Genomic DNA, 72,089 nt, shown 5'->3' with positions numbered 1-72,089 from the left:
GCAAGGACTCACCCCCACCCCAGTGCAGGTTAGAGGCAGAGGTCAAGTCGGGATGGCGCATGCACAGCCTAACACCCGCCAGGCCACTCCGACTAAACTATGGGCTGAGTCCATCCACGGGCTCCAGCAGGCCTCTACAATGGCTGGCTGCCATCCAGTCACTAGCGGTAGGCTCTGGTCCTGCCTCAGCCCCCAATCGCAGGCAGGGCTTCTGTGTCCGGCACTTGTATATTATCAGGACAGGATGATGCTCACCTGAGAGGACCCACTCCGGGCCCCTCCAATACTGACACAGGTCACGCCCGCCTACTGACTTCAGCAGCCCTCAGCCACATTCGTCCACCGACTCCACTCCCTGTGGCGTGTTTAGGCTTTGTCATGGTCTTCAGCCTTTAGATGGGCACACGCACCCCTCGTTGGTGCTGTTAGCAGGAGTTATGCTGCTAGATTACTGTCTGTGTATAAGGATAGTGCAGGATTATCGTGCTTGGTCCGGGAGCTCCACAGAGGCACATCTAGTCTGCCATCTCATCAGGCCACGCCCCTAAATGAATGTGTTTTTCTGTCCCAGTGCAGAATCAGTTAGAAGGCTCAAACAGATAGCAATCTGCATTACATATAATATGGAGTATAAAGGCTGCATTGAATTCACCACATACCCTCATTTCTGTGATTTCTATGCTGACGAGTGCTGTCAATTGATGAGTGCTCTCAATTGAGCTGTTCTGTGCTCTTTAGTCGCTCTAAAACTTTTAGTTCTACTTATATATTTGCCAAATTTCCCAGAGTTTGGTTTTTAATAATTTGGTCATCCTACCCTTCATCCATTGTGTGATATGAGATAACCCACTAGAGTGCACTTTATAGTAAATACTTTCTCACATTCATTTCATTCTAGTGGTTTCTGTCTGGTGTGAACTTTCATGTTACTTTATATATTCCTTTCTAATGAATGTCTTGTCCGAGTCAGAAAACTCTTGTTTTGTGCCTGGTGGGCACACTGAGCCTCGTCACATTCAAACACATTCATAAGGGTTCTCTCAGGTGTGGACATTCTGATTACCTAGTATGTTTCCTTTTATAATTAAATTTTGATCACATTTGGTACATTCGTATGGTTTCTCCCCAGTGTTGGTGTCCTGCTATTGCATTAGCTTATAATTTCTAAATCACATTGTCACATTCAGCAAGTTCATATGATTTCTTCCCCTTGTGGAGATTCAGATGTTTATTTAGTGATGAGCTTATGATGAAAGTATTTTCACATTCAGTAAATTTATTAGAGTTCTCACCAGTGTTAGATTTCAAATGATATTATCGCCCAGTCTATGTAATGTATGCTGCGTTACATTTAGTACACTGATGTGGCTTCGCCCTGTGGAAAATGTCAAATCAGAAAACAGTCTTCCTTTTGGTGAATAAATGACTTGTCACATTAGGGCTCATTCCGATCAGCGGAGTGGTTTCCACCCCATATGAACCTCCCAATCTAAAAATAGTCCTCACCTTTCAACAAATGCTTTGGCAGATTGAGTACATTGATAGAATTTCGCCCTGGTATGAATTCCCATGGTTTCTCTTCTTTTTGGGTTCCATGATATTGCAGTGTTGTTTCTAATGAATGCCCTGTCACACCGATTACAAGCAAATGGTTACTTCCCGGTGTGGATTTTCTGAGATGGTTCTAATAGTAGCTTTAAATCGAATGCCTTGTCCTATTCAGTAGATCCATAGGGTCTTTCCCTAGTGTGGAATTTCTGATGCTGCATTAGGATGTTCTTTGCAACAAATGTCTTGTAACATTCTGTACATTCATATAGTTTCTCCCCAGTGTGGACTTTCAGAAGTAGCATTAGGCAGTCCCTTGGAAAAGCCTTCTCACATTCACTTCAATCGTATTGTTTCTCGCCAGTGGGGATTTTCTGATGTTGCACTAGCTTGTGCTTTAAAGTGAATGCCTTTTCACATTCCGTACATTTATATAGTTTCTCTCCTGTGTGGACGTTCAGATGTTGCATTAGGTGTGTCTTTCTCCTAAATGCCTTGCCACATTCAATACATTGATATGGTCGCTCTCCTGTGTGGGTTTTCTGATGTTCCAGTAAGTGTTGTTTTCTGAAGAATGCTTTGTCACACTCACTACAACAATAGCGTTTCGTTCCGGTATGGATTTCCTGATGTTGTTCTAGTTGGTGCTTTAGCGTGTATGCTTTGTCACATTCAGTACATTTATACGGTGTCTCTCCAGTGTGAACTTTCTGATGTCGCGTTAGGCTTCCCTTTGCAAAAAATGCCTTGTCACATTCATTGCATTGATACTTCTTCCCAGTGTGGGTTTCTTGATGTTGCATTAACCGCTGTTTTGTAATAAACGCCTTCTCACATTCACTACAGCCAAATGGTTTCTTTCCAGTGTGTCTTTTCTGATGTATTATAAGGGTGTGCTTTGCAGTGAATGCCTTGCCACAGTCAGAGCAATCATATGGTTTCTCTCCAGTGTGAGTTTTCTGATGTTGCTTTAATTCCCCTTTTGTAACAAATGCCTTCTCACATTCACTACAACCATATGGTTTTTCTCCAGAGTGGAATTTTTGGTGCTGTTTTAATTGCAATTTTGTAAAAAAAATGCCTTCTTACATTCACCCAATGGTATGGTTTCTCCCCAGAGTGGAATTTCTGATGTTGGTTTAATTGCAATTTTGTAACAAATGACTTTTCACATTCTCTACAACAAATGGTTTCTCTCCGGTGTTGATTTTCTGATGTCGCAAGAGATAGGTTTTTGTAAAGAATGCCTTCTCACATTCACTGCAACCATATGGTTTGTCTCCGGTGTGGATTTTCTGATGTTGCAAGAGATAGCTTTTTGCAATGAATGCCCTGTTACATTCAGTGCATTCATATGGTTTCTCTCCAGTATGGCATCTCTGATGTAGAATAAGGGCTCCTTTAGTACTGAAAGCCTTGTCACATTCAGTGCATATGTATGGTTTCTCCCCAGTGTGCACTCTCTGATGTCGTATTAGGGATGCACTTGTACTGAAAGCCTTGTCACATTCCGTGCATTCATATGGTTTAAGAAACAGCTTTGAGTGTTTTAGTACATTTAGAAAGTTCTCTATTCCCTAGTGTCTCTCACGTTAGTCTTTTCAAGCAGAGTATTTGTTTTCATGCTACTTCAGTGAATAAATTAAGATATATTTTTGTTTTTTGAACGGATCCTCATGGGATGAATTTTCAATGCCCAGCCTTGCAGACTTTTGCTTTAAAAAAAATATCCTAATGTCCTTTCCATCTTCCATTCCTAAAGCATTCCTTTCACCTGTAACAAAAAAAAGCAAGTCAATATAAAGAAACTATAATTATGACCTAATGCTATCTAGAAAGACTTATACTTCACATTTAAAACAAAGTGAAAGAAACTCTGCAATACATTTAGTCTTTCCTGTTTTCAGTTTTTGATGTGAACTGCAGAGGGGGGTTGTCAGTATAAAATCAGTGGTTATTAACGTTTAGGTGTTTTTAAGCAGTGCAAATTTAGTTCCACCGTTTCTATCTAGTCCTTTAAGAGTAGAGATCACCAACCTTTTGTGTACTTAGAGCTACTCATGTTCAATTAAAATCATTGTGAGCTCCTATTAATTGTGTTGAAATAGTAACCACATCAGGCAAGATCACATTAGTGGCCCCCCCATGCAAGATTACTCACAGTGATCACTTCAGTACATCCGGCAGGACTGCCAGCAGTAAAGTAAAAAAGCCTTTTTAGATTGGAATGCCTCTATATGGTTAATATGACATCCATAGCTGCAATGCCCCTAGCACTAAGGTAGTAATATCAGTAATAATGTATGATTTATCACTCAGAAAGTAGCTTTACATATATTTTGGACAGACTGACATTTTTGTCTCCAAACATTAACTTATGAGTTCTGAAAACACAAACTTTATTGTCTTGAATACACTCATTTGGTCTGTAGATATTAATTCAACGAAGCAAAACATTCCAATTTAGTAGACTGGGATGCACATTAGAGAGCTACTTCTATCTATTTAAAGAGCTACCAGTAGCTCACAAGCTACTAGTTGGAGAAGCCTGTTTTAGAGACTTTTCCTTTAAATACTGTTTGCTTTGTGCACGGACATCGTAGGATAAACATAGTGTATATGAGGTCCCCCATGCTGTGGGTATTCCACAGAACAATACTCTTCACTTGTATTACATTTGCCCAGGACCACCTCTGACGAAAGGGGAATGAAGGAGATTCACTCACTAGTACAGTACATGCCCGGAGCAGCGCATGACCAACCCCTCACCAAGACCTGCCCTTCTGCAGAAAACAAAGTATGAAACATATCAAAGGTGACCAAGCACTGGGCTGCAACTTGTCATGCAAGAAAGCACTCTACAGTGAGTAAAAGATGTGTTTGCTTACATGTAGCATCATGCATTGGAAATGGCTAGGACAGTCTTACCAGAACTAGTGTGCAACTCAATCCCTTGTTAATCTTTTGAGCTCATGGTGCTTACGGTTTGTTTTAGGCCAGTCATCGCTGACCGACACTGGGTTCGTCCACAGAGACTTACTTAGTTCTAGGTTTTAAGCCTCAGATTCTACATGAAAGATCATTTATGCTGAAACATAACAAAATAAATACACATAACCCAGAAATGTAGGCTGCTCTAAAAGTAGCTAGAATACTGAATTTGGTAAGAAGTCATTTGTGTAGGTCAGTGAAGTAGATCAGTTTTCCACGATCCCTGAGCAATCAGGTTGTCATTTTCAGTGGTTGCCAGAACCTACCTACACCACTGTAGAATAGAGGCGGTTGGCAGTGGCACTGTAGAGCTAGCTGGTGTAACGGCTGACATATCCTGTGGGGGTTTCGGAAGCGGTAGGGACACCAAGCCCTCAGTTTAGGTCGTCCAAAAGACGCAGGTCCTGGGGGATTCCTAGGAACTACTTGACAAGATGTCTTACGATGAGATTAGACAAGTGAATGCCAAGTCTGTTACAGCACATAAGCATGACACACTTTCAAGTCATACGCAGCCCTTTATTAAACAATCTGAAGGAATATCCTGCACAATGAGTAAATATGACAGGATGAAGAATGGTAGATGCGGGGAGACTACACAGAAAGTAAATGTGCACAGGGTTAAGGGAGAAAATATTATGGTCATTTTGGTTATTATGATTTGCACAGTGTTCTATTGTCTAAGGCAACGATACTTTGACAAACCTTTCAGATATGTAAACAATAATATGAAATGACAGTGCAATTTAGAGAAATAATTAGATTGTGATGCTGAGTGCTACTGGGTTAAATAACAAATTTAAGGATAGAGCAATAGATATATGGCTAAGAGGACACTCCCCGGATGCAGTATTGATTCAGGAAACACACTACATTGAGAAAAGGGAACCAGATTTCAAAATGTTCACGCAATGGGCCGGATATCAAGTGTTTATCATGTGCAAGTGCAACATGACAGAAGGGGGTGTCAATGTATGTGAGAAAGCATTTCCCCCTACAAGTTACATTTCCCAAGCAGATACGGAAAGCAGATGGGCTTATATTTTAGTGGATTTCCTAATAACAACAGGATTATGATAGCTACAATATACTCCCCAATAACTGGTAATCCAACCCCAATTATAGATTTAGATGAGGTCCTACCTAATATCCCATTTTTTTTATTGTAGGGGGGATTTTCATTTTCTTCGATAGCCGGAGGTGGATTCATCCACAGGGAAGCATAGACACATTAAACCCTCAATGGCAGTAGCCAGTTCAGAAGGTAAGCAAGGGCTAGGTTTATGGAGGGAAAAGTTCCCGTATAAACGGGAATACTCATGTTACTCAGGCAGGCATATGTCAGGGGCCAGACTCTCTACACAAAATCGCAGCTAAAAACATACGCTCACGTGTGAAATGCTTTGTCAGATCATGCCTTAGTAAAAATGGAGGAAGCAGGAATTAAGGTAAAAAGACTAATTTAAGTTGGACATTTAACAAAGTGAATCTCGAAGATCAGGAATGGTGCAAAGATATGGAGATATAGACAGTTAATTATTTTAAAATAAATAATAACTCAACTAATATTGAAATTGTATGGGAGGCTTATAAGGCCATGATATGTGGCTATATTACATCGAAAGAGATTGTAAAGAAGAGGAAAAAGTTGATATTAAGGGCCGAGCTTGAAACAGAATTAAATCAGGCATGTTTAAAAGTACAATGCTCAGCAACAAAAGCTAACAAAGACTTACTTAGGAAAGCCAGAATATGCATGCAGGAGTATTATGATGAACAAGGATACACAGCTAAAAACATATCTTTACAAAAGGTATTTGAAAAGAGCGAGTATGGGGGTAAGCAACTGGCTTGGCAGACAAGAGATCGCCCAGAGAAAAATAAGATAATATCAATAATAGTTCCAGAGACAAAGACAAGTATCAAAGACCCTGAAGAGATTCAGAAGTAATCTTTTAAGCATTATAAAGCAATATATGGTACCCAACATCAAGGGGATATAAGAGCACTAACTGATTTTTTAGTTAAGCTAGAAATCCCAAGGCTGAAAGAAATCCAAATACAACCCTTGGTAGCAAAATGTACCCTTAGTGAGATTGAGACCATAGTAAAGCCTTGAGCAATGGTAAAGTCTGCGGGGAAGATGGCATTCCGGCAGAGTCGTATAAAAGTTTTGCGGCAGTTTTAAACCCAGAACTACTCAAATTAGCCAATCATGTTCTGGAGGGTGGGGAGGTTCCGGATTCATTTTGTTTAGCAACGGCAGTCAGCCTTATAAAAAAAGGATAAGATAATGAATACATCAATTCATATAGGCCATTCTCCTTTTAAATGTGGATTATAAATTATGAAGCTTTTAGCTAACCAAATCAATTCGGTAATGGGAACTTTTATCCACTCCGACCAGTGCGCTTTAGTGTCTGTAAGACAGTTATCTTTTAATACAATCTTTCTAACTGAAGCTTTAGATTATTTTGCGCGGAAAAACATGCCTGCACAGGTGATTATTTGGTAAGCTGGGAGAGCCTTTTTTATAATTCTTTTAAAAGATTTCCTATTAGATTGATTCAGGTAATATCTGGTATGTACAAGAGAGCAAAAGCCCAAATAGTTATAAATGCTAGAAATAGCGGAACATGCATGATAAATAGGGGAAACAGACAGGACTGCACTTTATCACGCATTCTTTTTGACCTCTTCATTGAACCTTTAGCTATCGCTGTTCGTGATTCACCAAATATAAATCCACCTGTAGATGGTATGACTCCCATTAAATTTTACACAGATGATATACTGTTGTTTTTAAAACCAGATATTGAAAATCAGAAAAGAGTTTTGTCAATCTTTCAAATGTATTAAGACCTGGGAGGTTATAAGATTAATAAATCAAAAACTGAGATTTTATTATGTAATTGTACACAAGACACTTTAATGCACACATTTTATCCATTAATTAATTCCAGAACCAAGCGATATCTGGGGGTGTATTTCACACAAAATATTAATAACTAATTTGAACTAAATTAAACCCCCCTTTCCAGTAAGATTAAGGCACTATTCACTAAATGGAATAAGTTGCCTCTCTCCATTATGGGGTCGAATTGGGTTAATTCGGATGTCAGTTTTACCACTATATAATTTTATGTTCGCTGCTGATCCTGTGGCTCTACAGATGAAGTTTTTTAAGGAAATAGAGAGCATGTTTATAGCTTTTATTTGGGCAAATAAATCCCCTTGCTCAGCACTAGCCACTTTATATAGGCCACTGAAAGAAGGTGGACTAGCCCTTCATAATTTAAGAATTTAATATTTTACGAATTTTGCACACAGCACTTTTAGATTCACTAGATCCTCAGGATGCTATGGAATTAAAGATTTAAAAAAAGTTTTTTATGGGATTATGATACTGCAGATTGTTTACATCTTGCTAAAACACCTTAAAAAAGTCAGATATAAGACTCTGCAATGGTATATAAAACGAAAGGCACAGATATTCAAGCACTGCAAAATCCCAGTGATTAATGGTGTAACTAAATTGACGGCTGAGTATGTGGGGGTTCGCCACCTAGTAGAAAATAAATGCAAATCAGTCTTGACCCTGTGCCTCATGGGAACAGTCCAGACCTAACTGCCAAGCCAGGTCCTCCCTGGTTGGGTCTAAACTGGGTGGCATGGTGAGCAAAAGAATGATGGATTCAACCCAGATTTCTTGACTGGGGTGAATGTATGATTTATTCAGCATTCCGCCCATCATTTGTTTGCGTATCACTTTTCACCCTAAGTGTGATGGGTATGCCCAGACGTGGGTCCCTTGCTCACGGTGCCACTGGATTCAAGCTAGCCTGGCTGATAAAGGGTAATACCCAGAAACAGGTCCCAGGATGCTTGTTTCCGGTCCAGGGAGGACCTGGCATGGCAGGTCGGTCTGGACTGTTCCCATGAGGAACAGGGTCAAGACTGATTTACATATGAATGGGTCTAAACTGGGGTAGCATGGCGAGCAAAAGAACAATGGATTTAACCCAGATCTCTTGACTGGGGGTGAATGTATGATTTATTCAGCATTCCGTCCATCATTTATTTGCATAGCACTATGCAAGAAACCTTGGCATAATGCTAGACTCATCGCTCACAATCAAAGGCCAGATTAACATCGTATCTTCGGCCTGCTTCAACACCCTTCGTATACTCTGACAAGCTTTCAGATAGATCCCATCCGAATCCAGAAAAACGGTCATGCGCGCCCTCATCAGTAGCAGACTGGACTACGGCAATGCTCTCTATGCCAGAATCTACAAGAAACGACAACGTTAAATCCAGAACGTCCAGAACGCCACAGTCAGACTGATCCTAGACATCACCCATCGCAACCACATCACCCAACACCTCCGAGATCGCCACTCGCTCCCCATTCAATGAAGAATAACCTTCAAGCTCCTCACCCACCCATACAAGGCCCTCCAGAACTTCGGACAATCATACTTAAACAACCGCCTCGTTTTCCACGCACCCAAGAAACACTTCCGATCACCTGACCTCTCTCTGGCCACCGTCCCACGCATCTACAAGACCAGGACTGGAGGAAAGGCCTTCTCCTACCTCGCAGCCAAGACCTATATAAGTCGCAATACCTGGAACACCTTCCCACTCCACCTGCGGCCCATCCCTACAATGCTTCTGTTCAGCAAGGACCTCAAGATCTGGGTCTTTGGATGACCCCAGCACTCAGCGGAGCCATCCCCCCTCCCCCAGCACATTGAGACCCTTGTGGTGGAGTAGCTGCGCTTTGATGGAGCAAGGTTGCGCATGAAAAACAACTTGCTCGGACTCAGCCCTCTCTAAATAACTTGTAAACCTACTAAACTACATGTTTTGTCTTATTAATATTGCACCACGTGACATTTTTAGTATCTAGGGGAAGCTTGCCTATGTGCTTTTACTAACCGTAATCCTTTTGCATTATTATGGGCGCCACAATGCAGGATCTGTTCTGCGCATGCGTCAGTCATACTCATGTGACATGATGTACCTTTCGCTTGAGGGGAAAACTTTGCTTCTGCGCACTAGAACTTAAAATGGGTTCTCTATGTCATAACGTGATAATGCTTGCTTTGCTGCTTTCACTAAATTGTTCATTCTGCTTAACCCCTAACGCTATAGTTAAAATAAAGTAATGGGAATAGAGTAGAGATAAGTGGTCTACAGAACATTCATTTATTCTTTGTTCTAAAACTGTTTGTTTTCTATTTTTGCATGTATCACATTTCGGGCCTGATGAAATCCCACTGCACCCATTTTGGACATGCGCAGAAGAAACCAAGAAAGCCCAAGTCATGGCATTGAAGGAGTGCCAGGGACAGTCTTGACTGAGATGCGCCTGGGAAGATGACCTGCCGAACTCTCAAAAGGAAGTTATATTATAACATTGTATTGACTATTAGAACATCCATTGTTGGGTGGAATAAACGTGCATGGGAAAATAAAGTTATGGGCGGGAACGCTAATTTCAATATTCTAAAGAAAAGTTTCATTTTGATATGGTGTGATGACCTCTCCTCGTCTTTTGTCCAATCAAAATTAGGGATCCTTACACTTGCAACATTGGGGGGTGGTACACTGCCCTGAAAAATAGTATAACTAGAGTAGGCTTAGCTAGTTAGTTTTGTCCGACTTGTCTGAATAGCTGACCTGTCACTGACCCAACGCCAGGCGCGGTGCGTCCATTGGGGCGTGGGGGTGTAGCCCCGCAGCCGCCCGCAGCTCCGACGTTTCTGAACTTAAGTAAACTGAATAGTTTACAAGTTCAAACACCGACGCCGAGGAAGAACTGACAATGCATGCCAGTCAGCATGACGTCAGACCGCCCACCCCCTTCAGAGACTGAAGGGGGTGGGCGGTCTGGCGTCATGTTGACTGACATGCATTGTCAGACATGGGGGCAGCAGCCAGAAGCACAACACAAGTGCGCATGAGTGGGGACGGAGGGCGAATTTTCGCACCGTGCCCACTCATGCGCACTTGTGTTCTTACTTGTTAGCTCATGCCCATTAGGAGCCCCTCGGTTTCCTAATGGGCGTGCTGTGGGCGAGGAGTAACTGTGCCCTGGCGCTGCAGATTGGCTTAGGGGTTGCCACTCAGTGCTGCTGCTCCTGTTCCAGTTCCTGTTTGAAGATGAGGTGCCAACGCGGACTAGGAGCAGAGGCGGTCAGGTAAGTTTTCTCAATGTTATTCTCCCTTGGCGCCCCCCCCCCACCGTGACCCCCTCCCCCGCAACGCCCCCACACCCCCCCCTCGCGAGTACTGCGAGCCGTGACTGTTTGAATGGTTTTAATTAACTGTGAATAAATTAGCACTGGGCAGTGAGCGAATGCTACACTCACGGAGCACTGCACGCACACTACAATCATTGATAATTCCTCTGTACCCCTTGCACTGGGTCTTGGGGGCACACTTTAGTTACTGGGCAGCGCGTGTACTCTACTCATAAAGCAGTAGGCGTCGACTGCTGTCACCGGACTGCACGTATTCGTTTATTACTGCACTACCGCTGGCAGTCATTGCACATTCAGATTACTGGCCAGCCCTTTAACCGAGGGACGATGCGCTTCACTCGCTGTGCATTATGTGTGCACTGGTAGCTGCAGCGCGTGGACTCTATAATCGCTCGCTCGTACTGGTGTTCTGGCGCCGGTCCCCGTTGAGGCAGACTGTATTTATGGCAGAATTCAATGCTCAAGCCTTAATGTGGCAGAGATGTCTGGGTTGGGAGCGTGTTCAGGCAGCGCTAGGAAGGATCCTAACAGAAATAGTGACACAAACCCCAAATACCTCCCAGAGGTGAGCTTCTACCTCTGGGCACGAAGAGCTCACGTCACTTCTTTGTTCCACTTGGGTACAAACCTGCCAGACAGCAAATCCCTTATTACTAGAAAGCGGATAATAAATCCCTGGGGCAGTGATTTCAGCCAAGACCCATAAAAAGCATCACTGACAATAGAGCATGTGGCGGGTCTGATATGAGAATAAAGCTTGCAAACTAACGAAATTAAATTTGGGCAGAGCGCGAGCAGGCGCATTGACCCACGGTTCTATTCTGACTGCTGCATCTAAACCCACTTTCCTTTGCAGTGCAGGCTGTTGCAGTGACGAACAGCCTACAATAACAACACCAGTGTCTGTGGGGGGGCTGCTTGCATTCTTAGGTCTGTGCTGAGCACCCCCAGCTGCTCAGAGGCCCCATCTGACGTGGTCTTATGTACTGGAGTCTGTCACCAGGCAATGTCAGGCCTAGACAGGCTGAAAGCTATTGAGTGCAGTGCATTGAAGGGTGAGTGATGTCTGTGTGAATGCAGGCTGAGCAGTGCGCATGTGTGAGTCCAGGGTGAGTGATGTCTGTGTGAGTATAGGGTGAGCAGTGTGCCTGTGTGAGTCCTGGGTGAGTGATGTCTGTGTCAGCGCAGGGTCAGCAGTGTGCCTGTGTGAGTGATGTCTGTGACAGTGCAGGGTCGGTGATGTCTGTGGGAGCGCAGGGTGAGCAGTGTGCCTGTGTGATTCCAGGGTGAGTGATGTCTGTGTGAGTGCAGGTTGAGCAGTGTGCCTGTGTGAGTCCACAGTGAGTGATGTGGATGGGTGAATGCTGGCTTAGTGATGTGTCAGGGAAGGGTGAGTAATGGGTCTATGAGTGTAGGGTGACTGTGCCTATGCGAATGCAGGGAGAGAGATGTGTCTGTGCAAGTGCAAAGAAACTTGTCTGGCTACTCCCAGAGATGTATTGGCCAAGATATCTCTTTCTCAAATGTGCTTGAGAATGCACCATTTGCCCACTCTTTTTACAAAATGTTCTCGTGGGAGAACCCCTGAATCCCCCATAGGTGGTTGGGCCTCGCTCGCTGCGAGCGCTCGCCACAGCGCAGTATTTACGCCCACCACTTTCAAATGTCACCAGCCGCCCCTGCCCAACGCACTCAATAGGCGATCGAGAGCAGAGGTGCTGGTCGAGCACTCTGTCAGAAAAATCGATAGCAACTTCGGTGTTTCTAAGGGAGAAGATTTGATGACCCACTTGGGTTTCGACTGTTAGCTGTAGAGAGGGTTGTAACGCTGGTGGAGCAACTTTAGCTGTGGGTGTCGGTCTTAACCTATGGTGGTCTTGTCCTAATCCAATTTGGCTTTACCTGTCCTGATTTTGGTCTGCACCTGTTTTATCTTGGTGGCACCTGTGTCTTTGGGGTTCTGTCCTTTATCCCAGCCCGTTGCCATGGTTGGTCTTCACACTATTTTAGGTAAATATAAATAAATGTAGGTATGTTATCGTCTGTCATCCCTTTTCTCTTCCCTACCTTTGTTTAAATGGCAAAATTATGTTTCACAACTTCTTTGCATATTATTGCTTTCATCATTATCTTCCTAATTGAAAGAGCTTTGATCTTGCATATTTGGACTGTGACATTTAATAATTTTCATTGATAAAGAGTTGAAATCGTCCCTGAGTTTGTGGTTATTTAAGGTAAATGAAGTATTATTGTTCTACCTATTTTCTTGCTAACTCCCTTGATCCCTTAGGACTTTAGGTACCGATGATAAGGATTGGTAAGACAATGGTATAGGTCCTAAAATGAAATTCATAAATCACTGATTAGAGTTGGCGCCAAGGTCACCTGGTGGTTATTAGGCTTAGTCATGCGTATGGGCCCAGGTGAGGATGGTAAGACTAGTCGGGTGACCTGCGCGCTCTATCAGCTTCACCAACCTCTGATTGATTGATCGCCTGCTCCCTGATCACCTCCTGCCCCTCCCCCCCCCAGGGGGGCCCATAGAATCCTTCACCCCTGCCCCCACCCCAGGGGGCCCCATAGAATCCTTTACCTCCTGCCCTTCCACCCCCAGGGGGCCCAATAGAATCCTTCACCTCTGCCCCCCCAGGGGACCCATAGAATCCTTCACCTCTGCCCCCCCAGGGGGCCCATATAATGCTTCACCCCTGCCCCTCCTCTTCCCCCCCCCAGGGGGCCCCATAGAATCCTTCACCCCTGCCCCCATCCCAGGGGGCCCCATAGAATCCTTTACCTCTGCCCCTCCCCCCCCCCCAGGGGCCCCATACAATCCTTCACCTCTGCCCCCCCCCCCCAGGGGGCCCATAGAATCCTTCACCCCTGCCCCTCCCCCCAGGGGGGCCCATAGAATCCGTTACCTCTGCCCCTCCCCCCCAGGGGGGCCCCATAGAATCCTTCCCCTCTGCCCCCGACCCCCCTGGGTGTCCAGTGACCCCCCTCAGCCTGGCTCTGGTTCACCTCTCACTGGTGCTCGTGAAATGCCATAAACACAAACAGTGATGACGCTGCACTCACCCCTGACCCGGGGATCCTGCTCTGTCTGCAGCAAACCTGAGGTCGGGGCTCAGCTGTCAGGACAACAAACTGGTATCTCAGCGCATGCGCAGATCCCTACGGGCAGCAGTCAGGGTAGTACACTGGTCGCACTGCGCATGCGCAGACCCCGGCAGACCGCGGTCAAGGTATCACAGGCCGTGCTGCGCATGCGCAGACCCCTAAACACAGGTCTCCCTCTCAACTTTAACCGAAGGTGCGCGCATGCGCAGTTATTAACAGTCGATCTTCTCATAACCATGTAACCCGAGTTGCGCATGCGCAGATCTACATTCACTACCTCCACCGCGCTCACTTCCCCGTAAATCCGTAGCCAGTGGGTGGCGCATGCGCAGATCCGCATTCATTACCTCCGGAAGTGACGTCTCCCGTAGCCGCAGCCACTGAGTCTGACTCGCAGAGAGCGGAGCTGCAGCCCCGGGGGCGCCTCGAAGCGGAGGCTTCAACTCCAGGCGCTGTGAGGCCTGGTGAGTCAGAGGTGAGGCTGAGGAGGGGGCGGGGGTCTCTTCCATGTTTCCCCCTCTCTGTCATCGACCCTCATCCTTCGAGCGTCGATCCCTCAGACCCTGTGTTGACTCCTCTTGAGGCTCCTCGAGGTCGGGGCCTTTTTAAGCCTCAGTTTATGATCTGCATTTTTATAAACCTTTCGTGAATTCTGTATCTATGTCCTCAGAGCACAGGTCCTGAACAATCATTGGCAAAGCCAAGAGATTGCTCCCATGCAAAGTCTCCTGGCTTTGCCAGTGTTTGTTTAGCCATGCTGCACAGCTCAAAGCAGAGCAGAGCAATGCGCTGACACCCCAGAGTGCACCGCGGCCTGGGACTGTGTTATTCTTTGTCATGTTGCACAGCAGCTTGCGAGCTTTGCATCATGTCTAAATAAGCATTGACAAACCCAAATAGCTCTCATGTTATCTGAGAGCTGTTTGGCTTTGTTAATGTTTTTTGGTGACGATGCGAGGAGCGTTGGCTGCAACATTACTCCAGGGCTTCCAACACCTGGGAAATGTGGAGATGATTTCATAAACACAGTCACTCAGTTCAGTTCATAGCTTTTATTCGATTTGAGAATACAAATCATACAAGCAAACATTTAAAATACAAAACCTTATATATACAAAATGACTCAAAATGTTCACGAGAGTTGTGAGTAGAAAAATGGGCATATAAAACATATGCATCAGTTAATGGGCAACAGTTAAAAGTTTAAAAATACTGGCATTATGAAGTTTATACAGATGGATCATATGTGTACAGACAGGAAATCGATCTATTTATCACACCAAGTGAAGTTTCCTGGCAGCTGTACATTGAACCAGACGGAGTCCGGACGGCTCAGATGGGCATGGAAAGATAAAATTGGAGTGTGAACAAGGACCATACAATACATACTGTGGTCGTAAAACACATATGATAATTCCACATTTACAAAATATTTTTAAAACTATTGTGTACAGACAGGTATGTATAGAGTAAATTAGTAGCAGCACTATACTTTTCCTGGCAGCTGGACATCTCAAAAAACGTATAATTACATAATACGATAACAAAAATATTTTGTATACAACATATACGAATCATATGGTACAGACAGGTATGTATAAGGGTGTTACAGCACTATACTTTTCCTGGCAGCTGTACATTTTAAAATAAAAGTGGCCACAAAAAAGCAAATATCCACATTCTCCAGTGAGGATATTAACATCAGTGCAGTCTTTGTGGATCGGGTATTATATTTTATAAAAATAGGCTTAAGGTATTTTACCCTAAGTGAATGGTAAAATTTACAAAAAAGTAAAAAATGACAACAGCTCTGGCGTGAGGTATTGTCACACGGGCAGGAAGTCTCAGATTTGGCTTTCTGAATTGGGAACGCAACAAGGTGATGTACAATGCCCAATCTGACACGAGTTAGTACAAATTGGTGGGATGGGCGAGTTACGTTCACAAGGTAGGGTTGAAGCCCCGGAGTTAAATTCAGATCCTTATAGAACTTTACGGTAGCGAGCTTACCATGCACTTTTTCTCGCTCAGCCTTTTTAAAATTTAAGAACGTTTGCTTAATTACTTTTTTGGGAATGGCGACTGCCAACTCAGGTTCAAGGGAAACATTAATATCAAATAGAAGATTATACCAGAATTGAATGTATTTCAGCCACTGTATACGTATTGAGTGGTCTAAACCTATACAATCAAGAATAATCCCTTGAGTGAACCGAGTCTCCGGCTTAGCCCAAATAGAACGCCACAATAAGAGTGGCCGAACGGCTGCTAAGTCAGATATAAACTCGATCCCTACCTCGTCATGGATCAATTGTATGGAGGCGGATGGAGGGACACATAGCAATCTCTTTAAAAACTTGTTTTCATCAATTTGGAGTGATGGACCTTCACTATGGCCCCATACGCCTGCCCCATACAGTGCAGAAGAAACACAACGAACGTTATATATATTAATCATATCTGAGATGCTTCTTGATCCAAGTTTAGTGGCAAAACGAAATATGCTGCTGGTGGTCCGCAGCATTTTCAGTCTGATGTTATCAAATTCAGCGGTCCAGGACCCACTGTTGGTATAAGTGATTCCCAAATAACAGAAAGTTTTAACGTGTGTCATTTTGTCACTGTCCAGGAAAAAACTATGCTTCATCTTATTTGCGGCCTGCCCGCATGACATAACATACGTCTTAGATTTGTTCACACAGAGTCTCCTGTTTTTAATAAACAACATAAAACTATCGATTAGGCGCTGGAGGCCAATCTGAGTGCGGGATAAAAGAACAGCGTTGTCCGCATAAAGTAAAAGTGGGACTGGTTTTCCACCAATCAAAGGTGCGTCCGCGGAAATGTCAACCAGGATACGGTCAATGCCATTGATAAAAAGAGAAAATAAAAGGGGGGCCAAAACGCAACCCTGGCGGATTCCCCTTGAAACTTTAAAGAATGGGGTACATTCACCTAGGGTGCCATAACGGACCTTGCAGGAAAGTTTTTCATAAAGCCTGGCTAAAAAGTGGACAATTTCCTTCGGTGCCCCAGACTCTAGCAAAACCTCCCAAAGAATAGCATGATTAACTAAATCAAACGCGCTGCTCAGATCAGCAAAACATAAGAAAAGGTTGCCATTTTTGGCCACAGTATATTTGTTGATAATAAGGTCCAAGTTAACACATTGTTCCAGAGTGCCCATACCTTTCCGGAAACCATATTGTACTTGCGTTAAAATATTCAAATCAGTTGCCCAAGTTTCTAACCTTTTGAGCAGAATCCTACTCATAACCTTCACTGACGCATCCAGCAAAGAAATTGGCCGGTAGTTGGAGGCCTCGGATTTGCTACCTTTCTTGAATAGGGGAATTATAACTGATTGTCCCCAAGAAGGAGGGAAATCGTCTTCTGCCGCACAATTAAAAATCCTCACCAAGATGGGGACCCACAGATTCGGTTCAGCTTTTAACAGGTCAATGGGAACCCCATCCGGGCCTGGGGCTTTTCCTCCTTTACTATTGGAAAGCCCTTCATAGCCTTCCTCCAGTGTTACTCCAATGGGAAGGGGTATCCAAGGTGAAGCCTCAATAATTGATACCTCTAGGGATATCCCTTCCGGGTTAAAGATCTTAGTAAAATGGGTAATCCAGTCATTACATGCTACATAGGAAGTTAGTTCCGGGGTGTCATCTTTATTGAGAAAAGGGCTGTTAATTGTTTCCCAATATAATTTGCAGTTTTTGGTCTCCACTGCTTCCTTTAACTTATCCCAAGCTTCACTCTGTAAAATCTTTTTTATGGTGGTAATTGCCATTTTATAGTTGGCCCTAAGAATTTTTATTCCAACACTGTCTCGCGGTTTGGTGCCCAATGCTTTCTTTAGTTCCCGAAGGGCAAGTATACATGGTTTGTCAAACCATCCCTGCTTCATACCTCTGTTGGATGAGAGAACCCTGGTAAAAATGCCTTCGATAGTGGTGTTCATAGTGATAAAGTGTGACAGTAGGGAGTCAGGATTAGTTACATTATTTAAGCAATAGCTGATTTGAGTTTTACAGCTAGTTATAACCTCCTTCTGTTTGGCTTTAGAATTGGTTCCAGACCATTTGATCCTTAGACCATTTGGTCTGATGGGTACTAGATCAATGGAGCACTTTTCTGTTGTCACTGTTGGTGTACCGTGACCCAAAAGGGTGATACAAATACTATTGTGATCACTAAGACATTCTTCTTTAATATACAGGTTGGTAAACTCTCCGGTACTGGACAGCAAAATGTGGTCTATGAATGTCCCAGCATCCCTTCCTGTAAAGGTGGGACATGTAACTGCCTGGAGGTTTTTGTTACAGTTTAACAGGTGTAGGTCTAGCTTAATCAACATTTTATTGAGTATTGAGCCATAATTACAGTGTGGGAAATGTAGGAAATCCTCCCTCTCTCCCACACCCCCCCATTGGTTGGACAGTACTGTTCCAAGGCCACAGGGATTCCCATTGGACAGGTGGCATGGCTGTAGGTTGAAATCCCCTGCCCATACAACCTCTGCCTTTCTGTTCGAGGTGCCCAAAGCCCTTACAATTTCCTTTTCGAGAGGGAATAAAATGTTCCCTCTAGAGGCATCAAAAATGTTGTTATAAAAATTCACTATAACCAGATCTATTCCCTTACTGCACTCAACCCTCACAACCTGACCGTGGGTACCCACAGTCGAACTGCTTCTGACTACACAGTTACTCATCTTGTTAGACAGGAGCAACAAAAGACCCCCCTTGGCCCTACCTGAGCTGGATTTTGTAGCTTTAAGGCAGTGGGATGAATAACCTTCAATATTAATTTGTTCCTGGCACCAGGTTTCCTGGAGGAGGATTATATCAAAACCTTCCCCAATAAACCTAGACCAAAAGGGTGAGTCTAATTTCCCTGCAATACCAGCGATGTTCCAGGAGATAAAGGTAAGACCGGCAGACTTGATGGTGTCATGAACGCCCATCACCGACTGGGTAACACAGGGTATGGTTGAACTAACTTCCTCGACGCTCGCAGCTAGGCCTAACTTATGGGCGTCAAAGGATACGCTCTCATCAAGACTAAAACAAAGGGCACCTTTACAAGAATGGGTGGTTGGGTTGTAGCTTGTAATAGTATGAGATAAAAAAGGTACTGTGGGGCTTCCTTCTTTAGCCGTATTATGTTGACGGGCCTCCCGTTCAACGACGGGTACACGGTCCGTCGTGCACAATGCTATAGCTGTGTCATAAACAGGTGAGTTGCAAACATAGGGGAACCCAGGCTGCTTAGTGGCTGGCTGACTGGAGTGTGATGGGGCACTGCGTCAATCGACCATCTCCAGACAATCAAATCTGTTGCTAGTATGGACACCTTGCCATCCATTCCCCATAGGTTGACCTTTGTTGGGGTACCATGGACGGGGTAGCCAATCCCTATTCCTACTTTTTTGAGTCATCCAGGGGCCTCCATAGTTCCAGGGTTGTTCTTGAGGGATAACCCAATTTGGGGCTGATAATGGGGTATGAAAATTGAATACTGGTGGATAAAAAAAGGAGAGCCGCTTAGTATCGATTCCCCCTTTCTTCTCCAACTCTAGCCATGAACAGATGTGATTCACCGAGGATGCGTCTTCGCAGGTAACAATGACGCAATCCCCCTGAATACTCTTGGGGCTCGCCCCCCACCCACGAGACCCTACGGACAGAAGATATTCTACAGGTATTAGTAGGCTGTAGTGGTCTGTTGATGCTAAGCCATTGAAGTATTTTATTCAAAAGGGACCAGGAAGGTTCATCAGTACCTGCTGGAAGTTCCAGGACTCCCGTTAGAATGACCGTGAATGGGGAGACCTCCGGTGGGAGATGAACTGGGCGTTTGGGCCTAGACCCCCTCTTAGCATCGGTGTGATGTGATTTATGAGTAACCGAGGGTTTGTCTTGAGGTGGCTGCAGTCATCCCTGCGCCGCGATGGCATTAGCAGCTTGGGGTAACACTGCAGAGGACGATTGGGTAAGGGTTAGTTGACTGGTTAAGTGCGATTGGGATGTAGGTTGTGGTGGTGGTTTAACATTGAGTTTGGGGGGTTGTGAGAAGTTGGCCTGGTAGGGGATGTTTCCAATTCTGGAACCACCTACTACCTGACCAAACAATCCCTTATGGTGTCTGGTTGTAAGTCAACCTTATTAGACAAGCTATCCTAGGGGTAGCATGGACTAAGCAGCCTAAAGGCTTAACTTAAGAGGTCGTGTTAAGCGAGCTGTTTTACCACATACAATCCTGTAATACCAAATGAAAGGACACCACACAAGTATATATTATAAAAATATATGTGTTTATTACTAAAAACAATCCCCAGTATTCTTTATGAATAAAGGGGCACAAGCGTTAAATCAAAAGCACTGTTTAAACATACAAGTTGCACAATTATGGATGAGGGCGGGTGGCCACTCAAACCATATACTAAACAAGTGGTATAAGAGAGGCCACTCGAACAGTGGTTAGGCCTAGGGCCTAGGGAATCGCTGGGAGCAGTCAGGACAAGCAATGCTGAAGTCCGGAATGGCCCTCGGGATTCGGGAGATGTGCGGAAAGCGCACGCATGCACCAATGTTAACCAATGGTGCGTAAACGTCAAAGAGTTAAAGTTTAAGGACACTTCCGCTGAACTTAGAGGAACAAAACTTAACACACAGACCCTAGAGGTGTGCACCAGTGTGGGAACACCGGCGGAGCAAAGTTACCTCACCCACAGGAAGTGGGTGCACAGGGTCGAAGTGGCGTCGGGTTTTGACACGCAGGCTCTTGGTGCTTGGAGCTGAAAGGGCTGCAGGCGGGTTAAAGATGAAGTGTCCGGTGGAGTCCAAGGGTGGACTCAAGTTGTAGAGTACCTGAAAGCAGAGGGGACAGAGTCTGGGTCACTCAGCAGTGACCAGGGTGGAACCAGGATGGAACCAGGCAATGTCGGGCGCAATCAGGTGGTCGTCGAGGAGCTTCTCTCCGCTGTCACGTGGGCTCTGGGGCATCTGCGACGTCCAGGAGCAGGTCACGATCTGTCCCACGCAGGCTCTCACCGTCGGTGCAGTCGGCTTCAAGTTTGGAGCAAACAAGCCTTGGTAAGAGCAATCCACGCAGGATCGGAAGATTGCTTCTCACTCGGACCAGGAAGGTCAGAGTCGGGGCTCCTTTTCAGGGGAGCTGGTGTGGATCTGGAGCAACCAGATTCACGAGTCTTCTTAGGTAGTTCGTCGGCACAGGGACCACAAGCCAGCTGGCAAGTGACCGGGCCAACGCGTTGAGCCAAATCGTGCCAAAGGGCCCCACGCAGCACTCGTCGAGTGTGGAGGGCTGAACTTCGGCTCAGGAGTAGCTCAGGGTGGGGGCTTCTCAAACCCCGGTGCACAGCTTCGAGGGTCACTCGTGGGCTGCACGGTCAGCGTCTCGTGGTCACTTCAAGATGGCGTGCCCCACGCTTCCGGTCGCCTCCACGGGTCTCAGCTTTGCAGGGACTGTGGATCGGGCTGTTAGAAGCTGGGCAGGCTTGATCTCGTCGATCTCAGTCGCTCGAGTTCCGGCGGGAACTGCAACTAAGTAGACGTCGAGGGCTGGATGGTGCCTGCTGCTGCAGGGTGGTCACTCCTTGACCACAAGGGAGATTCTTCGGGCTTCCGCGTTGAAATGGAGGGCGAAGGGTCCAGAATATCGTTTCAAATGTTTCTTCCAGGAAATCTGATGTGCATTGGCACTGCTCCCACTCTTATTCCAATCTGGGGGGCGTGATTACCTGCTAGGTCCCCTCCTATGGGTGGGACCCAGGAAGTGGGTGGATACACCCCCTTCCTTTGATCCAGGCCGCCCTGGCACGAGGGCTGGAGTGCCCCAGAACCGGTTTGGCCGGATTATGCAAGGGGCAGCCTTGTGCGCCCCAGGCAGTGTCTGGTTTCTTTCAAACCTCCCTGCTACAATACACTATCTCCTGTCTGGAGGGCGGTGACACCCTCCTGTGACAGGAAACCCTTTGTCCAGGACCCATTTAGTCGAGTTTCGGTCGACTGCAGGGGTCCAGACATTTGTCTGTGGCAGAGGCATCCATTTTGTGGATCTTAAGGCCTTTGGAGAAATCAACCGCATTAAAGTGAAGTAACATGTCTTACCCCTCTAGAGGGGTGGAATGCCATCCCCGTCGCCAGAACTGGCGAGGGGATGGTATTCCAAAGCGTATGACACCTTACACGACATGTTTTGATAAAGCCAAACCAAAGTTGCTAAATAACCGCGAGGATTATAAGGCACTTAATAGTATATGGTATGGCATTATCCTGAAACAGCTTAGGGATTTGTTCCCGACGGCTGCAGACAGGCTCAGCTCATGCTAGAGCTCCATCTCACATAAAACCATGCACCCAGCCTCCAGGATTGGTGAGGCCTGACTATAGGAGTGGCTCACAGGTTTACATGTGTCCAGATATAGGTTTAGACATAGGTATACTATATCCAAGCAAGGGGTGTGTACACCACCTTACCCCAGCTGAGTGATCAGCCAGTTGTGTCAATTTAAGAACCAGCCAGGGGTGGCAAAAGATATGCTGCAGCCCCTGGTAGGCCTTAGTGGCCCCTATGCCCTGTGCACCTATAGTGCATTCTACAGGGGCTGACAAGAAGTCCATTTCCAATTGGTATGTGCCTATAGCACATGTGTCATTAATTTAGTGAGAGAACAGCAGGCTGGGGGTCTGATCAGCAGGCCCACAGCCTCAGTAGTCGAAAACCAGTGAAGCAAAAAGCAAAAATTTGGGGTGACCATAGGATAGCAGACCCTACTCTCCTACACAACCCCCCCCCAAACGCAGGGACATTAAACTAACCTTGACCAGATAAGTCTTCATGTTCTAAGTGGAAGTACCTGGAGAGACCATCTGCATTACCATGGTCAGTCCCTGGGCGGTGCTCCACTGTAAAGTCCATCCCCTGTAGGGAAATGGACCACCTGAGCAGTTTGGGATTTTCACCCTTCATCTGATTAAGCCATAAGAGGGGCTTATGGTCTGTCTGCACCAGGAAGTGAGTTCCAAACAAGTAGGACCTCAACTTCTTTAATGCCCAAACCACAGCAAAGGCCTCCCTCTCAATGGCTGACCAACGTTTCTCTCTGGGAGTCAGCCTCCTGCTAATGAAAGCAATAGGCTGGTCTTGACCATCTTGATTAAGTTGTGAGAGCACAGCTCCCACCCCCAACTCAGAAGCATCTGTCTGAACAATGAACTGTTTGGAGTAGTCAGGACTCTTTAGGATAGGTGCAGAGCACATGGCCTTCTTCAGGTCTTCAAATGCCTTCTGACAGCTAACTGTCCACTGAACCTTTTTTGGCATCTTCTTGGATGTCAAGTCATTTAATGGTGTCACTATAGACCCATAGTTTTTCACAAACTTTCTGTAATACCCAGTCAGGCCCAAGAAGGCTCTGACTTGTGTCTGGGTAACTGGAGGAGCCCAGTCCTGTATGGCCTGGATTTTGCTTTCCAGTGGCTGAACCTGGCCTCCACCTACTAGGTGGCCCAGGTATACAACCTTACTCTGCCCTATCTGGCACTTTGTGGCCTTGATAGTTAGGCCTGCCTTTTGCAGGGCCTCCAAAACTTTCTTCAGGTGGATCAGGTGATCCTCCCAGGTGGAGCTAAAGACAGCAATATCATCTAGATAAGCTGCACAAAAGTCATCCAACCCAGTAAGGACTTGGTTCACCAACCTTTGGAAAGTGGCAGGTGCATTCTTCAAACCAAAGGGCATTACCACAAACTGATAATGTCCACTAGGGGTAGAGAATGCTGTTTTGGCTTTTGACTCCTCAGCTAGTCTGATTTGCCAGTAGCCAGCTGTCAGATCAAATGTGCTCAGAAACTTGGCAGAAGCCAATCTGTCAATGAGCTCATCTGCTCTTGGAATGGGGTGAGCATCTGTCCTGGTGACAGCATTGAGACCCCTGTAATCCACGCAAAACCTCATTTCTCTCTTACCATCTTGGGTATGAGGTTTTGGCACCAGGACTACTGGGCTGGCCCATGGGCTCTCTGATGGCTCAATCACTCCAAGCTCCAACATCTTTTGCACCTCAGCCTTGATGCAATCCCTGACATGATCAGGTTGCCTGTAGATCTTATTCTTGACAGGCAGACTGTCACCAGTGTCCACAACATGGGTACACCAGTCAGTTTGGCTGGGTGTGAGTGAAAACATTTGCCTGTGAGCCTGCAAAACTTGTCTGCAGTCCCTCTGTTGTTGGTCAGTGAGGCTGCCTGCCAAGGCTACTCCATCAACTGAACCATCATCAGGGTTCTGAGAAAGCAGGTCTGGGAGAGGGTCACTCTCTTCCTCCTGTTCCCCATCTGTGGCCATGAGCAAGCTCATGTCCTCCCTGTCCACAAATGCTTTCAAGCGATTCACATGGATTACCCTGTGAGGGCTCCTGGGTGTTCCAAAGTCTACCAAGTAGGTGACTTCCCCCTTCTTCTCAATAATAGGATAGGGTCCACTCCATTTGTCTTGGAGTGCTGCTGGAGCCACTGGCTCCAGTACCCATACCTTCTGTCCTGGTTGGAACTCTACCAGCACAGCCTTTTGGTCATGCCAAGCTTTCTGTAATTCTTGGCTGGCCTCCAGGTTTTTGGATGCTCTTTCCATGTACTCAGCCATCCTGGAGCGGAGACCAAGTACATAGTCCACTATGTCTAGTTTGGGCTTTTTGAGAGGTAACTCCCATCCTTCCTTCACCAAACACAATGGACCTCTCACAGGGTGGCCAAACAAAAGTTCAAAAGGGCTGTAGCCAACCCCCTTCTGTGGGACCTCTCTGTAAGCAAAGAGCAGGCAGGGTAAAAGAATGTCCCATTTCCGCCTGAGCTTCTCTGGTAATCCTTTTATCATGCCTTTAAGGGTCTTGTTAAATCTCTCCACAAGCCCATTGCATTGTGGATGATATGGGGTGGTAAACTTATAGTTTACTCCACATTCCTTCCACATTGCTTTCAGATAGCTGGACATAAAATTCGTCCCTCTATCTGATAGTACCTCCTTAGGGAAGCCCACTCTTGAGAAAACTGCAATGAGGGCCTTTGCCACCACAGGTGCTGTGGTGGTCCTTAGGGGAATAGCCTCTGGATACCTGGTGGCATGATCCACTACCACCAGTATGAATCTGTTCCCAGATGCTGTTTGGGGGTCCATTGGACCCACAATATCAATTCCAACTCTCTCAAAGGGGACCCCCACCACAGGTAGTGGTATTAGGGGGGCCTTTGTTGTGCCACCTGACTTACCACTGGCTTGGCAAGTGACACAGGAGCGACAAAACTCCTTGACATCCTCTGACATGTGAGGCCAGTGAAAGTGTGGAACAAGCCTGTCCCACGTCTTGTTCTGGCCTAAGTGTCCTGCAAGGGGAATATCATGGGCCAAGGTAAGAAGGAACCCCCTAAACTGCAGAGGTATGACCAACCTCCTGGTCATGCCAGGCTTGGGGTCTCTAGCCTCTGAGTAAAGGAGTCCCTCATCCCAATACACAGTATGGGTACCTTTAGCATCCCCAGCAGCCTCAGCAGCAGCCTGCTGTCTGAGGGGTTCAAGGGACGGGCAATCTAATTGAGCCTGCCTCAGGTCTGCCCTTGAGGGTCCCCCTGTCCCCAGAAACTCAACCTGGTCAGGTTCAAGTTCCTCTGAGACAGTCTCCTCTTGGACTGCAGAATCAGTTTCCTCTGAAACTTGATCCTCAACCTGGGGCAAGGTGGAAGGCTGGGCCTTTCCTCTCTTGCTCCTTCTCTTGGGTTGTGGCTGGTCTATTGTCTCAAGATCCACCACTGGTTCAGGAAGGCACTTCTTAGCCTGAGCCCTTGTCATGGCAAGGACATGCTCTGAAATCCCTAGCATTTCTGCATGAGTCCTGTACTCCACTTCTGACCATGCTGAGCTTTCAAGGTCATTGCCTAACAGACAGTCTACTGGTAGGTCTGCACTCACCACAACTTTCTTTAGGCCATCAACCCCTCCCCAGGAGAAGTTCACAACTGCCACACTATGGGAGGTAGTGGAGTTGCTGGCGTTGGTTACTAGGTAGCTCTCTCCTAGTACAATCTGCCCAGGGTCCACAAAGTCAGGTGTCACCATGGTGACACTGGCACATGTGTCCCTGTATGCTTGAGCCAGTTTCTCATTAATTAAGGGAGTCTGCCTGTATTTGCCCAGGTTAGTGGGGCTTACTGCAGTGGGCAACTCAATGTCCACATCATACAGGAGAACATGCCTGTGTAGGGACTCTGACTAGGCCAGATCCTACTTCAATACCCAGGGTCAACCCAGCTACACCCTTGGACTGTGTTCCACCACTGCTTACTGTACTTGGGGTTGCAGTTGCTTTAGGAGCTGTAGTGGTGGGAACTGGATTTGCCTTGGTGCACTCACTGCCCCAGTGGGAAACTGATTTGCAGGTATTACACCAAGGTGTCTTTGGACCTTTGTTCTTCTTCTTCTTGTTACCATTTTGGGAACCACCCTCCTTACTATTAGTTTGGGGGCCTGAAGACTTCTGGTCTTTTTCTTTATCTTTCTGATTCTGATTACCACCCTTCTGGTCTGTTTTCTTCTGGTCACCACCTTGGTTCTGGGGTTTCTGCTTAATCCTTGTTCTGACCCATTTGTCTGCCTTCTTTCCCAATTCTTGGGGAGAGGTCAGATCAGAGTCAATAAGGTATTGATGCAACAGCTGGTTTGTACAGTTATTAAGGATCTGTTCTCTCATCATAAGATTGTACAATCCTGTATAGTCTGAAACTTTACTTCCCTGCAACCAACCCTCCAAAGCCTTAGTGGCACACTCCACAAAATCAGTCCAGTCTTGAGTCTGTGCTTTCTGGGTGTCTCTGAACAACAACCTGTATTGCTCAGTGGTTAGGCCATACCCTTCAATGAGAGCACTCTTCAAAACAGAGTAGTTTTTGGCATCCTCAGATCTAACTGTGAGGAGCCTGTCCCTCCCTTTCTCAGAAAAGGAGTACCACAAAATTGCAGCCCACTGATTCTCAGGAACCTGCTGTACCATGCAGGCTCTCTCAAGAGCAGTCATCCATTTGTGGATGTCATCCCCTTCTTTAAAGGGGGGCACAATTTTGGTCAGGTTTCTATTATCATAGGCCCTGTCTTTTTCTCTTGGAAAATTGCTGCCACCAGTGACATCTAAGCCACTTAATTTCTGCTCTCTTGCCAAGGCAAGTCTAGCTTGAGCCAAGGCTACCTCCTCCCTCTCTATCTGGAGTTTGACAGCCCTCATTCTGGCCCTATGTTCTAGTTTTTGAGAAGCATTCATGCCTCTCTGTGATTCTCTGGAGGCACTAGAAAGATGAGAGTCCCCTGAGGGAGATCTCACTCTTCTGTTGCCTGGGAGAATAACATGTTGGGTTCTGGGGAGGTGCTGGCCCTCTCCATTCCCCAGTAGGTCCAAGTTGGCCTGGCTAAGCCTACCAACTGGAACCTGGCTACCCTGATCCTGTACTTCTAAGTCCTCAACATCTGAGTCCTCATCCAAGTCATCATCATCCTCCTCTTCAGGGGGATCAACTACAGGGGGGTTCCCTCCATTTCCTGTGTCTAGGGAAGCTGCTTTAGCCTTCTCTAAGTCATCCTGTTCTAGGATTTCTACCAGGATTAGGCAGGTGGGGCTTCTGCCCCTTTTTAACCCTCTTGCTTTGCACAAGGCAATCAAGTCTCTGCGGGTTAACTTGTCATATCCAAAAGTTGCCTGGGTAAGGTCAACTGTCACAGGAGTAGACCCTGAGGCTTTTCCTGTGTCAGACATGGTTACTAGTGAGGTGTAAGTGGTGCACTTACCTACACTAAGTGTTTTCCTACTGGACCTTGCTAGTGAGTTGTAGTCAGGGGTGTGCTACTCCCTTCAACCTACAACTACTAAGTTCAGTAGAACTTAATATGCTAAGCTTTTGATTTTATATGTACCTAGAGGTACTTGATGTGATCTTTCAATTTGATACAAAGATTGCAATGGTAAAACAACAGCAAGCTCAAATCCGCACCGCTGCCACCAATGTGAGAAGTTGGCCTGGTAGGGGATGTTTCCAATTCTGGAACCACCTACTACCTGACCAAACAATCCCTTATGGTGTCTGGTTGTAAGTCAACCTTATTAGACAAGCTATCCTAGGGGTAGCATGGACTAAGCAGCCTAAAGGCTTAACTTAAGAGGTCGTGTTAAGCGAGCTGTTTTACCACATACAATCCTGTAATACCAAATGAAAGGACACCACACAAGTATATATTATAAAAATATATGTGTTTATTACTAAAACAATCCCCAGTATTCTTTATGAATAAAGGGGCACAAGCGTTAAATCAAAAGCACTGTTTAAACATACAAGTTGCACAATTATGGATGAGGGCGGGTGGCCACTCAAACCATATACTAAACAAGTGGTATAAGAGAGGCCACTCGAACAGTGGTTAGGCCTAGGGCCTAGGGAATCGCTGGGAGCAGTCAGGACAAGCAATGCTGAAGTCGGGAATGGCCCTCGGGATTCGGGAGATGTGCGGAAAGCGCACGCATGCACCAATGTTAACCAATGGTGCGTAAACGTCAAAGAGTTAAAGTTTAAGGACACTTCCGCTGAACCTAGAGGAACAAAACTTAACACACAGACCCTAGAGGTGTGCACCAGTGTGGGAACACCGGCGGAGCAAAGTTACCTCACCCACAGGAAGTGGGTGCACAGGGTCGAAGTGGCGTCGGGTTTTGACACGCAGGCTCTTGGTGCTTGGAGCTGAAAGGGCTGCAGGCGGGTTAAAGATGAAGTGTCCGGTGGAGTCCAAGGGTGGACTCAAGTTGTAGAGTACCTGAAAGCAGAGGGGACAGAGTCTGGGTCACTCAGCAGTGACCAGGGTGGAACCAGGATGGAACCAGTCAATGTCGGGCGCAATCAGGTGGTCGTCGAGGAGCTTCTCTCCGCTGTCACGTGGGCTCTGGGGCATCTGCGACGTCCAGGAGCAGGTCACGATCTGTCCCACGCAGGCTCTCACCGTCGGTGCAGTCGGCTTCAAGTTTGGAGCAAACAAGCCTTGGTAAGAGCAATCCACGCAGGATCGGAAGATTGCTTCTCACTCGGACCAGGAAGGTCAGAGTTGGGGCTCCTTTTCAGGGGAGCTGGTGTGGATCTGGAGCAACCAGATTCACGAGTCTTCTTAGGTAGTTCGTCGGCACAGGGACCACAAGCCAGCTGGCAAGTGACCGGGCCAACGCGTTGAGCCAAATCGTGCCAAAGGGCCCCACGCAGCACTCGTCGAGTGTGGAGGGCTGAACTTCGGCTCAGGAGTAGCTCAGGGTGGGGGCTTCTCAAACCCCGGTGCACAGCTTCGAGGGTCACTCGTGGGCTGCACGGTCAGCGTCTCGTGGTCACTTCAAGATGGCGTGCCCCACGCTTCCGGTCGCCTCCACGGGTCTCAGCTTTGCAGGGACTGTGGATCGGGCTGTTAGAAGCTGGGCAGGCTTGATCTCGTCGATCTCAGTCGCTCGAGTTCCGGCGGGAACTGCAACTAAGTAGACGTCGAGGGCTGGATGGTGCCTGCTGCTGCAGGGTGGTCACTCCTTGACCACAAGGGAGATTCTTCGGGCTTCCACGTTGAAATGGAGGGCGAAGGGTCCAGAATATCGTTTCAAATGTTTCTTCCAGGAAATCTGATGTGCATTGGCACTGCTCCCACTCTTATTCCAATCTGGGGGGCGTGATTACCTGCTAGGTCCCCTCCTATGGGTGGGACCCAGGAAGTGGGTGGATACACCCCCTTCCTTTGATCCAGGCCGCCCTGGCACGAGGGCTGGAGTGCCCCAGAACCGGTTTGGCCGGATTATGCAAGGGGCAGCCTTGTGCGCCCCAGGCAGTGTCTGGTTTCTTTCAAACCTCCCTGCTACAATACACTATCTCCTGTCTGGAGGGCGGTGACACCCTCCTGTGACAGGAAACCCTTTGTCCAGGACCCATTTGGTCGAGTTTCGGTCGACTGCAGGGGTCCAGACATTTGTCTGTGGCAGAGGCATCCATTTTGTGGATCTTAAGGCCTTTGGAGAAATCAACCGCATTAAAGTGAAGTAACATGTCTTACCCCTCTAGAGGGGTGGAATGCCATCCCCGTCACCAGAACTGGCGAGGGGATGGTATTCCAAAGCGTATGACACCTTACACGACATGTTTTGATAAAGCCAAACCAAAGTTGCTAAATAACCGCGAGGATTATAAGGCACTTAATAGTATATGGTATGGCATTATCCTGAAACAGCTTAGGGATTTGTTCCCGACGGCTGCAGACAGGCTCAGCTCATGCTAGAGCTCCATCTCACATAAAACCATGCACCCAGCCTCCAGGATTGGTGAGGCCTGACTATAGGAGTGGCTCACAGGTTTACATGTGTCCAGATATAGGTTTAGACATAGGTATACTATATCCAAGCAAGGGGTGTGTACACCACCTTACCCCAGCTGAGTGATCAGCCAGTTGTGTCAATTTAAGAACCAGCCAGGGGTGGCAAAAGATATGCTGCAGCCCCTGGTAGGCCTTAGTGGCCCCTATGCCCTGTGCACCTATAGTGCATTCTACAGGGGCTGACAAGGAGTCCATTTCCAATTGGTATGTGCCTATAGCACATGTGTCATTAATTTAGTGAGAGAACAGCAGGCTGGGGGTCTGATCAGCAGGCCCACAGCCTCAGTAGTCGAAAACCAGTGAAGCAAAAAGCAAAAATTTGGGGTGACCATAGGATAGCAGACCCTACTCTCCTACAGGGGTACACACTGGTTTGAAACAGGTAATGAGGTGGTTGAAGGCTCTTTAGTTTTGGCCTGAACTTTGGGTGTAACCGGCGGTCTAGGTGGGTTAACCGGTGTGGTCCCAGAGTTGATTACTACTGGTGCCCCTCCGGTATTGGTAGTACCCGCCCTGGTCTGATTGGGTATTTTGGTGAGGAGTATGGCGAGTTGCTTTTCTATAGCCATAACACTCCTCTCCAAAGGTTGGAGGTGGAGTTTAAGTAAGTCCCTAAAACTAGCAAGAAGTTGTAATGTGTCGTTGTCCAACGGACTAGGGCCACCCTCTTGTACATTGTCCAAAATAGAGCATTGTAAACTAGATGAATCTAATACAACGAAGTTTTCACTGGGGAGGATGTTGTTAGATAATGGGACAGTTGGCCCTTTCTTTTTGCTGGTAATATGGTCTGATTTAGTATTCCCCTGTTTGGGCAATTCAGGCTGTTTAGGAACGGCACCTTCTCTGACTCCCCTGAACACAGTCACTCATTTAATTACAATACCACACAGACAATATTCCCTCTATTTTTATCCTCTGTGTGCGAGAGAGTAAGGTCTCTGTGTGCTGCAGCCAAGGCTATGTCAAGAACCTGGCCACGCATGTAGACCAGGGGTTTAAGTGGGATGAGAAAACTAGGGTGTCTCTCAAAAGGCATGACCAATGCAATGAAGGGCGTGGGTTAAAAGCAATTAAGCTAGCTTAGCATAGTGTGCCACCTGACTGATATTTTGCTTCTTCTGTCATTGCATCCAGATATATAATACAAGTATCATTACACCTACAAGCAGGTGCGCAACACCTATTGGAATCAAAGGGCTTCAGCGAACCCCCCCCCCCCTCATGTGTGGCAGCCCGGGCTCAGACGGCTCCCAGGCACACACACAGCCGCATCCGAGCACTTCACAGGTCCTTAAAAAAGACCATGTGCATGTTAATGAGGCTTTGATGTTGTTTCGCCCCTTCCAAGAGCCCCTGCAGCTCCACTCTGCCTACTGCTTAAAGTTTCAGCCCCCCCGACATTTTTTCTTAGCCCCCTCCCCCGAAATGTGGCTCTAGTTGCGCCTCTGCCTACAAGAAGCCAGGATTAATGGTTTTGTCAATGGTTGTTCGTTGCATAAAGTTGTATAACAATTGAAAATGCTTCTGCTCTTATGGTAGAGGTTGTAGCTTAATGCTCGAGCTGCCAACTTAGGCGATGGGTTTTCTGTCTCGGGTTAGACTAACATTCTGTGATTCTCTGCAAATCAATGACTCTCCCCATACATTCAAAAAGAAAATCAGGTAAATTGCTCCAATACCTTTGGGTTGAGTTCCCACTATATAAAACTTGCTACATTTATCTTCTAAATGCGGGGTTGATGGTTTGCCTTTTGAAAGAATTTATGTTAAATGCAGCCCATGACGGACGCTGTGATCAGGGAAGCAACTAGACCCGACCTTCGGGAGGGAGCTAACACTCCCACCCAGGGATAGCCCTAGCACGCGTCGCACACTGTGCAACAGTCTTTCTTGGCGCCCCATCTCCTTCTTCTCCATGAATTCCATCACTACCACTCACCAACATCCAGGATCATCTGAAAGCACACGTTGTGCTTTTAAACGTCCTGCATTCCTTTTCTTAAAGCAGCAGGGCTGATTGTGGGCCTTTTGAAAGTATTTATGTTAATCACAGCGTCCGTCATGGGCTGCATTTAGCATAAATACTTTCAAAGGCAAACAATAAGCCACACAGCTGTGCTGTATTTAGAAAAGAAATACATCAAGTTTAAAAGCACGTACTTGTTCTTTCAGATGATTCTAAAAGCACACCTCATGTTTGTAGACTTGTTGCATTTCTTTTCTAAATAGAGTGCAGCTTTGGGGTTGATTTTATGCCTTTTGAAGGTATTTGTTAAATGCAGCCCTTGACGGGCACTGTGATTAACATAAATACTGTCAAAAGTCCCACAATCAGCTGAGCTCTAGTTAGAAAAGAAAAGCAGGAAGTGCATGTTATGTTAATTAAACTTTTAGAGTGCAACGGTTACCCTGAGGTGTCCTGGCGCTATGCACTGCATATCAGGAGAAATTATGTCACTGAGTAAACAGCCATATTTTCAGCCCCCCTCTAAAAGAGAGGAGATCTGCTGAATTGCTCAAATGGAACGGCAGGTCATTCTAGACCTTAGATGCACAGGCGATGAAACTCCTAGCTCCCCAACTGGCTCTTTTAAATATAGGAACTAGAACTTGTTTTGCTCCTGTGGACCAAAGAGCCTTCCAGGAACATACCATTTGAATCTTTGCCTCAGATGGTCAGGCCTATTCCATTGAGGGCTTTAAATGCCGTACAGAGGGCCTTAAAGCGTACCTTTTGTTTCACAGGAAGCCAGTATAGTTGTATTAGTTCTTTTTTGACAAAATTCAGGTGTGCCTGTCAACAACCTGGCCGCCACGTTTTGCGCGATCTAAAGCCTGTTAATGTGCTGTTTTTGGGCGTTCAGACAGAGGCTGTTGCAATAATCCAGAAGTGCCATAACAAGTGCAATGACCGCCGTCCTGAGACTTTCTTCTGAAAGATAAAGCTTTCTTTTTTGTACGATTCTGAGTATCAGAAAACAAGCTGACACCACCGTGCTTATGTGGTCACTAAACGTAAGTTTGCTATGCACTAACACCCACAGATTTGTTGCTTTCCCGTTGGGAGCAGGGCAAATACCAAAATCTTCTGTCCGTCAGTCTGGTGTCCATAGGTGTGGGTTATTCCCGAATATGATGGCTTCTGTTTTGCTTGAATTTAGTTTCAAGCAGTTGGTCGATATCCACCCTGAGATGGCTTTCATACAAGCATGAAAACGTGCCCCAGTTTCCTTTTCCTCCCCTTCTCTAAGAGATAACACAATTTTAGTGTCGTCCGCATAGGAGGTGAGTTGGAAGCCAAAGGATCTTATCAATCATGCCAGAGAAATCACGTACACATTAAAAAGTGTACTACTACACTACCAACATTCCGAATGGGCACCACCCTTGTGGCTCCTGTTCTGTGTGCCCTCTCACAAAAAAGTGTAACAGTGTGATTTTGGCTTCAGGCAAGGAGTGGTTTCTTAATCAGTTCAGTAATTGTAACACCACCAATGTGGTATACCGTTTGCTGTGTGAATGCAATTTGCAGTATCTTGGATTAACATCACGTAAGATCACGGTCAGGGTACAAGAACATCTAAGTACCATAAGGGCAGGCAAGCTCACAACCAAACTGGTTCAGCACTGTTACAAGGAAAAACACAATTTCACCTGGACAGTACTTGAAAAAGTGAAGGGTACTTCGCATAATATTGAGAACGTACTTTTGTCCAAATTATAGAGTGGAATAGGGTTAAGTGACACAGATGATGATTTACCCCATAAAAATTCTGTTTTGCTCTTTGGTGTCCACCGGGGCTCCGAATGGGTGACAACATTTCTTTAAACTCTGGCCTTTTGAGCATTTGTTGGATATAGCTTGCCCCTGTCACCCCATGGCATTCAATCAATCAATCAATCAATCAATCAATCAAGACATTTATAGAGCGCACTACTCACCCGTAGGGTCTCAAGGCGCTAGGAGGGGGGGGTGCCGTTACTGCTCGGACAGCCAGGTCTTGAGCTTCTTCCTGAAGGAGAGGTGGTCTTGGGTCAGGCGCAGGTCGGTCGGGAGGGAGTTCCAGGTCTTGGCGGCCAGGTAGGAGAAGGACCTTCCTCCTGTTGTCGCTCTTCGGATGCGTGGGACGGCGGCGAGGGCGTGGCTGGTTGATCTGAGGTGGCGCTTGGGAGCGTAGAAGTTGATTCGGTTGTTGAGGTAGCTCGGGCCTTGGTCGTGTAGGGCTTTGTGTGCGTGGGTGAGGAGACGGAAGGTGATTCTTTTCTTGACGGGGAGCCAGTGCAGGTCTCTCAGATGTCCGGAGATGTGGCTGTTTCGTGGGATGTTGAGGATGAGTCTGGCTGAGGCGTTCTGGATCCGCTGGAGTCTCTTCTGGAGCTTGGCGGTGGTTCCGGCGTAGAGGGCGTTGCCGTAGTCCAGTCGGCTGGTGACGAGGGCCTGGGTGACAGTCTTCCTGGTCTCGGTGGGGATCCACCAGAAGATCTTCCGTAGCATGCGTAGGATGTTGAAGCATGATGAGGAGACGGCGTTGACTTGTCTGGTCATGGAGAGGGAGGAGTCCAGGATGAAGCCCAGGTTGCGTGCGTGGTCCGTTGGTTTGGGTGCGGTGCCCAGGGCGGGGGGCCACCAGGAGTCGTCCCAGGCGGAGGGCGAGGAGCCCAGGATGAGGACCTCCGTCTTGTCTGAGTTCAGTTTCAGGCGGCTGGTCGTCATCCACTCGGCTACATCTCTCATCCCTTCGTGCAGGTTGGTTCTGGCGGCGGAGGGGTCGTTGGTCAGGGAGAGGATCAGCTGGGTGTCGTCGGCGTAGGAGATTATGTTGAGGTTGTGTTGGCGTGCGATGGCCGCGAGGGGGCTCATGTAGACGTTGAAGAGGGTGGGACTCAACGAGGATCCTTGGGGGACGCCGCAGATGACTTCGGTGGCCTCTGACTTGTACGGTGGTAGGCGGACTCTCTGTGTTCTTCCGTCGAGGAAGGAGGTGATCCATTCCAGTGCCTTCTCCTGGATTCCGATGTTGCCGAGGCGCTGCACTAGGGTGCGGTGGCAGACAGTGTCGAATGCCGCGGAGAGGTCCAGGAGGATGAGGGCCGCTGTTTCTCCGTTGTCCATCCATTAGAAAAGACCCTCTTTGTAATGGTGCCTGTTGGAGCTGCGATAGGCAAGCCCAGCACAAAGGGGGGGTAGCTTGGCTTGAGTGACAAGGCGGTAGAAGGCTGTTGTGTTAAGCCGTCTATGACCAAATAATAACTCCCTGCACACCACACAAAAAGAAGGACACCACACCACTGTTATAGAAAAATACGTTTCGTTTATGTAAAAGTTCTCTGGGTTTGAAGGAAGTTCACTTAGGTAATCACATTCACATTTCTTACATGGGTTTGATTAGCTGTGTACTGGTTTCTCAGGAATAAATAGTTGGACTCTAATAAATAAATATACTGGATAAATATCAGGATTCAATACATTAGAATAAATATCAGCAATGACTGGAATAAATATCAGCAATGACTGGAATAAATATCAGCAATGACTGGAATAAATATCAGCAATGACTGGAATAAATATCAGCAATGACTGGTCGTTTCACATAAATATCACAGGGTCATTCTGGTATCGCTGCCACCAATTAATCACTTTCAGGGTAAACACATTACGTTTGTCATTCAATGCGGAATGCGTGCTCTTACAGTTTTTGAAGTGTTCACGGGTTCGGGCTCTCTGGGCACAAGATACGCGTGATAATCCCTTAGTTGCACTCACAACTCATTGCGCGTATATCTGGAAGATAAAGGCATAAAATGACTACGGCAATTACACTCCGCGGCCAGCCGGTTCAATGCTACTGCTGCCGGAGGAGTCTGTGCGCTTCTGTCAGCGCAGGCGGGGTTTCCGAAGGCGGCTCCAGTTCACGAGTCTTGGGACCGTCGAACGGGCTGACGGAGGGGCCAAAACACCTGCGCGCACAGTTCAAAATGAGACCGCATCACAGTTCCACAACAACGCGGCAACTTCAGGGGTAGAGACGGCCCACCTCACTTTGGCGGCACCGGTAAGCGCTCCAGTCAGTATGGCACTTCTCCCAAGGGCGAAGGGGGGTTCCAGGGGCTCCGCGATCCTCCCTCCGAGCTCACTCACGGGGGGGGTTCCCGCCCACACACCAGCTCCCAAGTCACTCGGGCAGGGCAGAGACAGTAATCCCGCCCAAATGAAGGCCAGCCTTTCCCCGCCCCAGTGCAGCACCTCACCTTCTATCCACAAACAGCGCGTCGACGGCGGTGGGTTCGGAGACATCCGAACGCCCGCCAGGAGGCACTTAAGTTGAAGGTGGCACTTTTAAGAGTTGCAGTTGCGATCTCACCACTGGGGGACGGGGAGGCTCTAACTATGGCCAAAGTCTCTGAGGGGCAATTGGGCACTCGCTGACCAGGCGCTGAAGGCTAGAGGTCACTGCTCACGCTTCTGACTGGAACGCCAGTCAGGGTCCACGCCAGCAACCTCTGCTGCTCTTCTGCCTGCGCTATCAGCTGCCTCAGGGGGTTAACAGGGCAGGTGTCAATCTGGGGTCAAGTCCTCTTCTTCTGGTGTTCTTTGATCATTCTTTTTTTATGGCCGCCAGGGACTGGGCCTTTTATACGCACGAGCCAGAAGGTTCTAGAACCTTCCCTGGCTATGTCAATGACATGGCTCTTTCAAGGTATCTTTTTGGTCATTAGGAGCCACCGTACTGGGCTTCCAAAGGCAGCCATTTTGTGTACTGGTAACTCCTGAGGGGATTCCTGTCAGGTTTGCAGGTTACACAAAGTGCGCCAAAACCTTCAAAGGGTCAGAGGTCAGAGGGGCTCCAATGGGAGTCACTCTCATAGGGGACAATGGTGTCCACCATTTTAGGGTTGACAACCCCAGTTGGTTATGCCACTGGTTCCGTCAGGCGCCTTGTACATAGGTGCCAGGAACTTGGTGAGCAACTGGGCATCAAAGGGCATCTAGCCCCATGGGACAACACACAAAAAGGTCCTGGTAGACAAAAAAAAAGCGACAAATTTTAGGAGGCACGGGGGAACAAAATAAATCATAGTGTGAGGGGACTCTCAGAAGCAGACAGGTCTAACACGCGTCCCCCCCAGCTGAAAGTGGGGAGAGCTACCCAACCCCTTGGGAGTTCTCAACACTAAGGCGGAAATACCTGGAGAGACCGTCTGCATTGGCGTGGTCAGCTCCGGGCCGATGTTCCACCCGAAAGTCCATTCCCTGTAGGGAGCTAGACCACCTCAACAGTTTTGGGTTTTCCCCCTTCATCTGCATGAGCCAACGAAGGGGTCGGTGGTCTGTCTGAACCAGGAAGTGCGAACCAAACAGGTATGGTCGCAGCTTCTTCAGTGCCCAGACCACCGCAAAGGCTTCCCGCTCAATGGTACTCCATCTCTGTTCCCGGGGAAGTAGTCTCCGTGACAGGAAGACCACGGGTTGATCCAGACCCTCTTCATTGAGTTGCGATAGCACCGCCCCAATGCCAATGTCGGATGCGTCTGTCAGGACAATGAATTCCTTTGAGAATTCTGGAGCCTTCAAAATTGGAGCGTTGCACAATGCTTGTTTCAGGGTGTCGAAGGCTCGTTGGCAAGCCTCGGTCCAGATGACTCTCCTGGGTTGCTTCTTGGCCGTGAGTTCAGTAAGGGGAGCCACGATAGTGCCATACCCCTTCACGAACCGTCTGTAGTAACCTGTGAGGCCCAGGAAGGCTCGGACCTCAGTCTGGGTCTTGGGGGGGTTCCCAGGCCACGATAGCCTCAATCTTTGCCTGAAGGGGTTGCACCGTTCCCCGGCCCACCAAGTGACCTAAGTACACCACCGACCCCTGCCCAATCTGACTGGCCTTGATCGTCAGACCAGCTTGTTCCAGGGCCTGGAGAACGTCTTGCAGGTGCTGCAAGTGATCCTCCCACCTGCTACTGAAGACGGCAATGTCGTCCAGGTAAGCAGCAGAGAAGGATTCTTTCCCAGTGAGGATGGTGTTCACCAGTCGCTGGGATGTTGCTGGAGCGTTCTTGTGCCCAAAGGGCATCACACAGAACTGGTAGTGTCCATCAGGTGTGGAGAAGGCTGACCTTTCCTTTGCTCCATCAGTCATGGGAATCTGCCAGTACCCTGCTGTGAGGTCAATGGTACTCAGATATTGGGCAGCTCCCAACCGGTCAATTAGTTCATCCGTCCGAGGGATCGGATGAGCATCGGTCTTCGTGACCGAATTGAGTCCTCGATAGTCCACGCAGAATCGCAATTCTGGCGTGGTGCCAGGTGGTGCAGCTTTGGGAACTAAAACCACCGGGCTAGACCAAGGGCTATTCGAAGGTTCAATGACTCCGAGCTCCAGCATCTTAGCTACTTCGCTTCGGATGCTGGCCTTCACCTTGTCCGACAGCCGGTAAGACTTAGACTTCACAGGTGGGCTGTCACCAGTGTCCACGTCATGAACACACAGATGGGTCTTACCCGGGACAAGGGAGAACAGAGGAGAGAATGACCCCAAGACCTGGCGACATTCCTCCTGCTGCTCCAGAGTTAGGGATGGTGAGAGTTTCACTCCCCCCACTGACCCATCCTTCTCTTGAGACGCAAACAGGTCGGGGAGAGACTCAGTGTCCTCTTCCTCCGATCCATCAGTCACCATGATTAACATGACTTCGGGCCTCTCATAGTGGGTCTTGAGGCGATTGGCATGCAGCACCCTATGGGGAAGCCGTGGGGTCTTGACGTCCACCAGGTAGGTAGACTTGCCCATCTTTTCCAATACCTCATAGGGGGCCTGTCCAACGGTCCTGAAGAGCGCTTAGCTCTCCCGGCTCCATCACCCACACCTTCTGTCCAGGCTCCAGCTCCACTGGGTGAGCGTTGTGGTCGTACCATGCTTTCATCACTGCCTGGCTGGCTTCCAAGTTGTCAGAAGCTTGCTTCCACAACTTAGCCATTTGGCTCCGGAAGGCCAGCATGTAGCTCACCACATCCTGGGGAACTTTCCTGGGAGACTTTTCCCAGGAGTCCCTCACCAGGCTGAGAGGTCCACGTACAGGGTGCCCGTACAAAAGCTCGAAGGGGCTGAAGCCCACTCCCTTCTGCGGCACTTCCCTGTAAGAAAAAAGTAAACGGGGTAGGAGGACGTCCCATTTCCTCCGCAGGCTTTCGGGTAGACTTCTGATCATACCCTTCAACGTCTTGTTGAATCTTTCCACAAGGCCATTGGCCTGTGGTCGATAAGGAGTGGTGAACCGGTAGGTCACTCCACACTCCTTCCACATTGCCCGCATGTATGCTGACATGAAGTTGGTCCCCCTATCAGACACAACTTCCTTGGGGAAACCCACTCGGGTAAAGATCCCCATCAGGGCCTTTGCCACCACCGGTGCAGTGATGGTTCTCAGAGGAATTGCCTCTGGATATCTTGTGGCATGATCCACCAGTACCAGGATAAACCTGTGACCGGAGGTTGTCGGTGGATCTAGGGGCCCAGCAATGTCGATGCCCACCCTTTCAAAGGGGGTGCCAACGACGGGAAGTGGTTCCAGGGGAGCTTTCAGCTTCATCCCTGTTTTCCCACTGGCTTGGCATGACACACACGACCGACAGTATGCGTCGGACGCCACCCTCATTCGAGGCCAATAAAAGTGGGGGACAAGCCTGGCAAAGGTCTTGTCCTGACCCAAGTGTCCTGCCAAGGGAATCTCATGAGCCAACTCTAACAGGAAGGCTCGGTAACACTGTGGGACTACCAGGGCCCGTGACAATCCATGCACTGGCGCCCTGGGTTCACTGTAGAGAAGGCCATCCTCCCAGTAAACATGATAGTTCCCAGACTCGTTACCCGCTGCTTGGGCTTCAGCCTGTTGCCTCAGACCCTCGAGGGAGGGACATTCCCTTTGTCCCTTGCTCAGTTCCTCCCTGGACGGACCTCCCTCCACTCGCCAATCAGCGGGGATAGGTAAGTTCTCCAACGGAACCATGTCCTCCTCCGTGGATTCCGGGTCCACCTCCGCAGGTGGCCTATCTGCCTCATGGGGCACGGACGTCGAGGCAGGCTCCTCCTGTCCTCGACATGCTTCCTCATCAGCAGCTACGGGGCGGGCCATTGTTCCAGACTCCGACCCCTGCGACTTCTCCTCTCGAGCAGTCGCCGACCTGGTACTCACACAGGCCCAATCAGGTGTACCCAGCATCTCAGAATGAGTCCGGTATTCCACCTCCTTCCAAGCATTGTGCTCCATATCATTGCCCAGCAAACAATCGACTGGCACGGCGGGGCTTACGGCGACTCGAAGTGGACCTGCAACCCCTCCCCACTCAAAGGGAACCTCGGCCACAGGATAGTGACCCATTCTGCCGTCAGCCATTGCGGCTGGATGAAGTACGCCTGGCATCACCTGCTCCGAGGACACCAGATGACTCCTTACCATAGTCATACTGGCTCCTGTATCTCTCAGAGCTTCCCCTCTATGGCCATTGATGGTGATCCACTGCCCATACTTGGTAGTATTCGCGGGCACCTGGATCTTTGGAACCATCTCCCGATCACCCAGGGACACTAAGGTGACTCCCGTCCACTCCCTTCCCTTACTTAAGGACATCTCCTCCCCGAGCGCTACACTAGCGACTCCCGGGGCCTTTCCTCCAGTGGGAGGGGGGGGTCTCTTTGGGCATTTCGGGTCTCCTTTGTAATGTCCAATACCACCGCACTCAAAGCAATGGACAACCCTTGGCTGCTGACTCTGGCCAGGGTTAGGGTTCTTCTGCGGGTTAGCCTTAGAGTTGGAAAAGGTGTTTTTCCCCTTAAAGTTATTTTGGGGACCTTTGGAGAACTCTTTCTTATTATCTCCCCCCTCTTTCCTCTGGGGAGCGCCCTGTCCGGACTTCTGAGAATCTCCACCAGTCCCCTTCGTGGACACTCGGGTACTCGCCCAAATGTCCGCCTCCTCAGCAAGCTTACGGGGGCAAGTAAGTTTGCTGTCTACCAGGTGTTGCCTCAGCTCGGGAAGACATTTCTCGAGTAGATGCTCCTTGAGGATTAAGTCATACAACCCTTGATAGTCCTCCACCTCACTACCTTGGACCCACCCTTCCAGGGCTTTCTTGGCAAAATCCAGGAAGTCAACCCAATTTTGTGAGCTCAGCTTGTGGTTGCCCCTAAACCTTTGCCGGTATTTCTCGGGGGTCAACCCAAACTTCCTGATGAGCGCCACCTTCATGGCGGGGTAATTAACCTGTTCCTCCCGGTCTAGGGCCAATAGGGCATCCCTACCTGTCGGAGGCATGTACCGGTATAATCCACCACCCCAATGCTTCTCATGGATCCCATGGGCTCTTAAGGAGACCTCATAGGCTGCCAGCCACTTGGCTATGTCGTCTCCAGCGGTATAACTGGTGACTACGTCCTTGGGTAAATGGGGCCTGGGCTCCCTGGCAAATTCCTTTGACTCGACACCCTTCGGAGTGATGTTAGAGGCCTGGAACTCGAGTTCTCGTAGCTTGAACTCGTGTTCCATCCTTTTCCTTTCCATCTCCAGCTTGGACTCATGTTCCAACCTCCTCCCCTCCCTCCGTTCTTCCAACTCCATTTTTGCTATTTCCCACCTTAACAGTCTTTCCTCTCTCCTGTCAGCTAACTCGGTTTCTGACAACCCTCTCGATGACACACTGCTGCCCTCCCGCGAGGTTGCCTTGGGGCTGATTGACATCTCACCCACCCCTGGGGGACATTCCGCAGTCCTATCAATGACAGTACCTCTGTCCGATTCCTCCTCTTCCACCGTTCCCTCCGTGTGTGCTTCCACCCATGCTCGCAGACTAGTACGGAGCTCCTCTCTTTTGGCCCCTCGCCTGACAAACACTCCCCTCTCCTGACAGAAATCCTTGAGCTGGGCCACAGTATAGGTCTCCAGCTCTGACATTTCGAATTCCATCTTGTCAGTGAAAAGTGTGGACCACCACCCCGAAGTAGGTGACCAGGATAAGAACTTTGAGGGTCACTTCCACCCACCTCCAGGAAAGAATTTGAAAAAAGCAAAACGTTGAATTTGAGGGCTGCTAGGAGAAAACTCCGGGTGTGTACCTGTGGTGCACACTGAATTATTATGTGGTTCAAAACAAGCACGGCTCGCAATCCCACCCGCTGAGCACCAATTTTATGTTGTACCTGCGATAGGCAAGCCCAGCACAAAGGGGGGTAGCTTGGCTTGAGTGACAAGGCGGTAGAAGGCTGTTGTGTTAAGCCGGCTATGACCAAATAATAACTCCCTGCACACCACACAAAAAGAAGGACACCACACCACTGTTATAGAAAAATACGTTTCGTTTATGTAAAAGTTCTCTGGGTTTGAAGGAAGTTCACTTAGGTAATCACATTCACATTTCTTACATGGGTTTGATTAGCTGTGTACTGGTTTCTCAGGAATAAATAGTTGGACTCTAATAAATAAATATACTGGATAAATATCAGGATTCAATACATTAGAATAAATATCAGCAATGACTGGAATAAATATCAGCAATGACTGGAATAAATATCAGCAATGACTGGAATAAATATCAGCAATGACTGGAATAAATATCAGCAATGACTGGACAGTTTCCTAGCAGGTTAGATACTGGTCGTTTCACATAAATATCACAGGATCATTCTGGTATCGCTGCCACCAATTAATCACTTTCAGGGTAAACACATTACGTTTGTCATTCAATGCGGAATGCGTGCTCTTACAGTTTTTGAAGTGTTCACGGGTTCGGGCTCTCTGGGCACAAGATACGCGTAATAATCCCTTAGTTGCACTCACAACTCATTGCGCGTATATCTGGAAGATAAAGGCATAAAATGACTACGGCAATTACACTCCGCGGCCAGCCGGTTCAATGCTACTGCTGCCGGAGGAGTCTGTGCGCTTCTGTCAGCGCAGGCGGGGTTTCCGAAGGCGGCTCCAGTTCACGAGTCTTGGGACCGTCGAACGGGCTGCCGGAGGGGCCAAAACACCTGCGCGCACAGTTCAAAATGAGACCGCATCACAGTTCCACAACAACGCGGCAACTTCAGGGGTAGAGACGGCCCACCTCACTTCGGCGGCACCGGTAAGCGCTCCAGTCAGTATGGCACTTCTCCCAAGGGCGAAGGGGGGTTCCAGGGGCTCTGCGATCCTCCCTCCGAGCTCACTCACGGGGGAAGGGTTCCCGCCCACACACCAGCTCCCAAGTCACTCGGGCAGGGCAGAGACAGTAATCTCGCCCAAATGAAGGCCAGCCTTTCCCCGCCCCAATGCAGCACCTCACCTTCTATCCACAAACAGCGTGTCGACGGCGGTGGGTTCGTAGACATCCGAACGCCCGCCAGGAGGCACTTAAGTTGAAGGTGGCACTTTTAAGAGTTGCAGTTGCGATCTCACCACTGGGGGGCGGGGAGGCTCTAACTATGGCCAAAGTCTCTGAGGGGCAATTGGGCACTCGCTGACCAGGCGCTGAAGGCTTGAGGTCACTGCTCACGCTTCTGACTGGAACGCCAGTCAGGGTCCACGCCAGCAACCTCTGCTGCTCTTCGGCCTGCGCTATCAGCTGCCTCAGGGGGTTAACAGGGCAAGTGTCAATCTGAGGTCAAGTCCTCTTCTTCTGGTGTTCTTTGATCATTCTTTTTTTATGGCAGCCAGGGACTGGGCCTTTTATAGCCCGTGCCCTAGGATGCCAGCACGAGCCAGAAGGTTCTAGAACCTTCCCTGGCTATGTCAATGACATGGCCCTTTCAAGGTATCTTTTTGGTCATTAGGAGCCACCGTACTGGGCTTCCAAAGGCAGCCATTTTGTGTACTGGTAACTCCTGAGGGGATTCCTGTCAGGTTTGCAGGTTACACAAAGTGCGCCAAAACCTTCAAAGGGTCAGAGGTCAGAGGGGCTCCAATGGGAGTCACTCTCATAGGGGACAATGGTGTCCACCATTTTAGGGTTGACAACCCCAGTTGGTTATGCCACTGGTTCCGTCAGGCGCCTGTACATAGGTGCCAGGAACTTGGTGAGCAACTGGGCATCAAAGGGCATCTAGCCCCATGGGACAACACACAAAAAGGTCCTGGTAGACAAAGAAAAAGCGACAAATTTTAGGAGGCACGGGGGAACAAAATAAATCATAGTGTGAGGGGACTCTCAGAAGCAGACAGGTCTAACAGTGCCTATCATCAGTTTATTGATATTGGGTATGGAAAGGCTGGCGGTTTTAACATTCTGGCTCTAGATCCACACTGCCAACTATAGAGCTAATATCTAGATGCATAAGATGTGGCATTAGGAATGCGGTAACGAGATGTGGTGCTTTTAATGAATTAGTGCCCCTTTTTAGGTCTCGGCTAGCCGCGCGAAGCGCGTCTCCGCCGAGCCCCTTTTGTCGGCATGTGTGCTTCCCAGGAGACAGTCCTGGCCGCGCGCATCGCCTTGGAGGCGATTTGAAAGTGTTACGCGCACGCGAACGAGCGCTGCGGCCAGGCGCTGCCTCCTGTGAAGCACACACGCATGTAAGTGTATTTATTTATATTGCGTGTGTCCTCTTTTCCCGCCTCCACCCCTGGGGCAATCCCTCGTCTATTCTTGCTCCCCGAACACCAGCCCAGCTCCCTCCCAAGCTCCGGCTGCGGCTTTACCTTTGCAGCGGCGCCGAGCCGGATGCGCGCTCAGATCCACGGAAATGTAACCGGGAGAGCGAGCGAGCTCCGCCTGGAGGCTCACGTCGAGAGGCGCGTGGAGTGGGGCAGCTGCAGTGCGCTTCAACCGACTGCAGGGGGGCGTCACCGAGCGGCTTGCCGACTGCCGAGGAAAGCGGTGGGAGGCAGGGGCCGAGCTTGCGGGAGGAGGTAAGGAGAGGAGGGAGGAGAAACGAGAGCGCGCTCGAGGGCCTGAGTGACAGAAGCACGAGGAGGCAGGACTTCTCGAAAAACAGAATTGAGCTCTAGTTGACACCCCCGGGGTACCAAAGAGTTGTCGGCGTAAAGGAGTAGAAACGTCTCGCCCTGGGGGTATTTACATTTTAAAGCATGGTGACGCTACTCTGGTAAGTTAATAAAACGCCGCCCATCGCAAATCGGACCCAAGCCACCACGCGTACATCTAGAAAACGGACCTCTCAGCTTATTTTACTTGCAACTTGCTCCTTTACAATGTTTAGGAAATTATTTATTTTTTAACAGGCACGGCAAGCTTTAATTTTAGAAGGCACGCCCTATCCCGTTTTTTTCCCCCGCAGCTTTGCAGTCTTCTCCTTATTTCCGTCTCGCACCCTGGTCATGCACTGAACTTCTCAGAGGTTTAACTTTTATAGAGACGAGTGATATGAATTACGGGAGCGCAGTAAGTCACTAACAAACCTCAAAATAGCGCTTTATGACTTCCAAGTTACCATAATGAATGTATTTCGGTGGCTCCGGCTGCTAAGCGTAGTGTCAGGAGCAGAACGTTTTATATTGAGGTACAAACTCTATCAAGCCATCTGCACCGATGTGTAAGCAGGCTCCTAGACAAAAACGGCTGCTACAAAAGTACCGAGAAGGAACCAGAGACTCCGAGTGGTCTAATCCCAATTTATTTAACCCTTTGGCGGCGTCCATCATCTGGAGTGTGTGTGACGTGGAACTTTTCTCCACGAAGGGCAGGGTTGGCTCACTACATGTCTCCCCCCCTGCTTCAGTTGGTAATTAGTAGCAGTGAACTCCGCTTCGGAGGCACAGCTCCTGACCCGCCCCCTGGACTATTAACACGGAAACAAGCAGTATTTGGTTGTGTGTGTGTGTGTAGGTGTGCGTGTGTGCGCTTGTGTGTGTGCATGTGTGTCACAAATGTGAGAAGGGGCAGGAATCCAAAATGCTCAAGCCTGTTAATAATTAGCAATGCTGGAAAGCCAGCAGCAAAGCCGGCGTAGAACTTTTCCCTGACTCCCTGCTGCACGCTCTCACTCAGTCTGGTTTATGAAAGTGTAGAAATGCATGCATTTGAAAGTGCTCGTCTCTCTCAGGCACTCCAATCCCCACCTCCCCCAAACACCATCCATTACCCACGGCTTAACTCTTTTGATGTATGTTAACAAGCATGTCAAGTTATTTTTCTTTTTGCAATTATATAGCTGTTATCTAGTGCTTAACTTGTAATTAAATAAAATGAATAAAAATTTTTTTTTCAAGGAAACGGAAAAAAGTTTTCTAAGGAGCCCACCGCTGACCGTATTAAGTCCAAACCGTAGTACTACCTCTTGCCTGTTAATCCTCCCACCCTACACGGCCTGCGCCTGCCTTCTTATCCCTTTCTTGACCTTTGTCACTGTTTCCCCATAGTTGTCTCCCTTTCCTGCCTTCCTCTCTGCTGTTCAAACTTATAAAAACAACGACCCGTTGCCCACCACCTGCACAAATTAAACCCCTCTTCTAAGTAAACATATAGGGGGTGACCTATATCATCTGGGTTTTTTAACACTTACACAGCATTTTCAACAGGATTGTTGCAAGTACCTCCCATGTGTGAATGGTGCACAATCATTTATAGTATGTTGAACCGACGTCGAGGCTCCTACAAAGATCCCCAGCGCCCAAGTCTGGAGCTCTGACTGCTGCGCTACGTCCTCACACTCTGGGGATCTGTGTTGGAGACTCTCTGTGTTCGCCTCAAAGGTGCTGCTTCCACACGAAACATTAGGAGCAGTTCGCTCTGCAGGCTTTTGGTTTCGTTTTTGTAGCGCAAACTCAACCCGGAGCTGTTGCAGGGCTTTCCACGAACTCCAGCTACTATACACAATGAGTGACACATTCATATCATTCATAATTTTTGTAGACAGATTAATCGGCAACCCATGACAATACTCAAATGTCTTTAACGGTGATGCAATTAATCTACCCGTGTCTACACAAAATAGCAACGTTTTTGTAAGTTACTTTAATGCAGTTAATCCCACGTGAGTACGTTTACTTTTGTTATGGGTTTACACATCCGTTTTTTTCAAACTGCGCACAGGTCGAAAGTGGCAAACTCAATTGTGATATTCCTAACAAGAAAAAGCATTATAGTGGAGCACTGTCCTTTGTTATAACCTCGTGATAAGCACCTCTCCAATCATCTTTATACACCAATACAGACTTTGCTAAAAATTTAATGCAACACATTGTCATATACAATGCCAATAACTCAAACTTTAATGCTGCGAGACCTATTGCATTGCAAATACTTGTTTTATATCTACCGCCTCTATATTTACCATTTCCATTGTATTTGGGAAAATGTTTGCAAAAACATTAGTTTTGGGCCCATTGTTCAATGAAACCAGGGAGGGCCCTCTAAGCGCACTCTGTAATGGCACCTGTTGTTAACTTTTGAAAATCGGGTGCGAAAACGTCCGCGTTTTGAATATGCAACCCATTACTTTAGATAGGGTCAGTCAGTTTTAAATTCCCAAACAATTATGGCGCCTAACGTCGAGGGCGCTGGTCACGCGACCAGCGTCGAAAGACATCACACGCTAAATGTGTTTTTATCAAGGGCGGGTGATTACGAAGGCCACAGGAGGAGACGCAGAGCTCTGTGCAGCCCGATACGGTGAGGAGTGGGGGAGCCGGGTTTGAAAAGCAAGCAGCTTTGATTTTGTCAGGACGTTAGCAACAAGTTTGCCGTAAAGCATGTCATTTTACACGGCAAATTATTTGGCAGCACGAAGAGAGAGAGAGAGCTGAGCAGTGGGACGAGTTTGTTTGTTTTACACGCATGGGGTGCCCAAAGTTTGGAGAATCACTAGAAGGAACCCCTTCATACTATTACATCACAAGTGAGTCTAATTAAAACATGAGGGCTCCCTGGCTTTACAGCGCTTTCAGGTCCTTGTAAGCGAGTGGCAAGTTGTGGAATGGCTGTTACCTTATTTTTCTCTCTTGGACATGGCACTAGCGAGTGTAAAGTAATACTTGTGATATACGCTGTATTCCTCTCACCATATTGATGAGACAATCGCAGGAGCAAACCATTTTAAGTACAAGCTCACAATAGGAGTGAATTAATTCACCTCTTCAGCCGGTACGAGAGAAAAGTCCTGGCACAGGGTAATTATTTAAAATTTCTAGTATGACTCTCTGATAAGGTGTATGGGGAGAGGTGCGTCCGGGGGTGTTTTTCAATGAATGTGTTCTTTCAATTTGACAGTCACAGAGAACAAGGTGTCCAACACTGGTGCGGTGACAAGGTGTCCAGCCCTGATGAATCTGTCAAAATTCTAGAGGCAGAGAAACATGCTGGCAATAGGTAATGGTATGCAGAGCTAGCTACCAGCCTTTTTAGTTCAACAGATCACGCCTGATAATCCAGAATAAAAGTTGCGTGCTAGGTGTGCCTGTTGATTTTAATCACTGTTTGTCACAAAAGGAGTGATTATTAATTACTCCTTTGCACCTCACATATTTGTTTTTCTTTATTTTGGACACTGGTATTTTTGAAGAAATTGAATACCTATGATGATAAAAGGGGTGCAATCTGGTGAGTACCTGCCAGTGGCCTCGAGGGTGGTGCGCCCGTGAGGGGTCATTTTGTTCTCCACACATTTTTTCACGTTTGATTGCCGATGTACTGTGAAAATTGTGAATTCAGACATCATTTTGTGTTCGTGTTGACTGTCCTCTTGAAAGTTCACAAGGAAACTCTCTAGGTTTTAGAATAGGACGAGACATGATATCACACCCGAAGATTAAGCTGGCAAAGTCTGGTGGAACAATAGTAGAAATTGACATGTAGCCTCTCTATTGTTGAAAACGGATACCCATTTTGATCGTCCAGGGACAGGGTTTGTTTGAATTGAATTGTTTATGAGTGGAGGGCAACCCTGGTTTTCCCTTTTTCCCTCTTGGCTCCTGTTTGGAAAAGCTGGTGGATCAGTGCCAGGATGTCATACCTGACCTGACAGGAGGGAAAGTGGACCAAGGGTGCTAAGCACCTGGGGCTACCGCCCCCCGCTCTCTAACGCCACAGAGGTTTGAGAGCCCTGAGAGGCACAAGGCGTGGATCTCATCCCTGACTACTGTCAGTGGCCACTGTGACTTGCTGTCTGTCTGTTGGGACACACCTGTGAGCAAGTTAAGGTTAGATGCTACCCAGGTGGTGTCCACAGGTGAAGAGAAGAGTTCCCCACGGATTAGCTTGGGGGACCCTGAGAGTGTGGACAGAGGATTTGAAATGGGTTCAGATTGGCATAGAACTGGACTATGCCCCTGCTGTAGCGGGCAAGGTCCATGTTCTATCGTCCTAAGCAGGGAAGCCCATCACGGTAGTGATAGGTCTACCCTGCGTTTTGGCTGGAAGCAGGTTGTGTTGGACTTGTCCCTTTCTGCAGGGTCATCCTTGAACTTTTTGCCTTCCTCCTATATTCTCTCTGACCTGTTTTTGTTGGTTTAATGACTCTGGACACTTTACCACTGCTGATCAGTGCTAAAGTGCATATGCTCTCCCTACTATAATTTAATGCTATATTGATTGGATTCCATGATTGGCTTATTTGGTTTACTGTCAGACCCCAGTAAAGTGCACCAGGAGTGCCAGGACTTTTAAATGCAAATGCTGCTGGTGGGCTTGCAGCACTGGTTGTGCCACCCACAGAAGAGGCCTGGTAAAATGTGTCTAAGGTCTGCCATTGCAGAACCTGCATGCAGTCTGGTACTGTCATGCCGACTGGGCTAGTGCACCCACTTGCCAGTCCCTAAACCTTCCCTTAACTTCATATTATTCACCCTTATGGTAGGCCCAAGGGCAGGGTGTATTGTAAGTATAAGGTAGGACAAGCCCTCATGTGTGTGGCATGTCCTAATAGTGAATTACAGCCATTTCCGTTTTTCACTATTGTAAGGCTACCTGTTCTCATAGGCCAGAATGGTCTGTTGGAATTGTTACACTCTATGATCCCAACAGACTCAGGGTACATGGTAGCAATTCGAGTTTAGTATGCCTGAATTCAGAATAACAAAATACATCTTTTAGTAAAGTTTTTTTTAATGTTCTGTGTTTGCAAATACCCCTTTTAGAAAGTTGGTATTTGCTTGCCTAACCATTTCAGCCCGCCTCTTCTAGGATGTGTATCTGCTGTCTGGTTTCTGTGTGTGACAGGGCTGGGGAATTCCAGGAGAGAGGCTGGGCAGCCATGTGGTGAATAGAAAGATTACACCAGGATGGGCGGGAGGAGCGCCCCTTGACTCTGAATAGGGCTGTGCTTTGCCACCACCATGCTGGCTCCACCTCCTGCCTCCTGTGGTGACCTGATCTGACCTGGTCAGACCCGGTCGCTCCCTCCTCCCGCCGCGTGGCCCGCCCCGAGTGTGCCCGGCATCCTCCTGCTGCCTCCGAGCTCTGCCACTGGACCCTGCCTGCCCTCTGTACCTGCTCGTTCCAGGTACCTGGATCGCCGCCCTTTTCTGCCGCTCCGTTAGTCGTTCCACCGTCCTTGTGTGAAGTTGTGGTATTGTACTGTGAAGTTTTTCTCCTGTTTTGTTCTTAATTGGTAATTTTGCTCGCTTATTGTGCCCCGCTTGTCCCCGCTTGTCCCCTGCAGCTCCGTTAGTCGTTCCATCGGCCTTGTGTGAAGTTGTGGTATTGTACTGTGAAGTTTTTCTCCTGTTTTGTTCTTAATTGTTAATTTTGCCCGCTTATTGTGCCCCGCTTGTCCCCTGCCCCACCCCGCTCCCTGCCGCTGCTTCCCCACGGCCCCTCCCACGCTCCCTCCAGCATTACCACACCGCTGATCCCCCCTCCCGCCACCCCGCTCCCGCCTCCCAGCTGCTCCTCCCTCCCACTAGGGTAGATAAGGCGCGGCTCACGGGCGAGGAGCTGTGACCTGATATGACCTGGTCAGACCCGATCGCTCCCTCCTCCCGCCGCGTGGCCCGCCCCGAGTGTGCCCGGCCTCCTCCTGCTGCCTCCGAGCTCTGCCCCTGCCTCTGGACCCTGCCTGCCCTCTGTACCTGCTCCTGCCAGGTACCTGGATCGCCGCCCTTTTCTGCCGCTCCGTTAGTCGTTCCACCGTCCTTGTGTGAAGTTGTGGTATTGTACTGTGAAGTTTTTCTCCTGTTTTGTTCTTAATTGTTAATTTTGCTCGCTTATTGTGCCCCGCTTGTCCCCTGCCGCTCCGTTAGTCATTCCACTGTCCTTGTGTGATGTTGTGGTATTGTACTGTGAAGTTTTTCTCCTATTTTGTTCTTAATTGTTCATTTTGCTCGCTTATTGTGCCCCGCTTGTCCCCTGCCGCTCCGTTAGTCGTTCCACCGTCCTTGTGTGAAGTTGTGGTATTGTACTGTGAAGTTTTCTCCTGTTTTGTTCTTAATTGTTAATTTTGCTCGCTTATTGTGCCCCGCTTGTCCCCTGCCCCACCCCGCTCCCTGCCGCTGCTCCCCCGCGGCAGCTCCCACGCTCCCTCCAGCATCACCGCACCGCTGACCCCCCCTCCCGCCACCCCGCTCCCGCCTCCCAGCTGCTCCTCCCTCCCACTAGGGTAGATAAGGCGCGGCTCACGGGCGAGGAGCTGTGACCTGATCTGACCTGGTCAGACCTGGTCGCTCCCTCCTCCCGCCGCGTGGCCCGCCCCGAGTGTGCCCGGCCGCCTCCTGCTGCCTCCGAGCTCTGCCCCTGCCTCTGGACCCTGCCTGCCCTCTGTACCTGCTCGTGCCAGGTACCTGGATCGCCGCCCTTTTCTGCCGCTCCGTCCTTGTGTGAAGTTGTGGTATTGTACTGTGAAGTTTTTCTCCTGTTTTGTTCTTAATTGTTAATTTTGCTCGCTTATTGTGCCCCGCTTGTCCCCTGCCCCACCCCGCTCCCTACCGCTGCTCCCCCGTGGCCCCTCCCACGCTCCCTCCAGCATCACCGCACCACTGACCGCCCCCTCCCGCCACCCCGCTCCCGCCTCCCAGCTGCTCCTCCCTCGCCCCTCTCCCCCACTCTCCATTTATGGCAGAGTGCCTGCGTGCGCGCAGCGGGTGCGCCGATTGTGCGCCGAAGGCACGCCAAAGGCAAGCCCGTCTGCGCCTGGACCGCGCCCAGCGCCAGAACCCCTGGCCCCCGCCGATGCCCGCCCGCCGGACCTACGACAACGCCACCCTCAGCGCACTCAACACCGGCCGAAACCCCGGCTGCCACCGAGCCACCCCAGGACGCACCCACGGACCCTTCACCTGCCAATCCTGCAAGTTCTCCTGCATCCGGACCTGCACCGCATCCGCCAAGACGAGCACCAGCAGCAACCACCTCAAGTGCATCCTGCTCAACACCTGCTCCGTCCACAGGCACGCCGTCGAACTCTGGAACCTGCTATACACAACAGCACCAGACGTCGCCTTCCTCACGGAAACCTGGATGAACGCCTCCTCAGCGCCCGACATCGCCATCGCCATCCTGGATGGATACAAGATCACTCGGAGGGACCGCATCAACCAGACAGGAGGAGGCATCGCCATCATCCACAAGAACACCATCCGCATCACGACCAGCCCCGACGACACCCTCACAGCCGCCGAACACCTGCACTTCCAGATACACACCGACCCCAAGACCACCCTCAGAGGCACCCTCATCTACAGACCCCCGGGACCACGCACACAATTCAGCGAAGACATCGCCGATTTCATCAGCCCGCACGCCCTCCCCTCCGCTGACTACATCCTCCTCGGGGACTTCAACTTCCACCTGGAGAACAACAACGACCGCAACACCACCACCCTGCTGGACAACCTCGCCAACCTCGGACTCAAGCAACTGGTGACCACCCCCACCCACTACGCCGGCCACACGCTTGACCCCATCTTCTCCTCCAGCAAGGACATCGCCTTCAGCCACACCACCGGACTCCACTGGACGGACCACAGCTGCGTACACTTCAGCTTCAGAAGGACCACGACCCACCACCGCCCACAACAGGTCCCCGCAGAAGCTGGAACAAGATCACAGCCGACCAGCTCGCCACATCCCTGAGCCAGAACCCACCCGCCAGCTCATCCAACCCCAACCAAGCCGCTGACAACCTCACGAGGTGGATCAGCTACAGCGCAGACAACCTCGCCCCACTGAAGACCCCCCCGCCAGACCCGGCACCAAGAAAGCATCCTGGTTTACCGACGAACTCAAGAGCTCCAAGAAGAACTGCCGAGCCCTCGAGAAAGCCTGGCGCAGAGACCCAACTACAGACAACATGACCACCCTCAAGCTCGCCACTCGAAAACACCACCAGCTGATCCACACCACCAAGAAAACCGCATTCAAGGAACGACTTGACAATAACGCCCACAACAGCAAGGAACTCTTCAACATCGTCAAAGAGCTCTCGAACCCTAGCGCCGGAGACAACGACATCACCCCATCGCAAGAACTCTGCAACTCGCTCGCCTCGTTCTTCCACAGCAAGATCGCAGACATACACAACAATTTCAGCACGCAGCCGATGCACCCTACGCCCGCACCAACGCCCCCCACCACCACCATCCGCGCCTGGACCCCGGTCAACACCGAAGACACCATCCGCACGATGAACTCCATCCACTCCGGATCACCAACCGACCCCTGCCCTCACCTCGTCTTCAACAAGGCCGACTCCTTCATCGCACCCCACCTGCGGGACATCATCAACGCCTCCTTCGACACCGCCACCTTCCCAGAGAGCTGGAAGCACGCCGAACTCAGCGCCCTACTGAAGAAACCATCAGCGGACCCCACCGAACTCAAAAACTACAGACCCATCTCGCTCCTTCCTTTTCCTGCCAAAGTCATTGAGAAGACCGTCAACAGACAGATGGCCGCCTTCCTCGAGACTAATGGATCCCTCGACCACTCACAGTCTGGCTTCCGGGCCAACCACAGCACCGAGACCGCCCTCAGCGCAGCCACCGACGACATCAGATCCCTGCTCGGCAACGGGGAAACAGCGGCCCTCATCCTCCTGGACCTCTCCGCAGCGTTCGACACGGTCTGCCACCGCACCCTAGTACAACACCTCAGCAACATCGGAATCCAAGAGAAGGCACTGGAGTGGATCATCTCCTTCCTCGCCGGAAGAACCCAGAGAGTCCGCCTCCCCCCGTTCAGATCCGACGCCACCGAAGTCATCTGCGGCGTACCCCAAGGGTCATCACTCAGCCCCACGCTGTTCAACGTCTACATAAGCCCCCTTGCAGCCATCACACGCCAACACAACCTCAACATCATCTCCTACGCCGACGACACCCAGCTGATCCTCTCCCTCACCAACGACCCCACCACCGCCAGAACCAACCTCCACGAAGGGATGAAAGACGTAGCCGAGTGGATGATGAACAGCCGCCTGAAACTGAACTCAGATAAGACGGAAGTCCTCATCCTGGGATCTTCGCCCTCCGCCTGGGATGACTCCTGGTGGCCCCCTGCCCTGGGCAGCGCACCCAAGCCAACAGACCACGCACGCAACCTGGGCTTCATCCTGGACTCCTCCCTCTCCATGACCAGACAAGTCAACGCCGTCTCCTCGTCATGCTTCAACATCCTCCGCATGCTACGTAAGATCTTCCGGTGGATTCCCACCGAAACCAGGAAGACGGTCACCCAGGCCCTCGTCACCAGCCGTCTGGACTACGGCAACTCCCTCTATGCCGGAACCACAGCCAAACTTCAGAAGAGACTCCAACGCATCCAGAACGCCTCAGCACGCCTCATCCTGGACATTCCCCGACACAGCCACATTTCCGAACACCTGAGAAACCTGCACTGGCTCCCCGTCAGCAAGAGAATCACTTTCCGACTCCTCACCCACGCACACAAAGCTCTCCACAACCAAGGCCCAAGATACCTCAACGACCGCCTGACCTTCTACACTCCCACCCGCCAGCTACGATCGACCAGCCACGCCCTCGCCGCCGTCCCCCGCATCCGAAGAGTCACAACGGGAAGAAAATCCTTCTCCTACCTGGCTGCCAAGACATGGAACTCCCTCCCCATCCACCTCCGCCTGACCCAAGACCACCTCTCCTTCAGGAAGCAACTCAAGACATGGCTGTTCGAGCAGTAGCGGACCCCCTTCCCCCAGCGCCTTGAAACCCTACGGATGAGTAGCGCGCTATACAAATGCTTTGATTGATTGATAGCGTCCTATGTCTCTGCCCTGCACCCTGAAAGCAGAAGCCTGCATCATGTCAACAAAGTGCTCAGGAACTGGACTGAACAAGGCAAAGGCCCCCTGGCCTGAAAGAACAAAAGAAATGCAGTGTAAATATAGGAGCCCTGCTCCTAAGAAATCAGATCCTGCTTGAACCACGAAAAACCTCTGCCCGGCAAGAAGGACCTGGAAAAGCTGAAGGACGAGTACTGTCCATGACCTGTGGGATTGGCCTGCAGTGGGTTCCTTGCTGAGAAAGGAGAGGAAAAGACTGAGAGAGACTTTGCAGAACTTGTGCTTCAACCAAATCTCCAAGGGCTTTTGGGTGAGCTTGCCCCCTGAACGGTGTCCCAGGAATATTGGACTCCTCCTGCCTCAGACATTGCCCAAAACTTGCCCTGCCGCTGGAGCCGCGATCGAAGTGCGACTCGAAACCCTGTTTACTCAGCAGCCGTGGCCGCCCCGCACCGTGTGGCTCCGCTCTGTACGAGTCGTAACCCGCACTGTCCATGCCGGGCCGCCTACACCCCGCTGCACCCTCCCCCGTGAGCCGCACAGCTCGTCTCGCCGCCCCGGCGGCTGGCAGTTAAAGACCGGAGCGCCCCGCAAGGAGAATCTGCCCCGTACGCCAAAGCGTACTGGCTCCCCTGGCACCGCACTCCCGAACCCGCAGCCGCGCACTGAAGAGTACGGCTCGTACGCTCGAGGCGTACCGGCCGTCCCGTACTGCGCCACTGGGTTCTGATTTGGCATCCCTGCTCCAAGGCACGACGCGCATCCCGCACCGCATTGTGAAGCGGCTATGACCCGGACCGTCCGCTTTGTCCTGCAGCCCCGCTCAGATGCCCCGAACCGAGGCATCCAACCAAGCCAGGCCCGCACCGGAGAATAGCCCACGCACGCTCCTGGGACACCTTCACCTGCCGCATCATCCGCCTCGACCCCTACGAACTTCAAGGTACTGTGAGAGGCACCCCTGACTGTGTGCGCATCGGACCTGCGAGTCCGCAACGTTTTTTTACTCTTTTAAGACACGAGAGAACCGCGCAGTCAGCGCGACACGCAGAGACCATTAAGACACGCATTTGTGAAGTAAAACTTTCCTTTCTAATAGTATTGTGGCCTAATTGTAAAACGTAATTGGTTCTTATGCTAAGCCTTATATAAAGTAATTATTTTTGATACAAAACCTCGTGTGGTATCCCTTTTGTGGTGTTATCATTGAATTACTGTATGCACTTACAAATGCTTAACCCATAACGCTCTGAAGTTTAGCCTTGTCTACTCGCGCCACGCAACCTAGAGGGTGAGCAGGGATTATTTTAAAGAGTAAGTCCCTTGCCCTGACTAGAGGAGAGGGTCCCTGCTTGTCACAACTCCTTACCTGTGCCAACCAGAGACCTCCAATTCTAACAGTGGTCCATTGCTGCACTCCATAGCCGCTGTCCATTGCTGCAGTCCATTGCCGCAGTCCGATACTGAAGTCCATTGCTGCACTCCATTGCTGCAGTTGTCTATTGCTGCAGTTGTCTATTGCTGCAGTTGTCTATTGCTGCAGTTGTCCATTGCTGCAGTTGTCCATTGCTGCAGTTGTCCATTGCTGCAGTTGTCCATTGCTGCACTCTGTTGATGTACTCTATTGCTGCAGTCGCCCATTGCTGCAGTCGCCCATTGCTGCAGTCGTCCATTGCTGCAGTCGCCCATTGCTGCAGTCGTCCATTGCTGCAGTCGTCCATTGCTGCAGTCGTCCATTGCTGCAGTCGTCCATTGCTGCAGTCGTCCATTGCTGCAGTCCATTGCTGCAGTCCATTGCTGCAGTCCATTGCTGCAGTCCATTGCTGCAGTCCATTGCTGCAGCCCATTGCTGTAGTACATTGCTGCAGTTGCTGCAGTCGTCCATTGCCGCGGTCCATTGCTGCAGTCATCCATTGCTGCAGTCGTCCACTTCTGCACTCCATTGCTGCACTCATCCATTGCTGCACTCATCCATTGCTGCACTCCATTGCTGCAGTCGTCCATTGCTGCAGTCGTCCATTGCTGCAGTCGTCCATTGCTGCAGTCGTCCATTGCTGCAGTCGCCCATTGCTGCAGTCGTCCATTGCTGCAGTCGCCCATTGCTGCAGTCGTCCATTGCTGCAGTCGTCCATTGCTGCAGTTGTCCATTGCTGCAGTTGTCCATTGCTGCAGTCGTCCATTGCTGCAGTCCATTGCTGCAGTCCATTGCTGCAGTCCATTGCTGCAGCCCATTGCTGTAGTACATTGCTGCAGTTGCTGCAGTCGTCCATTGCCGCGGTCCATTGCTGCAGTCATCCATTGCTGCAGTCGTCCACTTCTGCACTCCATTGCTGCACTCATCCATTGCTGCACTCATCCATTGCTGCACTCATCCATTGCTGCACTCCATTGCTGCAGTCGTCCATTGCTGCAGTCGTCCATTGCTGCAGTCGTCCATTGCTGCAGTCGTCCATTGCTGCAGTCGTCCATTGCTGCACTCCATTACTGCACTCCATTGCTGCACTCCATTGCTACCACTCCATTGCTTCGGTCCATTGCTGCAGACGTCCATTGCCGCAGTCCATTGCTGTGGTCCATTGGCGCTCTCCATTGCTGCACTCCATTGCTGCATCCATCCGTTGCTGCAGTCCATTGCTGCGGTCCGTGGCTGCTTTCCGTTGCTGCGTTCCGTTGCTGCGGTCCATTGCTGCGGTCCATTGCTGCTCTCCATTGCTGCACTCCATTGCTGCAGTCGTCCATTGCTGCACTCCATTGCTGCAGTCCATTTCTGCAGTCGTCCATTGCTGCACTCCATTGCTGCACTCCATTGCTGCGGTCCATTGCTGCAGTCGTCCATTGCTGCACTCCATTGCTTCCATCGTCCATTGCTTCCATCGTCCATTGCTGCACTCCATTGCTGCACTCCATTGCTGCACTCCATTGCTCTCTTTTTATCAGAGGGTAATGTCAGAAGCTAGATGGTTGTTAAAATGTGTTCAAATTCAAACTGGAGCCATAGTTTAAAGATCTTTAAAGGGTCTGGGGTGCTTGTTTCAAAATGTGGGGCTTGATGCGGGAGGGGGCAAGGGAAAGTGGAGAAGACTATTAGTAATAACCCATCGGGGTTATTGGCGATACCGAATTCTGTTTTCTGTTACATTTAGTATTGCGAATCTGTTAATTAAGCGCCTATCACCAAGACCCAGCACTATATAAATTAGAATACAAATACAGTGATTGCGTTTTATTGTAATTTTATTAAAATATGATTTACTGTCCCACTTTCGCATAAATAAATGTCTGCTACGGCTTCATTTCCTTTTTCTTGTGTGTGTTTGCTTGAAGGGAGGGTGGGTGTAGTTTCTCTTGCCTGTCAGTTGCGTGAAGTCAGAGGAGGCCGCATGCTGTCACTGCTGCCTGGGCCTGGAGTGTAAAGATGGAATCCATTTCCGCGGTGCTTCCTTTTTGTTTTATAGCTATAAGGGTGTCTAATAAACTACGTATCTCTGGAATCGCCATGGTTAATTTCTGAAGTTATTTTTCGGCTTTAATCCTCTGGGCTATTTCTTGGCCAGAGGCAACAATTGTCTCGTTCTTTATTAACCTAATTGTAGCAGGGAGACGTATAGTGTGCACTCTGTCAACACGTGGGCAGGCTACTCTCTGTGTTGCTTCTCGTCTAAATGCTGTTTTGTTTGGCTTGGTGTACGTTGTGGGAAGCCTGGCACGCATCTGATGCCTTGGGCAATATTTTATAAAAAATCAAGTATTAAAAGAACTGAGGTGAGGATGTCTTGTTGGAGATTCGCGTCTGCTGTGGCGCATCCTTGCAACGTTACTCAGATCTATGTTACACGGAGCTTCCAGTAATGGGCTCCCTGTCTGTCTCATGTTGCTCTGCTGGTAGCCTCCCCTCACTTTCATATGGGGTCATATGGGCATCTGTTCATTGTCATGAGACCCGGGCGTCCGAGGAAGGACTTCCAAGGCACGTCACTCATTCTGCCAGACTGAGATGCTGCTTGTTGACATCCTTCTCCAGCGTTTCACTCCCTCGAGGGCCTTCACTCACCTTCCACGTGACACATTCCAAACATGCGCAGAAACACAAACCTGCACCCGGCTCATTTTTGGATTCCCCTTCATTGCATCAACCAGTACATTTCAAAATCTAAGTACTTTTAGTGTGTGTGTTTTCTTTTTTCACATACACTGGTAGCTCCTCCCAGTGTTGGTAAACACTGGCAAAACAAGACACACACCACTGTGAGGACTAGCGTGCTATGAGGACCGATCCCCATAGCGTTTGCATGTGTGTGCGTGTGCTAATTACAGCAGCCTCTTAACACGTTTGTGCAATCAGCCTCTGACTAGCAGGAAAACAACAGTCTTGCAAATAAATAGGAACGACTATGAAAAAAAGCCTTATTCTTGAAGATATGCAGATTTATTTATTTATTTACTTGTGTGTATAGACCACCTGTCACATCTGCATTCGCCCCTGCTTACATTAATAACTGACCAGGTTAACTTCCATTTGCTTTACCTCAAGATCTGAAGCTTCCTCTCTGAGTCAATCAGCTGTCATTATAAGGAATTCCTATCTGTGTTTTTTTTAACATGTCATTCAAGCATTCTGTGGTATGGTTTTGTTCATATGAGGCATTCATCTATTTGGGTGCTGTACACAACTGTACCATGTAGAAGGCAGAACTACTTATTGTGGTAAAGAAATTTGCAACATATTATAATAGAACACAGTTGCTGATTATATTTAGAAGTGTGTGAATACTTTGTGAATAATTTAAGGTATGAACTGCCCCCTGGTTTACGTTATAAGGATATTGCAAGATAAAGTCATGGACCTCCCAGTGACTTGCCATATACTGTTTACATATGATGGGGATATGCACTCCATCTTCTTTCCCCCCGGTGCTCTTTTAAACTTTTGTGGCATCTTTTTAATGAAAAATGTGAGATCTTTAATATTGACAATCAGTTGTTTTTCACTTGTAGCCAAAATGTTAAGTAGCTGTTTATATGATGTCTGGTAACGCCAAGATATATTCATGTTGTCGTATAGCAACTCAAGCAGTGCAGTAAGGAAAGGTGTTTCAATAAGTGCATCCTTATCAGCTATTGAAGAAGAATTTCCAGAGGAAAAAGATCTGAAGAAAGAGAGAGGAATATGTCAAGTCTCACTTTATTTAGGTGGCATCAACATTTCTGTCCAGCGACCTCCCTTTCATATTCCCTACTGTATGTTGCTGGGGGCACTGTGACGTCTCAGCTGGAATCTAATACATTATTACATTACGGTAGATCTGTTGTTTTCTTATTGCGGTTGGCCACAATTAGAAAGTAATAACTTATTACAGTTGAGTTGTGACATGATCCCTGCTGCCAGAGCCAGCAGCCAAGGTGAAAGGCAGGTCCAAGAGCACCATTGCAGGTGCAGTTTAAACAAAGAAAAGGAGAACTGCCTTTTTAGGTCGAGCTTGGGCAGCACATGCGCTGCTCTGCGAGGCAGGCTGTATTCGAGAATAGACGTGAAGCCCTGCCCACTGTCTGCCCATATTTGTCATCGGCTTGTGTCAATGTTCTTCGTAAATGCTGACTTCTGATTCGTTAACAGGCTTGTTTGTCCCTCCTTAGTACCGCCTTGTCTTCGTTTGTAACCTCCCATGAGGACTTACCCTTTTGCTTCTGTTGTTACATGGTAGGCCTAATTTAGTCTGTAAACACTACTTTCTTTAATGAGTTTCTCATACTGCAGGCACTGCATGCTTCCTGCAACATTCAGCCCACCATGCGCTCTTTCACTTTCCAAGCAGCCCGGGATAATCGCTGCCACTTCTTTGAAATGAAATAGGTCTCGCATTTACAAGAGTTTGAGCTATTGGCATTTTAAATGACAATGTCTTTTATTTATGTGTTAATTATCAAACCAGATAACTAAAAGGCACTGTCATTTACAATGCTAATAGCTTAAACTCTCGCAAATGCGTTACCTATTGCATTGGGTTGTACGACGATACTACGCTGGTAAATACATCACAGGCATTTTCCTCCCATTTTTTACTGCGATTATGCATTTTCATCGCATTCCAATACCACTTGTTTCTATTTTCAAAAACAATGTATTTGTGGGGGGAAACCCCCACCCCCCAACTTACCTTAAATTTGTGGTATTGGTATGCAATGTAAATGTATAATCACAGTAAAAAATGTGTGCTAAAAATGCGAGTCAAATGCATGCAATGTATTTACCTCGTTGTAAAGGCTGTTTCCCATAGCATTGCAAATGCTTGTTTAATTTGAGCAGCACTGCCGCTTCAGCTGGGATAACGGCAGAGTTGTGCAAACCCGGTGAACGCTAGGCATGCAGCTTCAAGACAGAGCGTGAGTAAACATTGAATGAGTCTCAGCCACAAAGCTACTGCAGGGAAGGAACCTTGTGAGTAAACATTGAAAGAGTCTCGGCCAGAGAGCACCAGCAGAGAAGAAACCTTGTGAGTAAACATTGAATGAGTCTTGACCAGATAGCAACAGCAGGGAAAGGACCTTGTGAGTAAACATTGAATGAGTCTCGGCCAGAGAGCTACAGCAGGTCAGGAACCTTGCGAGTAAACATTGAATGAGTCTCAGCCAGAGAGCAACAGCAGGGAAGGAACCTTGTGAGTAAACATTCAATGATCTCGGCCAGAGAGCAACAGCAGAGAAGGAACCTTGTGAGTAAACATTGAATGAGTCTCGGCCAACAAAAGATCCGATGATGCTAACAGCCAAGATTACATCAATGGCAATAAACATACCAATGGCGGATAATGGCTGTTGAGGGTCTTCTACACATCTGTGCCAGATCCTTTGAGGCCTCTTGGCTCCACTCCTTTTTGATTTAGTGATATATATATCCGGAAGCTGAGTAGGGCCCCCAGAACGCTTCTACTTCCCCCCATTTTGATATATAAGCAGTATTATCACAGCCAAATTTGCACGACCTTTGAAACGAGGGTCTTAGTCGGCCCCACTGGTGTTCGAACCTTTTGACCTCTGGAGTATGCTCCATTCTCTGAAGTGGGCTCTTATACCTCACTGGTTTGTTAAAAACTCAACTTTGTAAAATGAACCCTCTATAAAGTTGGCATATGTTAAATCCCTCCCAGTTCCAGGAGTCGGGTACTTTTCTATTAGTGGCGAGCCGTGTGTGACACTTGAGGAGGAAGGAATAACCAGCACTCTTGGCAGGCAGCTTGCCTTCTAAAAATGCTTGTATTTTTAATAAGGCAATAATCTAGTCATTCAATACATATCAATAACAAATGCCTTCCTAGCTAGAGCATTGTTTTTTTTATAAAAGTGAGTTTAATTTTGTGTATGATTATTAGCATCAAAAAGATGCCTGCTCTTCTTGTGGAAGCATCGTGATCATGCTTTCTAATTGTTTATAAATTATGGTCACCCAGCGCAGGTTGACGAGGGCCAGATTTTGTGAAATCCTGACCTGGCTCCACCCTCAAAGGCTTTACTGGCCAGGTAGGTTTACATGATGACTCCATGTCATTGAGAATGCGATTCACCATCACTGAGTTTTTCTTTTACAATCTCCTTCTTTTGAAGCAATCCCCACTGCCCCATCTCCCCAGAGCACTTTCTTGGCCTCCTTCACCTAAAGCACCCAGCTTTGCTTGCCTTTCAGGCACTAGCCTTTGCTCCCTTTCCTAGGCCCACCAAGGCGCCAGAAACCGGTACTCGGAAGCCTGTTTCTGGTCCAGGGAAGGCATGGCTTGGCAGTTCGGGCTGGACTGTTCCCATGAGGCACAGGGTCAGACTGATTTGCATATGGCCATGTCTGAACTGGGGTGGCAGAGTGGGCTAAAGAACGGTGATGGATTAAACCCAGATCTGTGGACTGGGTGTGAGTGTTTGATTGGTTCAGATGCTCCGTCCATCACCACCCCCTTTTGTACCACTTTGTTCGCCGTAAGTTGCCAGGGTATGCTCAGACGTGAGTCCCTTGCTCACTTTGCCACTGGATTCAAGCAAGCCGGGCTGAAGACGGCTGAAATGCCAGAAACCGGTCCTCGGAAGCTTGTTTCCGGTCCAGGGAAGGCATGGCTTGGCAGTTCGGGCTGGACTGTTCCCATGAGGCACAGGGTCAGACTGATTTGCATATGGCCAGGTCTGAACTGGGGTGGCAGAGTGGGCTAAAGAACAGTGATGGATTAAACCCAGATCTGTGGACTGGGTGTGAGTGTTTGATTGGTTCAGATGCTCCGTCCATCACCACCCCCTTTTGTACCACTCCCTGCAATATGCTAGCTCTCACCAGTCATCTTCGCTCCCACTGTGTGTCCATTGCATGCACCCCCAGTCTCTGTGCCTTGACGGGTGTTCATCCTCCTCTTTTTACCTTATGCCTGGTTGATACCCCGTGCTCCAATGTGTGTCCACCCCCAAATACACCCCCTTTGGTTTATGTATCGCTGCCTTCATAAGCTGTAATTCCTGTGTCTGCTTCAGCTCACATTGTCTCACTGTAGCCCTGCTCATCATGTCTCTGCTCCCCATAGCTATGCATCCAGTGCTTCCCCAGTCTGTCTCCATTCTCATCCTAGGAACTAATGCAAAGCTCTCTCAACAAGGAGAAAGCAACTCCGAGCTCTACGTGAAAGACCACACGGTCTTATTAATTAAATCACAGAGTTAATCTTGAAGTATACGGAAAAATCATCCAAATGTTCAAATCATTTTATTTTTCAACGATGGTTGATTCACCAATCTACGAATAGAATATTCAATATCATATCTTCGTTATTTGAAAAAGTTTTTCAGTGATGTTAACACATCCCGATGCATTTCGGGCACCGCCCTTCCTCAGGGGATTACTCTACAAAAACAATCCAAAATAAATGATGTTCAAATATGCAGTTATCATGAATGCAAAACATACTATCTAGCATTAATACTTCATTCACATGTATTGATACACCTATACCTAAGTGAACCTTATCTCAGAAAAAATCACCAAAGTAAAATCACCAAAGAATCGTGGGTGGGATCATAGTTCCCTCCACCAAACGAGTGAACAAAGGAAACGTTAAGTGATTGATGTGAATAGAGATTGTCCATAGGAAAATAACCGAACATGTGAACAAGCCTCTAGTTCGCGGGTGCATAAAAAGGATTAATCGAGTGCTGCATGTAAACTCCCTAGCAGCGTGAGGTTCAAACAATATGAGTCACGAAATCTGCATGAATTTCTAACTGGGAGAATTCAGTGCGTATAGCCACATGCCCCGTCGTAGAGAAGACGAGTTCCCTGGAGGGGTAACTTACTTGTACGGGAGTGTAACAGGTTCCGCGAGTGAAAGCAGAAACCAGGAAAAGCCGGCGCTGCAAACTGGTGGTCGCTAAAGTGAAATGCGAGTGAGCATAGACACAGACAGAAGACTGCGTGACTAAAGGTAGAAAACGGACTCCCCGTGCAAACGAATAAGGTGTAAACAGACTGAAACCCAGTGAAGTCAAGAAAAAGTAGAAAACCCTATAAAGAGTGGGCAACCAAAAACTAAGAGCCATTACCAGTCATATAATGGACATGAAAAAATGCAAAAAAATATTATAATAATAAATGAAAGATGAAAAATGTCGGTGTAAAAAAATGTGTGGGTGTGTAAAAAAACAGTGTAAATTTTACAGAATAATATACATACATTACAGATAACATAAAAATTCCATTCGGTCATTTAACCCATCGGGTACCATAGTGGACATGAATCGGATCCAAAAGTTCTCTCGTTTGAGCAATGTGTTTTTGTTGTTGTGTGTCACTTTGACATGTTCTAAAATCAAAAATTTCAATTGTGCCACACTGTGTCTGTATTCATGGAAGTGGTTAGCCACACTAGATTTTTGGTTGTGGGTGCGTATGTTACTTTTGTGTTCCAAAATGCGAACACAGATTTTACGTTCTGTATGTCCAATGTAACATTTACCACAAGGGCATTTCAACATGTAAATGACGTTGCCACTGTTGCAGGTGGCATTGACTCGCAGTTTTATCGTGTGTCCTTTCATGGGGTGGCGTGTAGTGTTGCCAGGAATGCAGTTATTGCAGTTGCTGCAATTGTAGCAAGGTTTGAGTCCTGTATAAGTGGACATAGTGATAGTAGACTTCGGTTGACTGAGGATTTCCTTAACATTTCTGCCTCGAGTAAATGCAAACATGGGTGGTTGACTAAAGAGTCCGTTGAAATCAGGTTCCATTGCCAAGATGGGCCAGTGTTTGCGAATAATATGCTGAAATTTGTTGGATATCATCGAGTGTTTAGAAACCACGACCATCCGGTCAGAATGTTTCTTAGGTTTCAGTTGCAGAAGATCGTTCCTGCTGGTTTTTTCAGTTCTTTCAATTGCTAGATCCAATATGGGGGTGGGATACCCCCGCGCTTTCAATCTTTCCAAAGTCATTTTCATTTGTTTCTTGCTTTCATTGTCATTGGAAACAATCCGTTTGATACGAAGCAATTGAGCATAGGGAAGATTGTTTTTTAACCCTAAACGGTGAAAACTAGTGTAATGCAGGGTCGAATTCCTGTCAGTAAGTTTTCGAAAGATAGTTGTATGCCACTCATCACGTTCTCTGTGGATTTCTACATCCAAATAATGGACACATTTCTCGCTGAATTCCCATGTGAAACGGATTCTTTCATTGAATGTATTCCATGTCTCAAGAAAACTCACTAGGTTGTCAGCTGTTCCACTCCATAATAGGAATATATCGTCTATGTACCGGAGAAACAGTTTACCATGTTGAAGCCAGCTGTTATGACTTAAAATGTGGGTCTCTTCAAATGTTCTCATGTATATATTGGCGTAGCAAGGAGCTGCCGAATTTCCCATGGCGGTGCCGTTTAGTTGGAGAATCCATTCTCATCCTATCATTACAACCTCCGGCGAGGTTTGATTAGTCTGTGCACAAACCTACTAGTTACAACCTGAAATTGTCTCTTTATTCTGCCCTTTGTGGGCCCCTAGGGATAATCACACCAGATTCATAGCAGCCACCCAACAGGGTGTTAAAAACCAGGTAAAATTAGCACCATCATACTGCTTAACGTTATTAAATACCCACAAATAAAATAATCACGTGACTCTTATTCTCTTGGGTGCAATATTTCCATACCCGGCATTTACCTTTATGTAATAAAGCATTCTCGTTGTGTCCTTAATAACTGCATAGTATTCATTTGCTAAAACAAATCCAGGATTGCTTTAAACTGTGTCCCAGTAAGCCCCATATACCAGAAAGACAAAACAATTGATACACTTGATTATAAATTAATTGTAAAGCGCACAATTGCCATCACATCCATCCACTACTAAACGCATAAGTAAAAAATATTTATATTTACACTAATAGCTCCAATTCTAAAAATGTGAGACCTATTGCATTGCAAATGCTTGTTTTTTTTCATGATGTTGTGCAGCATTTACAAAGCCTATATGTCTAAAAGGTGAGACTTCTTGACTTTGCCAATTTGTGTTTATTATGGTTGTAAATCTCGTATTCCTTGTGTAGATCTGGTCAGAGCCTCATCTCTGGAGTTACACCATGTGAAAGATGCTCAGATTATTGTCCGGGTCCCATCGCGGGCTCTCTGATAGTATACAGGACTCCCTTGCAGCAATTGATTATATTTTCTGCCGTTTTTGTGATGCACTTTGTTGTGTGGTCCATTCACTGGAAAAGGCTCTGTTAGACCTGACAGCCTTAGGATGATCTTTCCCCAACTTTTTTCCTGCCTCCCTCCATTTTCTGTGCTTGTTTTTGCTGGTTTAAGGACTCTGCACCCGCTACCACTGCTAATCAGTGCTAAAGTGTCAGTGCTCTCTCCCCTAATCATGGTACCATGAGCTCATACTCACTTGGCATATTTAATTTGCTTATAAGTCACTAGTAAAGTGCACTACATGTGCCCGGGGCCTGCAAATTATTTGCTACTAGTGGTCTGCAGCACTGACCGTGCCACCCACATATGCAGTGCCTGTGTGTGAAGTTTACTGCCACTTCGACTTGGCATTTAAAGCTACTTGCCAAGCCTAAAACACCCCTTTTATTACATATAAGTCACCCCTAAGGAAGGGCCTTGGGAATCCAAAGTGCGGGACGCTATTTGAGTAAAAGGCAGAACATATACTTCTACATTTTACATGTCCTTGTAGTGACAAACAGCTAAATTACTTTTTCACTGCTGAAGGCCTACTCCCCTAATTGGCTAGAACTGGGAATTCCTTAGAATACCTTTAAGGTGTAATTCCTGATTGGAAAGGAGTAGCCGTTTCATGTTTCATATCTTTGCAATGGTAATGATAAATCCTCTTTACTGGTAAAGTCGGATTTAACACTACTATTTTAGAAAAGCTACATTTAGAAAGTGGACTTTACTTTGCTTCTACTGCTCTTTGTGCCTTACACCCTGTCTCTAATACACGTCTGGCCTGGGTGACCGGCCCCTCTGTGTATTCCTTCTAGAGAGCTGCAGACACTGCAAGGGTTGGGTGTGATTTAGCACTTATCTGCATCCATCTGCATCCCAGTGGCTCTTTCTAGGCAGATGGGAGGAAGGGGGCCACTCTTACCCTTTACAAGGTAGTAGACTGACCCCCATACAAAGAAATGATAACTCCCTTTGGTAGTCTGGAGTGAATGCTGGGATTGGAAGAGATACTGGTGCACTTCAAAACCACGCTTTGAAGTTTCCCTCACATCAAAGGCACATTTGGAATGATGAGTCTCTGGCCCCATCAAATCCCACACTTATGGATCTACACAGAACGGCTGACAAAAGACTCAACTGGAGTCTTGGTTTCTCCTTGAGTCCACACTCCGCGATAGGAGGAAGTCAAGGAAGGATCGTATTCCCTTGCTCTGCCTATGGCATCTTTACATTGAAAGTGTAATCTATAATTTCTTCAGCGCACTTGTCTATGTGGTCAATTAAATGTCACATTAAATGCCACTAGATTTTCGTGATGGACCCACCATTTAAGCTTATCCAGTGTTTTTTACTTTTTTTCCAACAGGACATAAAAGCAGTAAAGAACAAAAAAGGTGAAGGCATTAAACATCACTTGTGTAGGAAGTGATGTAAAAACAGTGCACCTCGAAAATTCTTCCCTTGAAGGCTAATGCCTCGTCTAGGTCTGTTTCTACAGAAGAAAACCCAAACTGCCCAATGTGGTCTGTACTTGGCTCCTAGGGATCACCTGGTATACATTGACGAAATAAAACACTGACATACTGAAGCAAGTCTGATAAGGTTCTCATTACGAAGGAAGATCTAACCTGGATCAGAAAGAACACACAGAAGTGAAACCGTATGAATATCTAGAAAGTGACAACACATTTATTAGGGCGAGAAAGAGCAAGTGCAACATCAGAAAATCATACTGGAGAAGAACCATATTGATTGACTGACTGTGGAAAAGTGTTATTTGCAATGAAAGACCTAATGCAGCATCAGGGTGTCCATGTAGAGGAGAAACCATATAAATGTACAGAATGTAATAAAGTGTTCCATAGGAAGAAGAATCTAAGTCGGCATTACAAAATCCACACTGGAGAGAAACCATATAAATGTACAGAATGTGATAAAGCATTTATAAGAAATGGAACGCTAATGCAACATCAGAAAATCCACACTGGGGAGAAACCATATCAATGTACAGAATGTGACAAAGCATTTATAAGAAATGGAACGCTAATGCGACATCAGAAAATCCACACTGGGGAGAAACCATATCAATGTACAGAATGTGACAAAGCATTTGTAATAAATGGACAACTAAAACAACATCACAAAATCCACACTGGGGAGAAACCATATAAATGTACAGAATGTGACAAAACATTTATAGCAAATGAAAAGCTGAAGCTACATCAGAAAATCCACACTGGGGAGAAACCATACCAATGTACAGAATGTGATAAGGCATTTATAACACTTGGAGAGCTAAAGCTACATCAGAAAATCCACACTGGGGAGAAACCATACCAATGTACAGAATGTGATAAGGCATTTATAACACTTGGAGTACTAAAGCGACATCAGAAAATCCACACTGGGGAGAAACCCTACCAATGTTCAGAATGTGACCAGGCATTCATTAGAAAGTCACGTCTAATGGAACATCAGAAAGTCCACACTGGGGAGAAACCATATCAATGTACAGAATGTGAGAAGGCATTTATAGCAAATGCAAACCTAAAGCAACATCAGAAAATCCACACTGGGGAGAAACCATATCAATGTACAGAATGTAACAAGGCATTTATAGCAAATGCAAACCTAAAGCGACATCAGAAAATCCACACTGGGGAGAAACCATATAAATGTACAGAATGTGACAAAGCATTTATAGCAAATGCAAACCTAAAGCGACATCAGAAAATCCACACTGGGGAGAAACCTTACCAATTTACAGAATGTGACCAGGCATGCATTAGAAAGTCACATCTAATGGAACATCAGAAAGTCCACACTGGGGAGAAACCATATCAATGTACAGAATGTGAAAAAGCATTTAGAAAAAACATGGAGCTTAAGCGACATCAAAATATCCAATCTGGGGAGAAACCATATAAATGTACAGAATGTGACAAAGCATTTATAACAAGTAGAGAGTTAACGCTACTTCAGAAATTCCACACTGGGGAGAAACCATATCCGTGTACTGAATGTGACATAGCATTTATAACCAATAGAGAGCTGAAGTAATATTAGAAAATCCCCACCGGAGAGAGACCATTCGACTGCACTGAATGTGAGAAGGCATTTATTAGAAAGTCGCATCTTATGCAACATCAGATAGTCCATGTAGGAGAGAAACCCTATGAATGTACATAATGCAAAAATACATTTATTACTAGGTAAAGGTAAATACTACATCAGAAATTCCACACTGGTAAAAAACGATGTGAATGTGACTTAGCAGTTATTCCAAAGCAAAGTTTAAAAATACATCAGAATGTTCACAAATGAAAGAAACCACTTAATTGTACAAAATGTGACAACGCATTTATTCCAAATGGAGGGTGACCATTCAACTGCACCGCACGTGACAAGTTATTATTTTAAGGAGAGTGTTAAAGCAATTTCAGCGTCCACACTGGGGAGAAACCACATGAATTTACAGAATGTAACAAGGGATTTATTACAAAGCAAAATGTAATACAAGATCAGGAAGTTCACACATGGGAAAAAATATATGTATGTACTGAATTCCACAAAGCATTCATAATAAATGGAAAACTGAAGCGAAATCTGAAAATCTACTTGGCAAGAAATCCAGTGTATGTACAGAGTTTAATAAAGTCTTCCGCAGGAAGAATAAGCTAATGCAGCATAAACAAATCCGCACTAGGGAGAAACCCTAATAATGAATAGAATGTGAGAAGAGATAGATTACAAAACAAAATGTAATATATCATAAAGTTCACAGAGGAGAGAAACTCTATAAATGTATTGAATGTCACCACGCATTCATAAATGGAGAGCTAACTCGACATCAAAAGTCAACCCCGAAGACCGCACTGAATTTAGCAAGGTATGTATCGGCAAGGAAGAGGTAAAACTGCATCAGCAAGTCCCCACTGAGAAAAATCTATATGAATGTACAGACTCAATCAATCAATGGGTATTAAGCGCAGCATATCATCAGTGAGGTTGTCAAGGCGCTGGGTGAGGAATTTTTGTCCGGAGGGGCCGATCAGTTGAACAGCCAGGTCTTGAGTCCTTTCCAGATTCATTAATGAGGCAGATCTCAGGTGCAAGGGGAGTTCATTCCAGGTATTTGCTGCCAGGTGGGATTAACAGCGGCCTCCGTGCAGGATGCTTTAGACTCTTGAAGTTTAACCTAGGAAGAGGGAGGCGGACTGCCGGTGTCTGGTGGGGAGCCATCTAAAGATCTTGCGGCGCATGCGCATTGTGAGGAAGCAGATGGTGGAGATCATGTTGATTTGCTTCTTCATAGAGAGCTTGTTGTCCAAGACAATGCTGAAGTCTCTGACATGGCCGGTAGGGGAGGGGAAGAAGCCAGATTCTGCTTACCCCAATGCGTTGCTTCAAGGAGATGCCTGGTTACAAAAAGGGGTAACAATAATAGTTCTAGGTGTAGTACTGGTACCGTTTCTTTATATGGTGGATCAATCTGTGAACGAGGATATGATGAGGAAACTTAGGATGTATACACTAAATGTAGGGGGCCTGAATGAAGGACTCATAAGGCAGAGACTAGGATGATTTGTGGGCCTGAATCGCTTGGATGTTTTAAGTATCCAGGAAACAAACCTGCCTTGGTCAAAGAAACACTTATTAAACTTCAAGGGATTCGATCTAGTGGGCTGCTCCACCCAGACGTCCATGGTTAGGGGGGGTTGTCATATTGGTTAAAAATAATTTGGGGGGACATCTATGCTCCTTATCAGACCCACGGGGGAGATGGGTCATAGTTGAACTAAAAATAGGGATCACCCTGTGTACGGTTTATGGGTCCAATCAGG

At 47.9% G+C, this 72,089-nt stretch overlaps 1 protein-coding gene across 1 annotated transcript; it reads left to right on the top strand.

The window, feature by feature from the left end:
- The first annotated feature begins 14,273 nt into the window (after positions 1 to 14,273).
- LOC144762066 (uncharacterized) lies at positions 14,274 to 70,850 on the top strand. Its single transcript, XM_078647203.1, has 2 exons — positions 14,274 to 14,403; positions 68,612 to 70,850. The coding sequence occupies exon 2, from the start codon at positions 69,028 to 69,030 to the stop codon at positions 70,303 to 70,305; it is 1,278 nt and encodes a 425-aa protein (XP_078503329.1). The 5' UTR covers positions 14,274 to 14,403; positions 68,612 to 69,027; the 3' UTR covers positions 70,306 to 70,850.
- Positions 70,851 to 72,089: the final 1,239 nt, after the last annotated feature.

The sequence above is a fragment of the Lissotriton helveticus genome, chromosome 6 (assembly GCF_964261635.1).
Source record: "Lissotriton helveticus chromosome 6, aLisHel1.1, whole genome shotgun sequence".
Taxonomy (NCBI): Eukaryota; Metazoa; Chordata; class Amphibia; order Caudata; family Salamandridae; genus Lissotriton; species Lissotriton helveticus.
This window is presented reverse-complemented; position numbering and strand designations above follow the sequence as displayed.

What these genes read in the sequence shown, in the direction of transcription:
- LOC144762066 (XM_078647203.1), top strand. Translation starts at nt 69,028, where the DNA reads ATGAAAGACCTAATGCAGCATCAGGGTGTCCATGTAGAGGAGAAACCA.